Raw genomic sequence first — 72089 nt, forward strand, 5'->3', positions numbered from 1 at the left:
GACTGTGCCCGTCGCTGATTGGTCGCGGCAGCCATGACAGGCAGCTGGCGAGACCAATCAGCGACTCGGGATTTCCGTGACGGAAGTTGCCGACAGAAAGACAGAAGTACCCCTTAGACAATTATATATGTATAGATTAGGTACATCATCAAATGTGAGGATTCATTATCTTAATTGATTCTGGTTAGGATGATCTTTATATATTAAGTTTTTGTGTCTATATTTGTTGTTTGTCTATTAGTCTGTGGCTAGTTTTCTCTAGTTATATTACTAAAAGTTATGTTTTAGTATTTCTACCCTGCTGAATATGATCAGAAATTAAACTACACTGCCAAATATAACACTTCTAAATTCCTTCGTCCAGGAGCTGGCCCAAGGGGCATCATTTAGGCATTCAAATATATTAATAGAGTGGGCTCTGTCTTAGCACAGGTCACCTAGCCATTATCAAATTGTTGTACTGTGCTACAAATTCAGGAACCTGCAACTGGCTCCTGCACTTGAACAGATCCAAAATTACTGAGATCTTCAGGGATTACTACTAAAATCTTTACATAACTCCCCCATGCAGCATTCCACTTATTTTTAGACTTTCTTCCTTTACCCAAGATTAATGATGAGAGCAAGTGCTCATTACTTGGGTATGCACTATCGCCGATGCTCAAGTGACATCTTCGAGTCCCCGCGGCCGCATACGGGAATTGCCCGTGTTTGTCAGGCAATCCCAGCATGTTTTGTGGCGAACAGTGTCGAAATATGTGGCCGCGGGGACTCGAACATGTCGTTCAAGGAGCGCTACTCGGTGCATACCAGAGCACCCTAGGCAAATTAGAGTAACGATCACTTGCACTCATCAATACCCAAGATATCTGAGCCACAGAAAGCCCATCGTAAACAAGACATAATGGAAGAGAGAGACAAGCTATTCGCTTCTAAGCCGTCTATACGGGCATGTGAGTCATAGAAAATTGAATAAAATGATACCTTTATATCTGTGATCTGATGTATTTTTCTAGAGAAATCTCCAATTTTCTTACATGTAAATGAGCTATGCTCTGTCTCCAGAAATTATTTTAAATGAAAGGGAAAGTTATTGTTTTGTCTAATAAAAATATTGACCCAGATTTATTAAGACTGAGATTGTGTACGCCAGCCTTAATGAACGGGGCCCGTGGAGTAAGATGCACTTAATTCATTTGAAGGCCCTTGCAACTTAATGAATTAGGTGCATGTTACAAGTGCTCTTCTGGTAGAAATGTACTCCAGTCAGTGACTGGAGTAAGTTAAGGCTCTGAAGCAGTGTATTTTTTCATAAATTAGAAGGGCAGTCGTAGCCACTAATGATTGAGCGAGCATGCTCGGACAAGGTGTACAAGGATACCCTGCTCCGCCCAAAGCGCCGCCCCCTGTTGTACCCGTGGTGATTCTGGATGTGTTCATTGAACACATGCGGATTCACTGCATCATATTCATAGACTGTGTTATTTATCTTGCGGAGACGGAGCGTCTCCACAAGATAAATAGACATACTGCGGTCTGGAAAGACGCGCCACATGTCCAGTTACGCAGGGAAGCCGGAGGCGTCCGTGCACGCATAGTGGAGATGGGATTTCATAAAATCCCCTCCACTATGCTGTAACATCTGGACCCTGCGGATTGAACGCTGCGGCTGTACTTACCGTCAAACCCACAGCGTTTACTGACCGTGGAAACATAGCCTTAAAGAGCCAAAAGTCGCAATACATTTTAGCAACGATTTTGCAACTTATCTTGGTCCTCTGTCATCCCATTACCCGCAGCGCTACATAAGCAACACGCCATGGCTGCCTAGATATACCATCGTGTGTGCAATGTTGGTACTTCTGTGAAGCCCTGCCAGTGATGTCAAATTTCCAAAACACTGCTATACTAAAGTAGTGCAGTTTATTATACTAGCTATTATAGGCTCAAAAGATTAGCGTTCAAATCACTCTCATCCTATTCTGCATATAGCAGAAAATAAATAAATATGCATATTTGGTATTACTGTGTCTGTAAAAGTCAGCTCTCAAAATATAAAATTATTCTCAAGCTGTTTTTATAAGTTGAAGTATCTTAACATGTTGTAGGTTGATTGGGGTGTGGGTGCAGATCCCAGTGCAGAACGTATAGTTATGCCCATATGAGCAAAGTGGTTAAGTATGGGACTATTTGTCACGTGCCAATGATGCAAAGCGTGGAGAGCTCAGGAGATAAGAGAACATCTCTCACCCCTAAATCAACTTTCTACAACCTATTTGGCTGCATTTACAAGTTGCAGCAGTGTTAAGTTTTTCCCCTGATCATTGTAAAAATGCATTTATTTTTTTTGCCGCACTCTGAAAAATGTAGCTAAAAAAATAGAGGACCACAGGATGTGGGCACTGCCTTAGAAAGCTGGTAAGCGCCTGAGCTGATTAATTTCACAGCTAAGAATCATTAGCAAATTGTTAGAGACTATGATGAGATATTGGATAACACGGGGCAAATTGTTCATTTACATGGGCCCTCAGTTGTCTGTAGCCCTCCATGATTAATAGAACTTGATGAAGGCTATATTAGAAGAAACGTGTTGTTTGCCATGATTTATGGTTGGTAGCCTTGGTATTTTCTCAGTAACCTCTCCAAATAAAAATATTTTTTACAGTGTATGTGTATATAATAATAATTTTTTTTTTACTGAACCAGAACTATCACTTATGGAGAAGTGCCCACCCCCAGCACAAAGAAGTAAGGAGACTGAAGAGTTGTGAGCTACTCAAGACAACTTAAGAATAACCTTTTACGACTTCAAAAATCCTACTAGAACAATTTTAGAGGCATAACAATCTGCCTTCTGGACTTTTAACAGTGAAATAACACGTAAATCACACATATACAAGAATAATAATTTTATTTATAAAGCTCCAACATATTCTGCAGCACTTTACAATTAAGCATGGATATGTACAGACAATAATGACATTACAGAGTAACACAACAGTTACAGGAGCGGTGAGTGCCCTGCTCGCAAGCTTTGGACACAGCAAACATGCCCAACCTAAGGAATTAGGGGGAACACAATAAGTCAATAAGTAAAAAATGCTTGTTGTATATTGGCAAGCCATCATCATAAATAGGGTATTTAATTTAAAATACGCTGTATGAGCGATTCACCAGTCAATATCCAAGTATAGCACCCAAGTGCTATTGAGTGCATGAAGGAAGCGGAGACATGTGAATAGGAGAGACCAGATTCAGAGGACAATTTAGAAAGGGGAAACATGGAATATTGAAATGAGGTGGTGGTAAGCCAGGCTAAAGAGATGTGTTTTTACAGCATGAATAAAATGTGAGGGTTAGGTGTTAAATAGATTGTCTAGGGTAGTGTGTTCCAGAAAACTGGCACAGCACGAGAGAAGTCTTGAAGGCGTAAGTAAGCGATTTGGATTAAGGATGTAAGTCTTAAATCAGTTGCAGAATGGAGAGGACTGGGTAGGGTGATAGAGTTGAGGGAGGAGATGGTTGGTGGTGGAGACCTTGGTGGGTGAGAGAAAAGTTTATATTGTACTCTGTAGCAGATGAGTAACCAGTGCAATGACTGGCACAGGGTGGAGGCATCAGTGTAGCAGCTAGGAAGGAAATACAACGCTGCTTTCAAGATGGATTGGAAAGGAGAGCGTTTAGGAAGAGGAGAGTTGTAGTTGTCCAGACAAGAATGAATAAGTGCGACCCCTTCCTAAACCAAATGTTCGGCCCTGATAAAATAATAGAGCCTATACTCACCTCCCGTGCTGGCGTTGTTTCTGGGGCTGTGACGCCGGCCCCCAATCATGAATAGGAAACCAGGGAGACCGTAACACCAGTGCTGATTGAGCGCCAGCATTACGTCTCATTCCACCGCGTCACAGCCCTGGGACAACAAGTGCCGACACCGCTGGCACAGAGGTGAGTATAGGCTTATTTTATCAGGACTAAACATTTACTTTAAGAAGGGGTTGTCCTAGTAGTGGACAAGTCCTTTAAGGTGTGGGTGATGTCAGGAGACAATGTGTATAATTAGGTGTCACCAGCATGACGATGGTACTGGAAAGTGAATGCTGACTAATCTGGGCACTCTGATCCAAGACATAGCACCATTTATTACAAAGGGCTATAATACATGGCCAAGGTATCTATGTCACTCAGAGCAATACAATATACAGAGTGATAATAACCAAGGAACCACAAGTGACAACTCATAACTGTTATTTGTCACCAAGGGCACCAGCTCTATGCGACATTACTGGCCACCTAAGAGTGCAAGTTTTCACCTTGTTCAGCTCCCGAAGCCGTAACTAGCTACTTCCGGCTTTGTGCGTTCCACAAGTGTGTAATTAGCTACTTCCGGCATTTGCGTTCCACAAGTGTGTAATTAGCTACTGCCTTTGCGTTTCACGTAAATATCCAGCAGAACTCACGCCTCGTTGCCGTGTAGACTGAGCGGTAGCTCAGTGCTCATGAATTACGTCACTCCTCCGAGTCCATCCACTGGTGACTGGTCAGAGATATGTTGTACAGCAGAGTGTGTCCTCAGGAATGGAGCCGGCGGCGGCCATTTTCTTGTAGTCAAGCAAATGAACCGTGAGAAGTGGTTCTCTGCTGGATCAGAGGGCTGCGGATCTGACCCATGGTTGCAGGTGCCAGCTCTGCCCCTTCTCCCCCGGTACAGAGCAGATGTGCATATTCCTCCTTGCGTCACCTGACAGGTAGGATTTCTCTTTTTTTTTCTGTTGGGTTTGGAGATTCCCAGTATTATAGATGGGGATTTGCTTCCACACATTTTCCTGCCCGCTCCCTGGCATTTGCCTTCATCTTCTCTTATGGTATAATATGGTATGGTATAATGCAGTGTATGCAGGTAGGGGGCATTGTAAATGGGAAAACAGATGCAGTTCTCCCCCACAGAACCAGGATCTGCGGCTTACAGGGCTCCCCGCTGGTCCAGTAGCTTTTCGTCTTACGTTTGTTGTTCCTGTTGGGGCTCGGGTCCATGTTCCCTCACATAATGGGATTCGGACGTATGCGCCAACGGGGCCATGGTCTGATGGTCTACGTGCCGTGTGATGTGCATCATTGTCGCGGTATGCGGTTACCGGAGACCGACCCATACACAGTCTACGACGTCTGGTCGTTGGCCTCCTGAGGGCGTATACGCTGGAAATGATGCACATCAGAGCGCACGGTCACACTGTCCGCACCATTATGGTTTGTGGCCCCTTTGTGAAGGCATCCTTTGGCTTTTTGATGGTTCTTGTATAATTTCTTAGCATTTCTGGTGATTGTTCGTCGTGGTGTGTGTACATAACACTATTTCTCTCCATTTTATGACTTGTATCCTGCATTTCTCACCAGTGTATCTGCATGCTGCGTCTCTAATTTCTAGTTGCTGAGCTAATGGGGCAGCAATATCATAGGTGCAACCTGTGCGGCTGCACATGGGGCCCAATAGTTAAGGGGGCCAATTTCCACCTCCAAAGTCGGAGTAACTTGCATTATGATCAGCTATTGGATTGCAAAGGACCCATATAGTGTTCTTGCACAGGGGCCCTTTTCGGTCTGTGCGCGGAAGTGACTAGCTGCTGTGATGTCTCCCGTTAATACTACATAAAGGTGTGCAAAATTCCGGCTTCCCTGTGTCTATAGTACAGAAGCAGTAGCAACATAGAGGACAAGATACAAAAGTACTGAGCAGTGTTGCTGTGAATCCAGCTTTGGGAATATGGATCTAGCTCCTGATTTTTTTTTTTTTTGGGTGTTGCTTGTAAATGATGTCTGTGATCTCTTTATTGTCAGAAAACTAACATATTCAATTTTGCTCATTTATTGGCCTTACTAGTAGTGATTAGGGTTGAGCGAAACGGGTCGTTCATTTTCATAAGTCGCCGACTTTTGGCAAAGTCGGCGTCTCATGAAACCCGACCCGATCCCTGTGCAGGGTCGGCCATGCGGTACGCGATCTTGGCGCCAAAGTCGCGTTTCGTATGACGCATTTAGCGCCATTTTTACAGCCAATGAATGAGTGTGGGCAGAGGGACGGAGGGGGGGGGGGGGAGAGAGAGAAGAAAAAAAAAAAAAAATCCTTCATTGGGATTCGTGTTTCAGCCGAAACCCGACTTTTCACGGTGGTCGGCCGATTTCACTCGACTTTTAAGACAGTCGGGTTTCACAAAACCCGACTCGACCCTAAAAAACTAAAGGTCGCTCAACCCTAGTAGTGATGAGCGAGCGTGCTCGCCACTACTCGGTACTTGCCCTAGCATCTCCCAGCTCAAGATGCTCGGAGCTCAGCGAGTATTTCTGGGGTTGCTCGGCGGGAGCTCGGGTCTCCGCCCTGCATGTTTGGCGCTCTTTAGAGAGCCAATGAGCATGCAGGGATTGTCTGCCATGTGCTGTAATGCCGCAGCCATGTTGGTTGTGGCATTACAGTGATTGGCTGGCCGCACAGCGTCACCAGGTCTATATCAGTCCTGGCGCCGCCCTGCTCGCCGCATTCTGCTCTGGATTCAGGCAGGGTAGGGAGAACTGCTGCTGAGCTAGAGAGAGATTTGCTTGTTTCTTAGTGTAGATATACCACAATATATTATGCACATATCCATCTCAACTAACAGTCCTGAGGACTAATCCAGCTGCATAGATATCAGTGTATGTGGCAGACTGCAGCGCATATAGCAAGAGGGTCCATTTCAGTTCTGTCTGCTGCTGCGCTCAAAATTCTGCCATTTCTGGCCTCCATTTATATTTTGTTGCAGTGTGTTAGCGAAGTTATTATAATTACAATTTGCCAAAGAGGCAACTAAACCCTAACTAAAGGTTAAGGTGAAACATAACTTTTAATTCTACTATTAAAGAATAAAGCTAAAATTTGCTAAGCTAGTGGGTGTCAATTATTAGGATATTATTAAATGCACTATCTCACTAGGTCTAGGAGTTGGTTTTAGAGGCTAGCCTGTGGAGTGTGTATAAACTCCCAATGAGAGTAGTGGTAGCGGCCGCACCATGCTCTGTGGAATAAAATAAATTAATAGGTAGAATATTGGAAATCCAGAGGATGACAGAGTGCATTTAATAATATCCTAATAGTTGACACCCACTAGCTTAGTGGGAACTGGACGTGATGGAGCATGCCGAGGCTGAAATTGTGCCACAACAAACACCCACATTTTCTCGCCCAACCTTCCTGTCCCAATTACTAGGGGACCTCAGCACACCACTATTGAACCCAGAGCACTGTCAAAAGGTTGTTGGTTGGATAGCGGATATTGCTTCCAGTCACTTTGCCACCACCACCACCACCCTGTCTTACACATGGTCAAGTCTCAGTAGCCGTGAGTCTGGAACGCATATTCCTCACCCTGATCCTCCTTCCTCCCACCATGCCAAATGCCCGGAGACAACTGATCTCACACTTGGACATACTGAAAAGCTGTTCACTTTTCCATTTATAGATTCGGGACTCTCGGCCGGTCCGCTTGAAGCAGGGCAAGAGGAGATAGCATGTAGCAATGCTCAAATATTTGAGCAGCCACGGTCACACGAAGGGACGGTGGGAAAGTGTCACAAGAAGTGGACGATGATGAGACACAATTGACAGAAAGTCAGGAGGAGGACCTGGGTGTGGAAGTGGAAGACGAGGTGGTGGATAATACAGTAACTGACCTAACCTGGCAGGAGGACATGCAGAGCGAGGACAGCAGCACACAGGGGGAGGGAGGCATAGCACCCCAACAGGCAGGAAGAAGCAGTGTGGTGACCACAGACAGAAGGCGGGCAACCGTTCCCCGTAACTCCAACACGACGGAAGTTGCCAGTACAACTGTTAGGTCTTCCCGAGTCTGGTTGTTTTTAAAAGACTCTGCCGATAACCCCAAAAAGGCGATTTGCACTACCTGCCAGGCCAGCATCATCAGGGGTAGCAAAATTACCAGCCTGACCACCACCAGCATGATCAAGCACATGGCAGCAAAGCACCCGACTTTGTGGGCCGAACCTCAAGGTCCAGGAACAGTGTCTGTGGGTGACACCACCGCTTCTTCCGCTGTTGTGCGTGCAAGCCAATCCCCTGTCCATGGTGCATGCGAAAATGCCTCCTGCCCTGCACCTGTCATTGTGCACACTCAACTAGCACCATCAGCAAGCACGTCCTTGTCCCTGCGCACCATTTAGTTGTCCATACCCCAGTCCTTGGAACGCAAGAGCAAACACGCAGCCAACGCTCCACTGGCCACACTACTAAATTCCTAAATTTCGTGGCTGCTTGCACTCGAAATATTACCTTTTAAGCTCGTGGAGACGGAAGATTTCAGCAACCTGATGGCAGCTGCCGTCCCTTGGTACTCGGTCCCCAGCTGCCACTATTTCTCCCGGAGTGCCATCCCCACATTACAGAAGAACGTGTCCCAGAACTTTAGCCGCGCCCTCAACAATGCAGTTACTGGGAGAGTCCACCTAACCACAGACACGTGGACAAGTGCTTGTGGGCAGGGACGGTACATCTTGCTGACAGCACACTGGTTTAACATAGTGGAAGCAGGGACCCAGTTGGACTTTGGGATGGAACACGTCCTCCTGATGCCGAGGATTGCGGGCCCTAGGTGAATCAGGGTTGCCCCCAGTCTACAGCTCCTGCATCTCATCCTCCTCCTTTTCAGCCTCCATCTCCAAAATGACCACATCAGTCACAAGCTGGAAGCACTGCCTCAGCCAAGCAGCAACAGGCTGTGCTAAAGCTAGTATGCTTAGGTGACAAACTGCACAATGCTGAAGAGTTGTGGGCAACTCTGAAAGAGCAGGCAGATCTGTTGCTGACACCGCTGAACCTACAGCCAGGCATGGTCTTGTGTGACAATGACCTGAACCTGGTGACGGCTCTAAGACGAGGCGAGATCACACACGTACCATGCCTGGCCCATGTGCTTAACCTCGTGGTTCAGCGGTTTCTCAAAACCTACCCGGAGCTGCCAGATCTGCTTGTCAAAGTACGCCGCCTGTGTGCCCATTTTAGAATGTCGGCTACAGCTTCCGCTGCCCTTGCTGTGCTTCAGCAGCATTTGCAGCTTCCTGCTCACCAACTGGTGTGTGATGTCTCTGTGCTTTTGAACTCTACACTGCAGTTGTTGGGAAGGATTTGTGAGCAGAAGAGGGCAGTTGTTGACTACCAGCGTCAACAAGGCCGTCGGTATTCAGTTCAGACTCCACACATAAGACCTCAGGAGTGGACATGGATGTCAGACATGTGTACCATCCTTCAAAACTTTGAGGTCTCCACCAAGATGGTGAGCGGCAAATATGCCATAATTAGCATCACCATCCCACTTCTGTGTTCTGAAATGCTGTCTGCTCACAATCAAACAGGATGCATGATGAGATGGAGCAAGGAACCATACAGGGTGATTACACACAGCCCAGCATCATCTCATCCCAATGTGGATTGGGTGACAAAAGTTTTATACTATACTAGTCCTCTTGGTGAGGACATGGAAGTCTTGCCTGTTCGGAGTCTGGCACGCATGGCTGAGTTTGTTACACTGCCTTTCCCGTGACCCTCGCATTCTCAAAATTTTGGGTGACAGTCTTTACTGGTTGGTGACACTTCTAGACCTACGCTACAAAGAGAACTTTCTATCTCTTATTCTCGATGCAGACAGGTATACTAAAATGGGGCAGTACCAGAAGGCCCTTGTTGCGTAATTATTAAAAAAATTCCCATCTGAAAACTCTGACGGCAGAGGTCACAGTTCATTGAACAACCAAGGAGTACAGGCGAGAGAGACACAACTCCAATCCAGCAGAGGCAGGAGAACACTGGCAAAGTTCTGGGAGAGTTTTTTCAGACCCTCCCATCGCACAGGCCCTGAGGCACGGAATACTCTCACAAGGAGTGCAACGTTTTGGAAGATACTGAGGGAGTACAACCCCCTGGCAAAAATTATGGAATCACCGGCCTTGAAGGATGTTCATTGAGTTGTTTAATTTTGTAGAAAAAAAAGCAGATCACAGACATGACACAAAACTAAAGTCATTTCAAATGGCAACTTTCAGGCTTTAAGAAACACTAAAAGAAATCAAGAACAAAAAATGTGGTAGTTAGTAATGGTTGCTTTTTTTTAACCAAGCATAGGGGAAAAAAGTATAGAATCACCCTGTAAATTTTCATACCAAAAAATGACACCTACATCAAATTAGATCTGCTCGTTAGTCTGCATCTAAAAAGGAGTGATCACTCCTTGGAGAGCTGTTGCACCAAGAGGACTGACATGAATCATGGCTCCAACATGAGAGATGTCAATTGAAACAAAGGAGAGGATTATCAAACTCTTAAAAGATGGTAAATCATCACGCAATGTTGCAAAAGATGTTGGTTGTTCAGTCAGCTGTGTCTAAAATCTGGACCAAATACAAACAACATGGGATGGTTGGTAAAGGCAAACATACTGGTAGACCAAGGAAGACATCAAAGCGTCAAGACCGGAAACTTAAAGCAATATGTCTCCAAAACCGGAAATGCACAACAAAACAAATGAGGAATGAATGGGTGGAAACTGGAGTCAACATCTGTGACCGAACTGTAGGAAACCGCCTAAAGGAAATGGGATTTAAATACAGAAAAGCTAAACAATAGCCATCATTAACACCTAATTAGAAAAAAACAAGGTTACAATGGGTTAAGGAAAAGTAATTGTGGATGACTGGATGAACGTCATATTCGGTGATGAATCGCGAATCTGCATTGGGCAAGGTGATAATGCTAGAACTTATGTTTGGTGCCGTTCCAATGAGATTTCTAAAGATGACTGCCTGAAGAGAACATGCAAATTTCCACAGTCATTGATGATATGGGGCTGCATGTCAGGTAAAGGCACTGGGGAGATGGCTGTCATTACATCTTCAATAAATGCACAAGTTTATGTTGATATTTTGGACACTTTTCTTTTCCCATCAATTTAAAGGATTTTTGGGGATGATGAATTTATTTTTCAAGATGATAATGCATCCTGCCATAGAGCAAAAACTGTGAAAACATTCCTTGTAAAAAGACACATAAGGTCAATGTCATGGCCAGAAAATAGTCTGGAGCTCAATCCAATTGAAAGTCTTTGGTGGAAGTTGAAGAAAATGGTCCATGACAAGACTCCAACCTGCAAAGCTGATCTGGCAACAGCAATCAGAGAAACTTGGAGCCAGATTGATGAAGAGTATGCAGAGACTGCAAGCTGTTATAAAAGCCAGAGGTGATGCAACAAAATACTAGTGAGGTGTTGGAGTGTTTTTTTGTTTGTTTTTCATGATTCCATTATTTTTTTCCTATGCTCGGTTAAAAAAAGTAACCATTACTGACTACCACATTTTTTGTTCTTGATTTCTTTTAGTGTTTCTTAAAGCCAAAAAGTTGCCATTAGAAATTACTTTAGTTTTGTGCCAGGTTTGTGATCTGCTTTTTTTTCTACAAAATTAAACAAGTGAATGAACATCCTCCAAGGCCGGTGATTCCATAATTTTTGCCAGGGGTTGTACCTTGCTGACCGTACCAATGTCCTCTGAGATTCCTCTGTGCCTTATAATTATTGGGTATCCAAGATGGACACGTGGCATGAACTGGCTCTCTGCGCCTTGGAGGTCCTGGCCTGCCCTGCCGCTAGCTTTTTGTCAGAACGGGTATTTAGTGCCGCTGTTGGAATTATAACTGATAGGCGCATCCGCTTGTCAACTGAAAATGCTGACTCTTGTAAAAATGAACAAGGGCTGGATTGAGCCAGACTTCTCTACACCACCAAATGACAGCGAAACATAACCTCCAATACAGTATCTTTTTTGTGAGGTTTATTCCCATGCATCCCTTCACACCCACACATGGGTATACGCTTCCTGATTTTGGCTATTTGCTGTTGTCCTCCTTCTCCTCATGCTCCACCACCATATCACCAGGATGACCGTGGTCCGTGATGCAACACCCACATCATTTTTTTAAAAGTGTGTTTATGATGCCTATAAAATAAATTTGGTATACAATATGTTCATGTATACCCCCAGGGGTAAATGTTTGTCAGCTCATACACGTAGTGCATAGGTATTACAAGTATAGGAGACCCGCTCCTTTATAATGGGATGTTTTTTTTATGAGGCCCTCCTCCATGTCTCTTCCAAGGGGCATTGCAGTGCCTCCAAATTTTTAGCAGCCCTTGCATTCACTGCATAGGCAAACGCTATGGAAGACCCACTTCCTAATAATGGGAGCATTGTTTTCAGGAGGCCCTCCTGTACGTCTTTTCAAAGGGGTATTAGGGTGCATCCAAATTTTCGGCAGCCGTGCCATTCACTGCATACGCAATAACAGTATAGGAGACCCACTGTTTAATAATGGAAACAACAAATCCTAGCCGGCTGATGGATCTCTAAGAATAGTAAAGGCTGCCTGATGGCCCTATAAAAATAGGCTTTGTGACTTTGAGTCCCTCTTTCATAAATGAAACAGGATGTGTCAGATGATGTGTCACACACCACATGGCCAGATAAGGTTGTAAAATGTTAAAATGACATTTCCCAGTGATAACATTTGTCTTGGTTGAAAGCAATGCTAAAGTTCAAAAACGCTACATGTGAACATAGCCCAAGGTGTGGAGGAGCATTTTTGGTTATTTATTTTGCCTTCTATACAAGTCATTACCCTGGAAAGGATGTTCGTTAACATATTTCCCAGGAAAATCCATTTTGGTTTTGTTTTTGTATGTTTTATTGTGATTATGTAAAAGTGGCGTAAGACAACATTGTTCACAGCAGTGACCTGGGAGTCAGAAATGCTTCCAGGGGTCTTGCCCATGATGTTTCCATGTCATTGGAGCACTGTTACCATTGATTTTTGCAATTTCTGGTCCCTCTGCAGACCGTCAGGGGGGAGGGAATGCTCGGGTTTCCCATAAGGTACCTTCACACTCAGCAACTTTACAACGAGAACGACAACGATCCGTGACGTTGCTGTGTCCTGGATAGCGATCTCATTGTGTTTGACACGCAGCAGCCATCTGGATCCCGCTGTGATATCGTTGGTCGGAGCTAGAAGTCCAGAACTTTATTTGGTCGCTAGATCGGCGTGTATCGTCGTGTTTGACAGCAAAAGCAACGATGTCAGCAATGTTAAACATGGAGCTAACGACCTGTGAGAACGATAAGTGAGTCACCGTTACGTCACAGGATCGCTCCTGCATCGTTCCGCTGTTGCCGGTGTTTGACGTCTCTACAGCGACCTAAACAGCGACGCTGCAGCGATCGGCTCGTTGTCTATATCGCTGCAGCGTCGCTGAGTGTGACGGTACCTATAGACTTGCATTGGGCTCATTGCTGCCCTAGCATTCCAATTTGCTCGACCCGAGCAAGGAGCACCCGAGCATTCCAGTGCTCGCCCATCACTACTTACTAGCTTTTCCTACTAAAGTGAAAGTAATCTATCCATTTTTTTTATATAGCCTATTCCTTTTATAAAACTCATTCTTGGCTTAATCTACTGTCCCAATGAAAGCATGATCTAAATGAGTTATTGGGAAATGGTTTACAAAATTATTTAACCCTTTGCCAACATAAGACATGCATGCGCATAGGTCATGCATCGTGCGCATGCATGTATGGACATAGACAGACAACACTAGCCTCTAACAGCAGCCACCGATGATAGCTCTGATCATTGTTTAACCATTTAGATGCCACTGCAAATCTGTCAGTCTGGTAGCCTCCTGACATTTTTAGATGAGTTATTGTCTACTGCAACAGCAAATATCATATTTGTAGTATAATAGATACAACTCACAAATATTTTGTAAACAGTTGAAAGGTGAGATGTTAGAATATAACTTTTACTTCAGTGTTAAAAAGTATACATATATATCAATCAGAGGTGGAGGGATTCTATATATTTATAATTGATCCAGTGCGTCCGTTCTTATTTAAGGGGAACCTGTCAGCAGGTTTGTGCACAGTAACCTACACACAGTGTCAGACTGGTGCCGTTATACTGATTACGATGATACCTGGGTTGATGAAATCCGTCTTGTGGTTGTTGTTTAATTTGTATTTTCAGTTAATGAGATTGTCGTTCTCCGCGGCGGCCTGTGGGGGGGTCTTCATGTGAGGCTCTGCTTAGATATTCATCTGTGTGGCTTCTGACAGGTCACTGATCCCTCAGTGACCTTCCCCCTATATTACATACTTAATATAATTTGTTTTGAAAAAGAAACATTCACATTCAACAGGCTCTAGCGCTGTAGCATGATCACATCTATAGCAAGTAATGGTACTGTAAACTGACTGAACAACGAACTAGTCTGAACTGGTGCATAACCAAAAAACAACTTGCATAGCAAACAGATGAATGGCTGCACTCAGTTGTACTAAAGCAAGGGAATGTGTGATACATGAAATGTGAATAGCATAATGACTTGTGAAATCTATGAAAAAACACGAGATGCTTAGCACAAAATTTGGCCAAAAAATGTGAGCCCATCCACCAACGTCAAGATAATCTCATGGATTGGATGAGTCCCTTACCTGACTGCCTAGTGTGAACACTTACCTCTGGCTAATATCATGGTAAAGCCTGCATTTATAGGAAAGGTCGGAACATGTATAGGAAAGGTCGGAACCAACTGTGTTCGGATGTAATTAAAATCACAGCATGGTGAAGGGTGGGGCGTTCAAGTCAGAAAAATAGTAAATATCAAGTAACGGTAAACTGACTGAACAGCGAACTAGTCTGAACTGGTGCATAACCAAAAAAACAACTTGCATAGCAAATAGATGAAGGGACTACCTCTTGAAGCTCATTAAAGGGAACCGGTCACCTGAATTTGGCGGGACCAGTTTTGGGTCATATGGGCGGGGTTTTCGGGTGTTTTGATTCACCCTTTCCTTACCCGCTGGCTGTATGCTGGCCGCAATATTGGATTGAAGTTAATTCTCTGTCCTCCGGAGTACAATATTGCCTTGCACTGGCGTGTACTCCGGAGGACAGAGAATGAACTTCAATCCAATATTGCGGCCAGCATGCAGCCAGCTGGTAAGGAAAGGGTGAATCAAACACCCGAAAACCCTGCCTATATGACCCAAAACTGGTCCCGCCAAATTCAGGTGACAGGTTCCCTTTAAGAGAATGCCAAGAGTGTGCAAAGCAGCCATCAAAGCAAAAGGTGGCTACTTTGAAGAACCTAGAATATACGACATATTTTCAGTTGTTTCACACTTTTTTGTTAAGTATATAATTCCACATGTGTTAATTCATAGTTTTGATGCCTTCAGTGTGAATGTACAATTTTTATAGTCATGAAAATACAGAAAAATCTTTAAATGAGGTGTGTCCAAACTTTGTCTGTGCTGCGTGTGTGTGTATATGTATATGTATATGTATATATGTGTGTATGTGTATATATATATATATATATATATATATATATATATATATATATATAATATATATAAAGCTGAATGTGTGTATGTGTGTATGTCCGGGATTGGCATCTGAACCGTCGCAGCTGCAGCCACAAAATTTTGCACAGTCACACGTCTGGACCCCGAGAGCGTCATAGGCTATGTTGTGAGGTGAAATTTTAACCCCGCGCTTTCCAATTCACCAAACAATTTTGCCCCTATCTACATAATGGGGAAAAAATGAAAGGAAAAGTGTTGGAGGCAAATTAACAGCTGCCAGATGTGAACAAGGGGGACTTAAAGAATGAGAGCGATGGCGCCAAAGAGAATATACTGTACAGTTGCTAAGGTGGGGCCCCGACATGGGATAATCACCACACCACCACGGGGATATGAACACACACACAAAATGCGCCACACACTACCACGGGCTCGAACACATATACCACCCTCAGCGCACATTTCACCACACATACACCAACCTCGCCACATAAAAGTCGAAACACAAAAGTCGCCGCTCAAAACTCGCCACGCGCAAAACTCTCCACAAGCAAAACTCGCCACACGTGCAAAACTCACCTCATGGAAAACTCGCCACACGCAAAACTTGCACACGCGGAAAAATTGCCACATGCACAAAAGTTGCAACACATGCAAAAGTTGCCTCACACAAAACTTGCACATACTCAAAAGGCACCACACGCAAAACTCGCCATGCGCAAAACTTGCTGCACACAACTTGCTACACTAACCTGTTACATGCAACTCAACACACAAAAAGTTGCTACACGCATGTCGCCACACAAAACTCATCTCACAAAAGTCGCTACATGCATGTCGCCACACGCAACTCAACACACACAACTTGACACACGAAACTCGCCCTAAAACACACACAAGTCTGGTATTATCCTTCAAAAATAAAAATCTGATTAATAAGCAGACAAACTACAAGAGCAACAAATGTACCATATAGGAATCCGGCAGCTGTCAGTCACATGACCAGTCTATTATGTGTATGTGTGAGCTAATATATGCTGCCAGGGGGTGGGCTTACTGTTGGCTGGGGATTTATCAGGCTGCTAATTTAGCTTACAAATACTGAGGTAAAAATACTGACCAAATAACGTGTGAACGAGGTCTAATACAGGAGGAGATGACATACAGATATATACTATATACAGGAGGAGATGACACACAGGTATATACTATTTACAGGGGAGATGACACACAGGTATATACTATATACAGGAGGAGATGACACACAAATATATACTATATAGAGGAGAGATGACACACAGGTATATACTATATAGAGGAGGAGATGACATACAGGTACATACTACATACAGGAGGAGATGACATACAGGTATATACTATATACAGGAGGAGATGACACACAGGTATATACTATATACATGTTATGACCTGGTGGTTACGGAGCAGTACTGAGATGACCTGGTGGGTAAAACCAATCATGGACAAACTTAGAGGAGGTAGCAGCTCCACAGACAGTAATCACTGATATGACCTAGTGAATACGGAGCAGCACTGAAATGACCTGGTGGGTAAAACAAATAATGTACTAGCTCTGAGGAGGTGGTAACTCTACTGACCGCAATCCCTACTCCTAACACCAACACTAGAAATAGCCGTGGAGCGTACCTAACTCTGCCTAGACGCCTCTGCACAGCCTAAGAACTAGCTACCCCTGAAGATGGAAACGGAAAACTATCTCGCCTCAGAGAAACCCCCAAAGGAAGACAGCCCCCCACAAATATTGACGGTGAGTGGAGAGTGGAGAGGGAAATGACAAACTCAGAAATGAAACTAGATTTTTTAGCAAAGGAGGCCAATACTATCTAAATAGACAGAGATAGGAAAGGCTACTGTGCGGTCAGTATAAAAACTAAAAAGTCCACGCAGAGTTTACAAAAAATAACCACCACACCGACTCACGGTGTGGAGGGGCAAATCTGCGACCCCAGAGCTTCCAACTAGCCGGAATATTTCATAATGACAAGCTGGACAAAAGAGACAAAATTAAACTGAACAGAAAGTCATAAGCAGGGAAACACCCAAAAACTAGCAGACTTATCTTAAGCTGAAAATGGACTGGCCAACAGAGAACTTCCAGGAAAGAACTGAATCCACAGGAAATACATTGACAGCTGGCATCCACTACAGCCAAAAGCCCAGTTAAATAACAAAGGCCAGGGAACCGATTAGTGAACGCAGCTGCTAAGTTCCACTTGAAACCACCAGAGGGAGCCCAAGAGCAGAACTCCCAAAAATACCATTCGCAACCACAGGATGGAGCCCAAGAACGGAATTCACAACAGTACCCCCCCTTGAGGAGGGGTCACCGAACCCTCACCAGAGCCCCCAGGCCGATCGGGACGAGCCAAATGAAGAGCACGTACCAAATCGGCAGCATGGACATCGGAGGCAAAAACCCAAGAGTTATCCTCCTGGCCATAACCCTTCCACTTGACCAGATACTGAAGTTTCCGCCTTGAAAGACGAGAATCCAAAATCTTCTCCACCACATATTCCAGCTCCCCCTCAACCAACACCGGAGCAGGAGGGTCAACGGAGGGAACCATGGGCACCACATATCTCCGCAACAAAGATCTATGGAACATATTATGAATGGAAAACGAAGCAGGAAGGGCCAAACGAAAAGACACCGGATTGATAATTTCCGAAATCCTATAAGGACCAATAAAACGAGGTTTGAACTTAGGGGAAGAGACCTTCATAGGAACATGATGAGAAGACAACCAGACCAAATCCCCAACCCGAAGCCGGGGACCAACGCACCGACAGCGGTTAGCAAAACGTTGAGCCTTTTCCTGAGACAATGTTAAATTGTCCACCACATGAGTCCAAATCTGCTGCAACCTGTCCACCACAGAATCTACCCCAGGACAGTCCGAAGGCTCAACCTGCCCTGAAGAAAAACGAGGATGAAAACCGAAATTACAAAAAAAAGGCGAAACCAAAGTAGCCGAACTAGCCCGATTATTAAGGGCAAACTCGGCCAACGGCAAGAAGGTAACCCAATCATCCTGATCAGCAGACACAAAGCATCTCAAATAGGTTTCCAAGGTCTGATTGGTTCGCTCCCTCTGTCCATTTGTCTGAGGGTGAAACGCCGAAGAAAAAGACAAATTAATGCCCATTCTACCACAAAAGGACCGCCAAAACCTAGAAACAAACTGGGTACCTCTGTCAGACACAATATTCTCCGGAATACCATGCAAACGAACCACATGCTGGAAAAACAAAGGAACCAAATCAGAGGAGGAAGGCAACTTAGGCAAAGGTACCAAGTGGACCATTTTAGAAAACCGGTCACAAACCACCCAGATGACAGACATCTTCTGAGAAACAGGAAGATCAGAAATAAAATCCATGGAAATATGCGTCCAGGGCCTCTCAGGGATAGGCAAAGGCAAAAGCAACCCACTAGCACGAGAACAGCAGGGCTTAGCCCGGGCACAAATCCCACAGGACTGCACGAAGGAGCGCACATCCCGTGACAAAGAAGGCCACCAAAAGGACCTGGCAACCAAATCTCTGGTTCCAAAGATCCCAGGATGACCAGCCAACACCGAACAGTGAATCTCAGAAATCACCTTACTAGTCCATCTATCAGGAACAATTTCCCCACAGGACAGCGGTTGGGTCTATCAGCCTGAAACTCCTGAAGCACCCGCCGCAAATCAGGGGAGATAGCAGAAAGAATCACCCCCTCCTTGAGAATACCAGCCGGCTCACGGACTCCAGGAGAATCAGGCAAAAAACTCCTAGACAAGGCATCAGCCTTCACATTCTTAGATCCCGGAAGATACGAGACCACAACATCAAAACGGGAGAAAAACAAAGACCACCGAGCCTGTCTAGGATTCAACCGCTTGGCCGACTCAAGGTAAATCAGATTCTTATGGTCGGTCAAGACCACAACACGATGCTTGGCTCCCTCAAGCCAATGTCGCCACTCCTCGAATGCCCACTTCATAGCCAACAACTCCCGATTGCCGACATCATAATTACGCTCAGCAGGCGAAAACTTTCTGGAGAAGAAAGCACACGGCTTCAACACAGAGCCATCAGAACCTCTCTGAGACAGAACAGCTCCTGCCCCAATCTCAGAAGCGTCAACCTCAACCTGAAAAGGGAGAGAAACATCTGGCTGACGCAACACAGGGGCAGAAGTAAAACAACGCTTAAGCTCCTGAAAGGCCTCCACAGCCGCAGAGGACCAATTCACCACATCTGCACCTTTCTTGGTCAAATCGGTCAAAGGTTTAACCACAGTAGAAAAATTAGCAATGAAGCGGCGATAAAAATTAGCAAAGCCCAAAAATTTCTGAAGGCTCTTCACAGATGTGGGCTGAGTCCAATCATAAATAGCCTGGACCTTAACAGGGTCCATTTCAATAGCCGAGGGAGAAAAAATGAACCCCAGAAAAGAAACCTTCTGAACTCCAAAAAGGCACTTAGACCCCTTCACAAACAGTGTATTAGCACGAAGAATCTGAAATACCATCCTGACCTGCTTCACATGAGACTCCCAATCATCGGAAAAAACCAAAATATCATCCAAATATACAATCATGAATTTATCCAAATACTCCCGGAAAATATCATGCATAAAGGACTGAAACACAGATGGAGCATTAGAGAGCCCGAAAGGCATCACAAGATATTCAAAATGGCCTTCGGGCGTATTAAATGCTGTTTTCCATTCATCACCCTGTTTGATGCAGACCAGATTATACGCCCCTCGAAGGTCAATCTTGGTAAACCAGCTAGCCCCTTTAATCCGAGCAAATAAATCAGAGAGCAAAGGCAAAGGGTACTGGAATTTGACCGTGATCTTATTGAGAAGGCGATAATCTATACAGGGCCTCAAGGAGCCATCCTTCTTGGCAACAAAAAAGAACCCCGCTCCCAACGGTGACGAAGACGGGCGAATATGCCCCTTCTCCAAGGACTCCTTTACATAAGTCCGCATAGCGGCATGCTCTGGCACAGACAAATTGAAAAGTCGACCCTTAGGGAACTTACAGCCAGGAATCAAATTAATAGCGCAATCACAGTCCCTATGAGGAGGCAGAGGACTGGATTTAGGCTCCTCAAATATATCCTGGAAATCCGACAAAAACTCAGGAACTTCAGAAGAAGGGGACGAGGAAATTGACATCAGAGGAATGTCACTATGTATCCCCTGACAACCCCAACTAGTCACGGACATAGATTTCCAATCCAGCACTGGATTATGTACCTGTAACCATGGAAACCCCAGCACAACCACATCATGCAAATTATGCAACACCAAAAAGCGAATATTTTCCTGATGTGCTGGAGCCATGTTCATGGCTAACTGTGTCCAGTACTTAGGTTTATTCTTGGCCAATGGCGTAGCGTCAATCCTCCTCAAGGGAATAGGACTCTGCAAAGGCTCCAAGGAAAAACCACAGCGCTTGGCAAATTCTAGGTCCATTAAGTTCAGGGCAGCGCCAGAATCCACAAATGCCATTACAGAAAAGGACGACAATGAGCAAATCAGGGTAATAGACAAGAGAAACTTAGGCTGTACAGTACTGATGGTAACCGACCTAGCAACCCTCTTAGTTCGCTTCGGGCAGTCAGAGATAGCATGAGTAGCGTCACCACAGTAAAAACACAGCCCATTCTGACGTCTGAACTCCTGCCGTTCTGATCTCATCAAAACTCTATCACATTGCATAGGCTCAGAACTCTGCCCAGAGGACACCGCCATATGGTGCATCACCTTACGTTCACGTAGGCGCCGATCAATCTGAATGGCCAGAGACATTGATTCGTTCAAACCAGCAGGCGTGGGAAACCCCACCATAACATCTTTAACAGCTTCAGAAAGACCCTTTCTGAAAATAGCCGCCAGGGCATCCTCATTCCATTTTGTAAGCACAGACCACTTTCTAAATTTCTGACAATATATCTCTGCCGCTTCCTGACCCTGACACAGAGCCAGCAACATTTTTTCTGCCTGATCCACAGAATTGGGTTCGTCATAAAGCAGTCCAAGTGCTTGAAAAAATGAATCTACATTGAGCAATGCAGGATTCCCTGGCTCAAGGGAGAATGCCCAGTCCTGCGGGTCGCCACGCAGCAGAGAAATAACAATCTTCACCTGCTGAATGGGGTCACCAGAGGAACGGGGTCTCAGAGCAAAAAATAATCTGCAATTATTTTTGAAGTTCAAAAACCTAGATCTATCCCCAGAAAACAAATCAGGAATAGGAATTCTAGGCTCAGAAACAGGAGTTTGGACAACATAGTCTTGGATACTCTGTACCCTAGCAGCGAGATGATCAACACGCGCAGACAGACCCTGAACCTCCATATCAGTACCAAGCTCCTGCACCATCCAAAAATCAAGGGAAAAAGAAAGGACGAAACAAGCAACAAGAAAAAAAAAAACAATGACTCAGAACTTTCTCTTCCCTCTTTTGAGATGCATTAACACATTGTGGGCCAGCTGTACTGTTATGACCTGGTGGTTACGGAGCGGTACTGAGATGACCTGGTGGGTAAAACCAATCATGGACAAACTTAGAGGAGGTAGCAGCTCCACAGACAGTAATCACTGATATGACCTAGTGAATACGGAGCAGCACTGAAATGACCTGGTGGGTAAAACAAATAATGTACTAGCTCTGAGGAGGTGGTAACTCTACTGACCGCAATCCCTACTCCTAACACCAACACTAGAAATAGCCGTGGAGCGTACCTAACTCTGCCTAGACGCCTCTGCACAGCCTAAGAACTAGCTACCCCTGAAGATGGAAACGGAAAACTATCTCGCCTCAGAGAAACCCCCAAAGGAAGACAGCCCCCCACAAATATTGACGGTGAGTGGAGAGGGAAATGACAAACTCAGAAATGAAACTAGATTTTTTAGCAAAGGAGGCCAATACTATCTAAATAGACAGAGATAGGAAAGGCTACTGTGCGGTCAGTATAAAAACTAAAAAGTCCACGCAGAGTTTACAAAAAATAACCACCACACCGACTCACGGTGTGGAGGGGCAAATCTGCGACCCCAGAGCTTCCAACTAGCCGGAATATTTCATAATGACAAGCTGGACAAAAGAGACAAAATTAAACTGAACAAAACACCCAAAAACTAGCAGACTTATCTTAAGCTGAAAATGGACTGGCCAACAGAGAACTTCCAGGAAAGAACTGAATCCACAGGAAATACATTGACAGCTGGCATCCACTACAGCCAAAAGCCCAGTTAAATAACAAAGGCCAGGGAACCGATTAGTGAACGCAGCTGCTAAGTTCCACTTGAAACCACCAGAGGGAGCCCAAGAGCAGAACTCCCAAAAATACCATTCGCAACCACAGGATGGAGCCCAAGAACGGAATTCACAACAATACAGGAGCAGATTACCTACAGGTATATAGTATATACAGGAGGAGATGACATACAGGTGTATGCTATGTATAGGAGGAGATGACATACAGGTATATACTATATACAGGAGAGATGACACACAGGTATATACTATATACAGGAGGAGATTACATACAGGTATATACTATATATAGGAGGAGATGACATACAGGTATATACTATATACAGGGGAGATGACACACAGCAGGTATATACTATATACAGGGGAGATGACATACAGGTATATACTATATACAGGAGATGACATACAGGTGTATACTATATATAAGGGAGATGACAAACATGTATATACTGAGGTGAAAATGAGAGGTGTGAGGTGAAAATGAAAAGGTGTGAGTGCAAAATGAGAGGAGTGAGGGAAAATAGTGGAGTGATCGGAAAATGACATGTGAGGTCGAAATGAGTGTTAGGGGGGAATGAGAGGAGTGAGGGGGAAAATAAGAGGAGTGAGGGGGAAAATGAGAGGTGTGAGGGAGAAAATAAGAGATGTGAGGGGGAAAATGAAAGATGTGATGGGGAAAATGAGAGGCGTGATGGGAAAATAAGAGAAGTGAGGTGCTATAACTAACCACAGATATTTACTATGCCCAGGCAACGCCGGGCTCTTCAGCTAGTAGATATATATATATATATATATATCGCTCCACACTGGGAGAAGCCGGAGACCATCTGTCAGTGAGAAGCAGGGACCGCGCCGGGAGCAGGTGAGTATAACAGAGAGGGTGAGCATTCCGATATTCACCTGTCCCCGTTCAACCGCCGGGCTCCGTCTTCCGTGTCCTCTGGCTGTGACGTTCAGGTCAGAGGGCACGATGATGTGTTAGAGTGCTCCCTCTGCCGAAACAGTCACTGTGGAGAGACCGACGCTGAGGAGCAGAGAGGTGAGTATGTCTTTTTTTTTCTTTTATTGCAGCAGATATTCAGTACGGTTAATCATATCAGCATAAACTGCATCTTATGGGGCCATAATCAACTTTTATGCAGCCGATCTTCTTCAGGAGGCTTGCTCCTCTTGAACACCTCCTGAATGATCTCCTGAAGAAGATCGGTGAAACGTGCGTTGAGGCGGCAGGTGGGGATTTAATTATCTACACTATGTAAGTTATACTGTTCATTATGCTAATATCCGCATTTGGGCACATATAGTCTATACACATAGTATGCACTATCGCACTTTATCTCTGGCTTAGATCTACAGCACGCAGGGGCGTAACTACCGCGGTCGCAGGGGTCGCAATTGCGACGGGGCCCGCAGTGCTTAGGGGCCCACCCAGTCCAGCAGACTGGGCGGGCTCCTAAGAACTCTAAGCTACAAAATGGGCCGCCGGCCCTTTAAATAATTCTTCCTTACAGGCCCTGCTGCGCGTGCACTCGCGATCACGGGTGGGACTGCACTTGACCCGCAGCAGAGCCCCTCGACCGCAGAGAGCCGCACACCACTACTATAGCTGCCACTGCTCTGTGCGCACAGGACCTGTGATGAGGTCACAGGAGGGGAGGAGTTGGAGTCACATGATCAAGGGCTTCCGTGTAGTGCAGGACAGTAGTGCAGTGCTGTTTGTCATCATGCTGGAGGAGGGTAAGCTTTTGTGTGAGGTCAGGAGGGGTTTGGGTGGATGTAGCAGAGCAGTGTGTGTATGAGGTGTACGGAGCGGAGCCGGGTGTGTATGAGGTGTACGGAGCAGAGCTGGGTGTGCATGAGGTGTACGGAGCAGAGCCGGGTGTGCACGAGGTGTACGGAGCAGAGCCGGGTGTGTATGAGGTGTACGGAGCGGAGCCGGGTGTGTATGAGGTGTACGGAGCAGAGCCGGGTGTGCATGAGGTGTACGGAGCAGAGCCGGGTGTGCATGAGGTGTACGGAGCAGAGCCGGGTGTGCATGAGGTGTACGGAGCAGAGCCGGGTGTGTACGAGGTGTACGGAGCAGAGCCGGGTGTGTACGAGGTGTACGGAGCGGAGCCGGGTGTGTACGAGGTGTACGGAGCGGAGCCGGGTGTGTACGAGGTGTACGGAGCGGAGCCGGGTGTGTACGAGGTGTACGGAGCGGAGCCGGGTGTGTACGAGGTGTACGGAGCGGAGCCGTGTGTGTACGAGGTGTACGGAGCGGAGCCGGGGGTGTACGGAGCGGAGTCGGGTGTGTACGAGGTGTACGGAGCGGAGCCGTGTGTGTACGAGGTGTACGGAGCGGAGCCGGGGGTGTACGGAGCGGAGCCGGGTGTGTACGAGGTGTACGGAGCGGAGCCGTGTGTGTACGAGGTGTACGGAGCGGAGCCGTGTGTGTACGAGGTGTACGGAGCGGAGCCGTGTGTGTACGAGGTGTACGGAGCGGAGCCGGGGGTGTACGGAGCGGAGTCGGGTGTGTACGAGGTGTCGCATCTCTGCTTCAGGAAAATGGCCGCCGCGATCTCCATCTGGGCACGCGCGGCATCCTGCGGCCATTTTCCTGAAGCCGCGGCCAGCAGAGCGCCGCTTCTGCGCACGCGCGGCCAAAGGAAGATGGCCGCCCCCACCGATCACCAATGAAATGTCGCACATCACGCTATTTTCACTCCCCTGTGCAGTGGATTCGGGACCTTGGGCATGCGCACACCACTACGCCACCAACGGAAAACTAAGCAAGATCTGGGGGAAGACACCACGCCCATCTGACCTGACCAGCCTGATTGACAGGCGAAAACGACTACTTTGGTAACGTATTTCGGCAGCATAGGTGGGGAATCGGGGTCCACAAAATACACTATTGCAATGCACAGCTCAGGCCCCATTTAACAGTATTTTTATCTCATACGGAAAAAACGGGGTGACAGGTTCCCTTTAAGAGAAAGCCAAAATAACCCCGGGACAGAAGGCGAGAGCAGGGGGGAGGTGCGGGACAGAGCCGCTTTAGGCTAGTTTCACACTAGCGTTAACTGCAATACGTCGCAAATGCGTCGTTTTGCCGAAAATACGCATCCAGCAAAAGTTCTTGCTGGATACGTTTTTTCGTCATAGACTAACATTAGCGACGCATTTGCGACGCATTGCCAAACGTCGCGTCCGTTTTGCGATGCTTGGGCATGTGGTAGTGGACCGTCGGGAGAAAAAAACCTTACATGTAACGTTTTTTGCTCCCGACGGTCCACTTTTTCCGACCGCGCATGCGCGGCCGGAACTCCGCCCCCACCTCCCCGCACCTCACAATGGGGCAGCGGATGCGTGGGAAAAATGCATCCGCTGCCCCCGTTGTGCGGCGGAGACCACACTAGCGTCGGGAACGTCGGCCCGACGCACAGCGACGGGTTGTTCCCGACGCTAGTGTGAAACTAGCCTTAGTCAGGAGAAGCTGAGGAGCTGCAGCCGGTTTACATCAGCCACCCCTGTACCAGAGAGGAGATTGTGAGTTGTGTATATGAGCTGGTATCTCTGGTGTGTGTGTGTGTGTGTGTGTGTGTGTGTGTGTGTGTGTGTGTGTGTGTGTGTGTGGTATCTGTAGTGTGTGTGTGATAACTGTAGTATGTGTGTGATATCTGTAGTATGTGTGTGTGTGTGATATCTGTAGTGTGTGTATGTGTGTGTGTGATATCTGTAGTGTGTGTGTGTGTGTGTGTGTGTGATATCTGTAGTGTGTGTGTGTGTGTGATATCTGTAGTATGATGTGTGTGTGTGTGATATCTGTAGTATGTGTGTGTGTGATATCTGTAGTGTGTGTGTGTGTGATAACTGTAGTATGTGTGTGATATCTGTAATATGATGTGTGTGTGTGATATCTGTAGTGTGTGTGTGATATCTGTAGTATGTGTGTGTGTGAGGCAGCGGCGTAACTACTACGGTCGCAGCTGCAAGCGGCTCTGGCAGGTCAGGGGGCCGTGAGTCCCCTTGAGCCTGTCTCCCTTATGCTTGTGTCCCCATGTGCCAGTCTCCCTTGCCCATTAGTCCCTGTGTGTCCCCATGTGCCTGTCTCCCTTGTCCCCTTATGCTTGTGTCCCTTGTCCCCGTGTGCCAGTCTCCCTTGCCCATTAGTCCCTGTGTGTCCCCTTGAGCCTGTCTCCCTTATGCTTGTGTCCCCGTGTGCCAGTCTCCCTTGCCCATTAGTCCCTGTGTGTCCCCATGTGCCTGTCTCCTATGTCCCCTTGTGCTTGTGTCAGTCTCCTTTGTCCCCTTGTGCTTGTGTCAGTCTCCTTTGCCCACTAGTCCCTGTGTGTCAGTCTCCCTTTCCCACTTGTCCCTGTGTGTCCCCTTGTGCTTGTATCCCTTGTCCCCTTGTGTCAGTCTCTTGCTCACTAGTCCCTATGTGTCCCCTTGTGCCTGTCTCCCTTGTCCCCTTGTGCTTGTCCCTTGTCCCCGTGTGTCAGTCTCCATTGCCCACTAGTCCCCTTGTATCAGTCTCCCTTGCCCACTATTCCCCGTGTGTCAGTCTCCCTTGCCCACTAGTCCGTGTCCCCGTGTGCCAGTCTCTCTTGTCCACTAGTCCCCGTGTGCCCTTTGTGTCAGTCTCCCTTGCCCACTTGTGTCAGTCTCCCTTGCCCACTAGACCCCTTGTATCCTTCTCCCCTGCCTCCTAGCCCCCATGTGTCCCCTAGTGCCTGTCTTCCTTGCCCCCTTGTTCCCTCTCCTCTGCCCCCTCGTCACCATTTGCTCGTGTCTTTGTCACTGCCCCTGTATGGAGGGGCTGCATTATACTATGAGGGGGGCTGCATTGTATTCTATGGGGCTTACATTGAATTTTATGGCGGGGGGGGCCCCATTTGGAAGTTCGCACCGGGGCCCATAACTTTGTAGTTACGCCACTGACAGCACGTATTACTGCCTTTCACTTCAGGCCTTACCGGTCATTTATATACACCTATATGTTACATGCTGTTGTGGTAATTATCCTCAGTATTTGTACTGCATTATCTTTATACTAGGACCCCTGATGGGACCATCTTTTAGACAAAACATTTGTTTGTATTTTCTAGTTCACTATTACATACTATATGCATTTAATATTTCTATTTTGTAACAGCTATAACCCCCTGATATTCCTGCTTTTAGTGTCACGCTGATCTCTATTTTCTGTTATTTTTTGATTAAATAAATTTTGTAAGATACATGACGTGGTCATTACCAACCAGTGAGTTGGAATCTCCCTCTGTCACCTCATCTCCCCCCCCCCCCATATAATGGGGTACTTATATGTTTCGCTGGCAAATGGAGGCCTAATGGATTTTGGGTCTGCTAAGTAGTCAGCCCAGAGACAGAAAGCGGTGATGTCACTGCTCCTACAGCCATCGGACCACTGTGTCCTGCTCTAACTTACCTGATCGCTTAGGCCAATCACTAGCTGCAGCGTTGGATTCAGGTGGGTGCCAGTAGGTGAATATGGTTGGGTTGTTTTTTACATATCAAGTCCTCAAGGGGTTGATTTGCTGTTGTGAACTTCCATCTAATTACTTGCAGATTTTCTGCACAGTTTCTCCAGCTAATCCAATATGTGTGAACACGTCTAACTCGGGAAGAAGTGCAGAGCCCCTAAAAAAGATCACAATTGACCAGTCACTAATGACAGCATACTAAGGTTCTAAAAGTTAGATGGCTGTACTCCTTACATCTCTGACCTAATCTCCAAATCTTAAGATTACGCCCACACTAAAATTCCTTATCGTATTAAGCATACTACTGGACTATTAATAAGATTTTATTATAATAAAATTTTACCGGTATATGTTTTCCTGCAGAAGCCAATTCAAGCTTCATTCCCTTTTAAATTTGTACGTGAAATATTTAAGATGGAAAAAGACAGAAGTCAAATGACTGACACAATATTAAGTCTCACCCTGGAGATCATCTACCTGCTGACCGGAGAGGTGAGTAATTCTGGTAAAAACGTCATGTCTTCACTCTTATGCAGGGGCGGACATACTATTGGTACAACTTGTGCAGCAGCATAGGGGCCCAAGGGTTGAGGGGACCCACCCACACCTTAACAGCAGAGGGAATTTTGCATTATGATGAGCTACTGGACTGCAAAGGGTCAATATATTACATAGTTATGGTAGGTTGAAATAAGACCTAGGTCCATCAAGTTGAACTTAATCCACCAATTCTACATTTTTATTTTTTTTTTGTCACTAAATTATATATAACCCACAATGTTATGTGTACTGAGGAAATCATCCAGCCCTTGTATAAAAGCTGTTATAGTGTCTGCCATTACTGCCTCTTGTGGTCAGCATTCCACAGTCTGACTGCTCTAACTGTAAAGACCCCTTCCTATATAGCTGCTGGAATCGCCTTTCTTCCACTCGTAATGAGAGCCCCTGGCCTTAGTATGGTCTTTGGAAGGAAGAAGTCCTGTTTTAATCCTTTGTATTGACCACACACGAATTTATACATATAAATGAGATCTATGAGATTTATTTTTTTTCTAAGCTAAACAAGCCCAACTTTTCTAACCTTTCATCATGTGGAATACCTTCCATCCCTTTATAATAATCTGGTTGCCCACCTTTGAACTGACTCTAACTTCTGAATATCCTTTTTAAAATATTGTTCTTGCAAAGAGGCTGTCTACTATCTGTGGTCCTATAGAGTTGGTATTTAAGACATGTTCATAACAGTTACAGTACATACCTGCACTGACTATGGTTCTCTGTTATTCATAACATGTAGGATTATACATTTGTAAAGGAGTTATCCACAAGCCTCATTAAAAGGAACTGTGGTGGTTGCCATGTATTGGGAGGATGGAACAAGAATCAGAACCCCACCACAGAAATAAACAATGAGCAGAAGATCTTAGACCTGACCCGTAAGATCATTGAGCTGCTAACTGGAGAGGTGAGCGCTCCTAGGAATGTTGGGCCTTCATACAATAACCCAAAGCAATAACATGTCTGAATGATGGCTGTATCATTGTGTGTCAGGTTCCTATAAGATGTCAGGAGTCGGACGTCACAGTCTATTTCTCCATGGAGGAGTGGGAGTATTTAGAAGGCCACAAGCATCTGTACAAAGATGTCATCATGGAGGAAAATCAAAACTTCACATCACCTGGTAAGAATTAATTTTAATTCATGGCAAATAAGAGTTATTTTGTGGGACTCCTGGATATTTCATATCTTATTACATATGGTCAATGTATTCATTAACTTTGAATTGGTTCACACAGATGGATCTAATGAGCGAAAAATATCAGAGAAAAGGTCTTGTCCTCTTAGTCCAGAAGATTCTTCACATGAAGATCATGGTATCTCTCCGATTGGAATTGGAGATCTATCCAAAAGCCAATATGACAATGTGAGTCTACATCGTGTGAACTGTAAGGCTATGTGCACACGTTGCGGATTAGGCCTAAGAATTTCTGGTGCGGATTCTGCCTCTCTTGACAGAAAACGCAGGTGCGGATTTGTTGCGTTTTTTGTGCGGATTTTTTTGCGGATTTACTGCGTTTTTTACCCCTGTGGATTTCTATAATGGAATGGGTACAAAAACGCTGCAGATCCCCAAAAAAGAAGTGACATGCTACTTCATTTAATCCGCAGCGTTTCCGCACAGAATTTTCCGCACCGTCAGCACAGTGGTTTTTTTGCCCTTGATTTACATTGTACTGTATATTTATATATGTTTCTGCACCGCAAAAAAACGCTGTGATCCGCAGGAAATCCGCAACGTGTGCACATACCCTAATAATATTGTTTTGTGTAGTATCCAAGTAGGCAAACCATTTTAGTAACTTTTTCTCAGTGTCTTTGTGGTGCAGGGTCCTAGTTACTCATAGGTACATTATTTCTGAGGCTAAAAAAAAGTTTTTTCAAGAAAGATTAATCATTGTTGATCCAGAAGAATATACTGTAAAATCAAAATCCTCATTGAGATTTCTTACCTGCTTAGCCATGAGGGAGAACATTCTTCTCCAATACATTTTGCTGTCAGTAGTAGAAATGTCCATCAAAATTCCCAGCTTATGTTCACGTTTTGATTAAACTGTGCACATGATGTTCCTTCACCATTTCTCCTCCCATTTCCTACACTGCTTATTTATTCTGAGCTGTTTGGATGTTGTGAGGAAATTGAGATTCCCATTTTTTTTTAACCAGAACACACAGCTGCAGCAAAAAGTCTTCCATTCTGGACGTTCTGATCCATCCATTTAACTATTTGGTTTATTGGGTCCAATTAGTTTGGGAGGCTATGGTGTGATGGACGTACACACAAAAAAAGCCGATTCCTTCACAATATGACTAAATAACTAGAATGAACAAACAGTTTGTTAATTTTTTTAAATGGTAGAATGTGTAGTTCACTTGTGATGGGCGTTTTATTGTGTTCACTGAGACACAGACCCAGATTAAATACTTTATTGCAATATTTCCCCAATGGAACCTTATGTCCTCCTTTACTTTTATTAAAGTATAGATATAATGCTATAATATTATTGAAGTGTAGATATGATTACAAATTTCTCAAGACTACTTTAGAGGATCTATAACCACTTGGAAAATTTCATGAGTCAAAAGGAGACCAAAATATAACCCATTTTCAATTATTTATAATTCAAAGAAGTAAAACATTTCCTCTCTAATTTAGTAATAACATATTTTGCTATCTAAGAAAGGGGCTTACATCTGCTGAACATCACTGTCCACAGGCTAAGGCCTCTTTCACACTTCCGTCGGCAGTGTCACGTTTCAATGCGTCGCCGAGACGTACCGACGGACATCAGAAAATAGCGGTAAAACGTACTCAACGTTTCCTGTATTTCGACAGAGGCGTCTCCTGAATTTGCATAGTGGAGAAGCAGGATCTTGGAGAGAGCGAGAGAGAGAGACTCCCATTCTGTGGAACGACGTATGCCGCAGGAGGCGTCGGGGAACGTTTTTCCACTGCAGACAAAAAACGTTTCATGGAACGTTTTTTTTTTAAACACGGGCCGTCAAATTCTGCAGGATCCAGTGCACGACGGACTAAGGCTACTTTCACACTAGTCCATCGGTACGGGCCGTCGCAAACTGTCGGCCCGACGGACAGTGTGCTAATTAATCACAACGTGGGCAGCGGATGCAATCTTACGACGCATCCGCTGCCCAGTCTGATGAGCGGGGAGGAGGGGGCGGAGTTTCAGGCCGCGCATTCGCGGTCGAAAATGGTGGACTCGACGCACAAAAATACGTTACATGGAACTTTTTTTGTGCCAAAGGTCCGCCAAAACACGACGCATCCGTCGCACGACGGATGCGACATGTGGCCATACGTTGCAATGCGTCGCTAATGTAAGTCTATGGGGAAAAAACGCATCCTGCAGACAACTTTGCAGGATGCGTTTTTCCTCCTAAACGATGCATTGCGACATATGCAAAATGACGCTAGTGTGAACGTAGCCTAAACGTGTGGCCATCCGTCACGATACGTCGCTAATACACGTCTATGAGAAAATGCAGGATCCTGTTTCCTCAAAAAACGACGTATCTCGACGGGACTACAAAGACGGAAGGGTGAAAGAGGCCTAAGGCTAAGTTCGCATTAGCGTTGTGCGACGCAGCGTCGGGCGCCGCTGCGTCGCCGCATGCGTCATGCGCCCCTATATTTAACATGGGGGCGCATGGACATGCGTTGTGCTGCGTTTTTTGACACATGCGTTTTTTGGGGCGCACGCGTCAGGGCGCACAGGACGCAGCAAGTTGCATTTTTTTTGCGTCCAACTTTCGGCAAAAAAGGACGCATGCGTCGCAAAACGCAGCGTTTTAGCGTGCGTTTTGTTGCGTTTTTGTTTGCGTTGTGCGTTGCGTCGCCGACGCTGCGTCGCACAATGCAAATGTGAACGTAGCCTAAGCTGGGAGATACCACTGTGTGTGGAGGGGAGTGTGGGCAGCATGTAAACACAGGAGAGATATGTCCTGCTGTATTCATGCTGGCTGTATAGATGCACATGAAGCAATGTATGATGGATTCCTGTGGATTGTGGAGCAGGAAGGGGAGAAGTAGAACGCAAGAAAAAAGAGCTAAAGTAAAACTTTTTTCTTCTTCATGTTATTCAGCTTGGGGGAAAAAAACCAATTTGAAAATGGCGCAGTAGCAGCTATTGGTGTATATAGCTGTGATTGCGCATGTGCCGGCGGCGCCATCTTACTGGAGAAGAAAATAAAAATTCCTCCTTCAAGATGGCGCCGCCTGCGCAGTAGCAGCTTGGAGATAGCCGAGAGCTTATATTTTGAAAATGTCAGCTTTTTTTTTTTTTTTTCCACAAACCATACTTATTTGGCATTTTTACTTCAGCTTGGCCAACTTGTTGGAACTTCGCATGAGAGGTCATGACTGAGCACAGACAGACAAATTTATATCAAGAATATGTATATAATTTCAGAAAACTGGTACAAATTAAGGCCTCTTTCACACTTTAGTCTTTTTGTTTCCGTCCAAATCCGTAGTTTTGTGAAAAAAACGGACCCAGCAAATTCGTCGTTAAGGCTACTTTCACACTAGCGTCGTACGATGCATGTCGCAATTCGACGTGCCGACGCATACTGTGCAAGAAAAACACAACGGGGGCAGCGGATGCAGTTTTACAACGCATCCGCTGCCCCATTGTGATAGGCCGGGGCGGAGTTCCGCCGGAGTTCCGACACGACGCACAAAAAAGTTACATGTAACGTTTTTATGTGCCGACGGGGCGCCACAACACGACGCATCCGTCGCACGATGGATGCAACTTGTGGCAATGCGTCGCTAATGCAAGTGTATGGAGAAAAAAACACATCCTGCGCGCCACTTTGCAGGATGCGTTTTTTCTCCAAAACGACGCATTGCGACGTGCGACGTACGACGCTAGTGTGAAAGCAGCCTACTTCTGTGTCCATCGGGCGGAGACAACGCTCATAGAAACGTTTTTTGTGTACGCTGTAAAATCGCCCAGCAACGGATCCAGTGCTAATGGAAGCAGGATCTGTCGCTGACCGTCAAAAAATGGAATCCAGCGATGGATTACGTTTTTTGAAAATCAACATCTCTCTCTCTCTCTCTCGTCAAAAAAACGGATCCAGTGCATCCATTTTTTTTACAATCGGCACAGGATCCGTCTTTTCAAGACTTTGACTGATTCTAAGAAAGCGGATGTGTGAAAGAGGGCTAAGAGAAAAGCGTACATTTCTGACGCTGGAGTATGGCAGCTGAAAGATGCACCAAATTCAATAAGAGGTGCCCTCATCTTAATGAATTTGGCACATCTTACTTGGTGGTCTCTTCAGCAAGGCTAACAGCCGAATCAGCCTGTAGCTAAGATGTATGTAAAATTAGGACTTCATCTGTATATACGGTACTCTGCATTCAGAAATGTTCACGCTCCTGGCAAGAGGCCAGGAATATTTTTGCATGATTGTGTTTGCATTTCACCTTAGTTAAATAATTTCTCCAATTAAGACAGATTTTTTTTTTTTCACCCTGAAACCAGATTAGATCTGAGCCCAAGCCTCCAATTGCCGGTGAGACCCTGTATAGCAGTAGCGCACTCCTCACAACTGCTCCATCGCCGAGAAGTACACTCACTGAGGTAAACTGAAAGTGAAATCTGCCTCATTGTAACACTGAGATATTATTAGCAAATCATATAAATTATCTATTTCAGAAGTCTAACAACTTCCACTTCTGTTATTTTTTATATTCTCTATTTATTTTTTGTGATAGGTGCTGTTTAAATCTATATTTGTGTTTTCTTTACATTTTTGCGGCATAGGATGAAAACGACCTTGGTTCTAAAGTTGTAGATGGAGCACAAGAGGAGTGTGTGAAGGACTTTGATCAGTGTGAAGGGGAGGATAGCACTTTACAAATCAATCCAGGTGAGTGATCAACACCAGTATGGACAAAATGCCACAGGAACGTAAAATGTGGTTTCCAATTAGGGTGGGACTAAATGGCGATCGACTGCGATGCATGTCATACAGCCATAAATCGCACTATGTTACTGCTATATTGCAGCGTAATGGAGGTAATGGGGGTCGCATTGCCACCCTAGGGTACTGTGACTACCAAGTGGCAAAAAATCCAGCTGGTTACAAGTTTTTCCACTTGCTTGTTGTGGTAGTCTAGGGGGTTGTAACGAGACCCCACTCACTTGCATTGGGCTGTGTGCACACGTTCTGGATTTTTCGTGTTTTTTTCGCTATAAAACTGCGAAAAAAACGCATCCATTAAGCATCCTATTAATAGAATGCAATCTGCAATTTTTGTGTACGTTGCTTTTTTTTTCCACGAAAAAAACGCATTGCGGTAAAAAACGCAGCATGTTCATTAATTTTGCGGATTTTACGCGTTTTTTCTGCTATATATTGCATTGGGGAAGCTCCAGAAAAAAACGAGCAAAATCCGCAAAAAAAAGCTATAAAAACGCGCAAAAAACGCATGCGAATTTCCTGCTTAAAAAGTCCGTTTTGGGTCAGGAAATTTCTGCAAAGATTCCTGACGTGTGCACATAGCCTTAGACTGCGATATAGCCTCTGCACTATGCCATTTGTTGTGGTAAAAGCATCTGGCTCTTTTTTTTTAAATGCTGTTATAGTATCTGTCATTACTACCTTTTGCAGTAGGGCATGCCACAGTCAGACATCTCTAACCCTTTTTCCTATGTAGCTGCTAGAGTCTACTTTCCTCCACACATAGTGAATGCCCTCAGTTCTTTGTAACATCCTTGTAATGGATCCCATAATTTCTAGTGCAATTTCTTCCCATGAGGAAGATACCTCATTTGTGGTCAAAAACTTCTGTTTGGGCACATTGCAGGACTCAGAAAGTAAAGAGCGTTATTTGATTTTTGTAGTGTAAATTTGTCTGTATCAGATTGCAGACGCCATGTCGCATTTGCAGATCCCCTGACATGTCAAAACAGCCGAAACCCCCAGATGAGTGGCCACATTTACTAAACTAGACCCCTCAAGGAATTCATTTATAGATGTATTGAGAATTTTTATCCTACAGGTGATTCACAAAACTTTATAAATTTGGTGATAAATCTGAATTTTAGTTAAAAATTTTAAATTTTTTGTTTTCATATCTAAATGTTATATTTTCCACTAGGAATAATAGGAGAAAACTGACCCCATCATTTATTGTGCAATTTTTACTGAATGTGACCATGCCCCATATGTGGTTGCACATTACTGTGTGCACACGGCAGGGAATAGATGCAGATTCTATTTGAATAGATTGTGGGCTCCATTAGGCGAGCCCCTGTGATGCCGGTTCAGCAGAAAGTCCCGAAATGACCCGATGTTAGAAACTTCACTGGTTAACGATTTCACCTAGGGGTGTAGTGAGTATTTTGAACCCATTGGTGCCTCACAGAATCTAATAACAGGATGTAGAACTAAAACATTTTAGTGGTAAAAATAAAATTTTTGTATTTGCTGCAATTGTCAGTTGCACAATTGTTAATGGATGAAACTGGACCCCACAAGTTCAGTTTCCCCTGAACACAGTGATGTCCCAAATCTAAGAAACTACTCTTAGGCCACATGTCAGGGCTGAGAAGGCAGGAGCGCTATTTGGTTTTTGGGACACATATTTTGGTAGAATAGTTTGCGGGTGACATTTGCGGAGCCTCTGGTGCCAGAACAGCAGGAAACCCAAAGAGTGATCCCATTGTAATATTTGCACCTCTCAATGAATTTATCTACGGTTGCAGTGACTATTTTCAAACATCCAAGCCAGGCTTTATTCTGGAGAATTGCAAATCTGCCAGTTTAGTGCCCATAGATTGTGCCCCAATACAGTGTAGACTGTATATTGCAGCGCCCCCATACATGGTGCCCAGCTTGTTCTTCTGGAGATACGCACCCATAAATTAAGTGCCTTCTCTCCATTACAAGAATACTAAAAATTGGCCGCATACTGTGGTTTAGGCACAGGAGGCTCAGAGGGAGGGGGGCATTTGGATTTGGGAGCACAGAATTCACTGGATTTTATTTGAGGTGGTGGGAGCCATGTCGCTTTTCCTTTGTTCAAGTAGTAACACGGGAACCCGCTGTATTTCCAGTGACCGATAACGAACCTGAATGGGGAGCTGATTTTGTGCTGGATTAGTCATGGTTTTTATTGGTAACATTTTGGGGTGCATAATTTTTGATTGCTTCCAGTATAAGGCTGGATCACATTCTTGTGTTCTACGCTGAGCACTTACATTGGAGTTTCCGTGTAAATCCCACAAAAATGCGATTCAAACAAAATCCTCAAAGGAACCACTCACCATAATGCGGCAGATGGAGACACTTTGTACTCCATTTGGCATCTGCTCCCGTGGTATCCATCTTCTTTTTAGGCGTTCACAGAACTGTGGTCAACCACACTTGTGTGCTAAAAAGACACCTAAAATGATGGGACACCGCAGAACTCCATCTGCCTCATAAGTAAGTGGTTCCGTACGGGTTTGGTCTGCATCGCAGTTTTAGGAATTTACACAGAAACCCTGACATAAGCGCGCAGAGGAGAGTGCAAGATAAATGTTAGCCAAGCCTTATTCCAATATTTGGGAGGTAGAATGAACATAGACAGCAGTACAAGAATAATTCTTATTTTTATGTTTGCACTGTTCACCATGTAATATAAGTGATTAGATGACTTTATTCCCTGCGATTACAGAGATACCAGATTTATTTTGCGTTTTTTTTCACTGCTATCACACAGTAAAAATGCTTTTTTTATTTAAAAAAAAATAAGTTATTTTGTCACCGTATTCTGAGTAACTTTATTGTTTGGCAAAAATAGCTATATGAGGACGATGATGAGTTGGAGGGGGGGTTTTTTTGTACAATTTTGGAGCACAAAGTTTTTTGATCACTTTTTATTTGGGTTTTTCAGACACAGAATGATCAGAAACCAGCAAATCAGTAATTGTTTTAATTTATTTTTTGTATTTGTATCAGGATTATCATTGGTTGAACATCCAAAATGTCCGAGTCATTGATCCATGAATAGAATTTTTCTTCTGAAGTCCCCATAATACTAAAAGAGCCTGAGACTCTTAAAATTGGTGGATTGTTTTAATATTATTGATTCTACAGTTTGGGACCCTTTCCGAGCACCTAATATCCCAGGAGTACCATATTTCCAAGTCCCCACCATAATGCTTCCGAACCCTTTGCTCAGACAGTGTTATAGAGTTCCTGGGTGACTTCATAGCACACATTTTTTACTTTAATGGAAAATGATACAAGACTTAATTTGTTGCAGTGATTCCTAATGTCGCCATGATAACAGCTAACAGAGCAGAGAACTAAAGTTGTTTGATCATAAATTGTGATCTTGATTGGTCATTTCTTCTCATTATCATTTTTTATTTATCAGATAAACATTCAGGCATGAATGGTTCAGAAGAACAAGTCTTAATATCTTCAGATTATGAGACAGAAGACAATGACTTAAGAGAATTTTCTGCTGACGAAAACCCTATTATCCCAAATATCTTTCCGATATTACCTAACCTAGATCTGTCCTCCAACTGTTTTGATCAAAGGTTACTATTTCCTAATTTTCCAACCTTTATCCCTGATAATCAACCCTTCAAACCTCTTCAAACATTTCCTTGCCCTGAATGCAATAAGTGTTTTAACTGGAACGCTGAACTTATAAGACATTTGCGAAGTCACACTGGTGAGAAGCCATATTCTTGTCTGGAGTGCAGGAAGTGTTTTACACGCAAATCTACACTGTTTAGACACCAGAAGAGTCACTCAGGTGAGATTCCATTTATTATTGTTTTTCCTATTTTGTCCTGCTAATCTTTTTTAACTACTTTCCTGCACAAACTCTTCATCCAACTGTCACTTCAATGCAGAGCTGCTGCCATATGTGTCCATATTATTGCTCTTCTTAGTATCCTACATTATAATGCCCACCACTGTGACCTTACAAAGTAAATTGCCTCCTTTGTGCCCTTTAAATGGTAAAATTGTGCCTTAGATAATATTAATGCCCTGTGCAAATGTCCTAGAAAAAAGGACCCACATTTTGCCCACTAGAAAGTACTGATGCCCCCAGTGTGCCCATTTAACGGTCACAATACACTAATTGCCCCTATACTAAGTGTCCACTTAACATTGAAAAATGTCCTGAGTCCCCCCATATATAGTTCCCATTTGCATAGCATGATGGGCCCACAGCTCTCCCCATACACGGTATGATGGGACCCACAGAAGTCCCACACTTTATGATGGTCCCCAGTAGCCCTCCACAATGTATGATTGCCCCCAGTAGCCCTCCGCACTGCATCATGGCCCCCAGTAGTCCCCCACACTGCATCATGGCCCCCAGTAGTCCCCCACACTGTATCATGGCCCCCAGTAGTCCCCCACACTGCATCATGGCCCCCAGTAGTCCCCCACACTGCATCATGGCCCCAGTAGTCCCGCACACTGCATGATGGCCCCCTGTAGCTCCCCACCCTGCATGATGGCCCCTAGTAGCACCCCTATATTGTATGATGGCCCCCCTAGTAGCTCCCCATATTGTATGTTGGCCCCAGTAAGCCTCCACTGTTTGATGGTACCCAGTATTCAGGCCTGACAGATTCAAGAAAGAAAAAAAAAATTTTGTGTCACCTTAAGCCTCGAGCCTGTCGAGCCCGACCGTGGACAGGATTGGCGTGGATGGACTACTGCTGATGTGTTCTGGCGTGATTACATCACGCCAGAACACAAACATGTAGTCCGTCGTGGTATAATGACGTCCACCTGCACCTTCTCCAGTGCGTGTGCCTGCAGTTTTGTAGGCCACAGACCTAAAGCAACCTGCAGTCTACGGAACAGGAGGCAGTAGTACAGAGAGACGATACCTTATTTTTGCATATTACAGCATGTCACTTCTTTCAGCATTTTTTCACCCATAAAAAGCAATGTGTAAGTGCAAAAATGCAGGTATCAGGTATTGCTGCAGTTTTGGTGCAAAAACCTAAGGAAGTTTCATCATGTTTTTTGGTGGGCACTAAACTTTTATCAGCATGCAGTAAACTGCAAAGACCATAAAAATACAGCACAAAACTGTAGCAAATATGCAGAATTTTTTTTAGCAAAAACGCAAGGTATGAACATCTATAAGAACGAATGCAAAATGGATTGCATATGGATAATAATGCAAGAAAGAACAGTGAACAAAGAAATATCATCCTTTATTTTCTGGATAAAAACCTGAAGGTTTTTTTTTTATATATATATATATATATATATATATATATATATATATATATATATATATATACTTATGTAAACTTACAATCCCAACACTAACAAGCTTGATAATTCTTTACGCTTCTTAAGCGCTGCAGAGTATTATTAATGCGATCAAATGTTCAAATCCCTTTGTGTGACTAATAAATTGGAAAAAATATACAATTAATATTTTTCAAAGTAAAAAGTAATTTAATAAAAATCAAAAAATTGGCATCACCGTGACCATAACAAACAGTACAATAAAAAGATATCATTTTTTTCTTATTCTGCCCCTTTAATGATGTAAAAGCATACAAAACTTTTTGGTCTTTTTTTTTTTTTTTTTAATTTACGGTAATTCAAAATAGTATTCTAATTAATATTATTATATAATATTATAATTATATTATATAATATTATTCTAATATTTATTATACTATTCCAAAATAGTACCAACAAAAACTACAGCTCATTAAGCAAAAAACAGTCATCTTAGACATCTGTAATGGGGTTGTCACCGTAGTTGCATTGACCTTTTGCATTGACCTGTACTGTAAAACTTAATATTTATCCCTAAAAAAGTAAAAAAAGGAAAACAACACCTGAATTTTTTGGGGGGGTTCATAAAAAAAGTAACACAAAAGTATCAGTCACTTGCTGAATAACTTAAACCCTAACACAAATTAATGGGGACCGTCAGGTCCTCAATGCCCTTTAAACCAGTATCATTCAGATAATGCTCTGCCTAACCAGCCCTTTAAAATGTTGTTCAGTTAAATTTGTTTAAAAAAAAAAAGTACTTAGAACCTCCTCTTTTCTTATGCTAATTAGGCCTTTGACTAGGCAATAGGGCGTTGGTTTCCCCAGACTAGTCATCCATCTTTGCGTGTCATCGCGCCCCTGTGGGGGTGAAAACATGATTTGAAAGAGCTGACGTTATCGCCTGCTCTCTGCAAATCTTGCGCAGTTCTATTTGGTGGCGTCATTGAGCCTCTGCAGCTATATGTACACATTCCGACTTCAGAGGCGCATTGCGCTTGACTGAAAGTGCAGTGGATGTATGTGAGCCATTTTCTGCAGTTCCAGTCTGGAGCAGAGCGCCTTTAAAGCCAGAAAGTGTACACCCGGCTTCAGAGGCTCAATGATGCTGCCGAATAGAGACGCACGCACACGCAAGATTTCCAGAGACCTAGCGGTGATGCAGTCTCTTGCAAATCATGTTACCGGGGCATGATGACATGCAAAGAGGACTGACTACTCTGGGGAAACTAGCATGCCATCGACTAGCCAAAGGCTTTATTAGCATAAGAAAAAGGTTAGAAATAAATCCATGTTTCAGAAAAGCAAGTGAATAACATTATAAAGGGCTGGTTAGGTAAGGCTTTTAGTAATACATGCATTCATGGCTGAAAGTAATAGCACCCTTGAAATTGTTCCAGAAAATGAAGTATTTCTCACAGAAAATTATTGCAATTACTGTACATATTGTCAAACCTCTGTTGTCGGGTGTCCCAGGACCAGGGTTTCCTTCTCTGTACCTAACGCTAGGGGTGCCTTAGCTCGCCCTGTTCCTTGGGTTACATCTAATGGTGAAGACGCTGGGGCCACGTACCTTGCCTTAGCTCCTAAATCCACCGTCAGTCTGTACCTTTTCCCCACCCAGGGAAGAGAGGAGTAGTAGTGTACAGTAATACACCAACCAGACTAACAAGGTAATACAAACAAGGATAAAGAGAAATGCCAATCATACAAATATACACACATAAACAACAGAGGTAAACACTGGGGCTTGGAGGATGGGGTTAAACCAAAGTAGGAGAATAAAGCGAATTATCACACACTCAAAACCTAGCAACAGTCACAGAAAAATCCACCAGCAAACTCCAGCCATGCAGCAAAAGCTATCCTCTGACAATGAGTGATAGCCAGGGCCCAGATTATATAGGAGATGGGAGTGGCTAACAGTGCACAGTTGAGAGCATTAACACAGGAAATCTTCCAGGAGCTCTCAACAGAACAGATTATCCCCTGCACTGCTAAAAGAAACTTACACCTTTTAATATGAAGGTGAAGTGCTTCTAATCAGTGCAGGAGTAGGAGAAATCAGACCCTGTGGTCTTCTGGTTCCTCTCTGTCACTGTAAACTTGTGACACACGTGTTTTGTTATACACATGTTTACATCCTTTGTGTGCACTGAAACAATATAAAAAAAAGGCAAATGGGACATAATTTTACACACAACCCTAAAAATGGGCCGGACAAAATTGTTGGCACCCTGAACTTAATATGTGGTTGCACACCCTTTGGAATAAATAATTGCAATCAGTCACTTCTTATAACCATCAACAAACTTCATGCACATCTCGACTGGAATTTTGGACCACTCTTCTTTTGAAAACTGCTCCAGGCCTCTCATATTTGAAGGGTGCCTTCTCCCAACAGCAATTTTAAGATCTCTCCACATGTGTTCAATGGCATTTAGATCCAGACCAATTGCTGACCACTTCATAACTCTCCAGCTCTTTGTTTGCATCCATTTCTGGTTGCTTCTAGAAGTGTGTTTGGGGTCATTATCCTACTGAAAGACCCATGACCTAGGACGCAAACCCAGCTTTCTGACACTGGGCACTACATTGCAACCCAAAATCCTTTGGTAATCTTCAGATTTCAGGGTGCCTGCACAGTCACAGTGCCGGAGGTAATAAAACAACCTCAAAACATCTTTGAACCTCCACTTCATTTGACTATAGGTACTGCTCTTTTCTTGTAGGCCCCATTCCATTTTTGGTACAGTAGAATGATGTTCCATTCCAAAAAGCGCTATCTTGGTCTCATTTGTCCACAAGACGCTTTCTTAGAAGAATTTTGGCTTACTTGTGCACATTTTGGAAAATTGCAGTCTAGCTTTTTTTGTACCTGTGTCGGCAGTGGGGTTGTCCTTGGTCTCCTGCCATAGCGTTTCATTCAAATGTCAATGGATAGTTCGCACTGACACTGATGTACCCTGAGCCTGCAGGGTACAGTTTGAATTTCTCTGAGACTTGATTGGGGCTGATTATCCACTAGCCAGATTATCCTGCGTTGCAACATTTCATCAATATTTCTCTGCCATCAGTGTCCAGAGAGATTAGCTACAGTTCCATGGGTTGTAAACTTCTTGATTATGTTGCGCACCATGGATAAAGGAACATCAGGATCTCTGGTGATGAACTTGTAACCTTGAGATTGTTAATATTGCTTGAAAATTTGTGTTCTCAAGTCCTCAGTTTTGTTTTTTTTTTCCTCCTCTTGCTGTTCTCCATTCCTAATGTGGCACACACAGACACACTGCGCAAAGATCAACATCTCCCCTTTTTATCTGGTTTCAGGTGTGATTTTCATATTACCCACAAATATTACTTGCCACAGGTGAGTTTGAAACAGCAACACGTGCTCATGCAAAACAACCCATTTTGGGGGTTTTGTGTGAAATGTCAAATTTTTCTTTTTTTTTTTTTGTTGTGTTCCAATAAACACAAAGGACATAAACATTTGTATAAAAAACGTGTAATTGCAATAACTTTTTTGGGAGAAATACTTCATTTTCTGGAACAATTTCAAGGGTGCCATCACTTTTGGCCATAAATGAATGGGAGTCATTCAGAATTTACGCTTTCTTGTTCACCCAAAAAGTGTAATAAAAAGTGATCATAAAGTCATGTCTTGTATCCCAAAATTAGACCAATAGTAACTACATGGTTTTTACTGGCTTTTGAATAAATTGAAGTTTTATCCTTTGTGCCGGGTTCCTTCCTCCTTTCCTCACGATTGGCTGTGCTACACCAGCAGGTGAGCTCCATATCTCTCCACCAGCTTCAATAACTACATCTTACCACGCTAAAAATAAGCCCTCCTATAGCTCCATTGCTGGAAAAATTTTAAACTTATGACTCTTAGAATATGGTGGCATCCCAAAAAATTTAACTTTTATACAACAAATACTCCGTTTAACAAAAAAAAATCAAGCATAAATAAAAGTACGTGTATAAAATTGGTTTTGTCATAATTGTGCTGACCTACAGAATAAAGTTAACATTGGTACAGTAAATTACGAGTACAATTTAAAATGTAAAAAACTGTATTATAGGTATTATAGAGCTCAATTTCCCTTGCTTTTCTAGAACTTTGCCTGCAACTACCATTAGGGGGAGTCCACTCCATTCATACTGTAGTGATACAGTTAGGATAGAAGTGATCACCTATACCATTGAAGGTGATCAGCTGATCGCTGTAGGTTCCACTGCTGTGCCTCCCACTGACCCTGGAAACATGAGCTGTCGAAACGGAGCTGTGGCTGCACACGTTTACCACCATTCTATTCATTGTCTGTGGGAATGGAGGAGGTGGGCTAGTAAATAAAAAAACATTTAATTTTTGATTTTCTTTTTCTCCAGCAGAGGCAAGTATCAGTAAGAATGTGCTAGAGGACCATCCAACATTGTCACCTCCTTGTGACATAAATGTTATCAACATTAAACAAGATATTGAAGATGAAATCCCCATTACTCCAGATATATTTCCTATATTTCACAATCCAGAAATGTTAACCAGTCCCTCTGAGCAACATGTCCATTTTCCTAACCCCTCCAATATTATTCCTCATCATGGGCCATTTAGACGCTATAAGATATATCCTTGCTCTGAATGTGGTAAGTGTTTTAACTGGAACGCTGAACTCATAAGACATCAACGAATCCACACGGGGGAGAAGCCATATCCATGTCCTGAGTGTGGCAAATGTTTTGCCCGTAAATCAACTCTTTTTAGACACCAGAAGAGCCACAGTGGTGAGAAACCTTTTCTCTGCTGTGAATGTGGCAAATATTTCACCCGAAACGCAAACCTTCTTTTACATCAAAGAATCCACACAGGAGAAAAGCCATTTTCTTGTACGGAGTGTGGAAAACGGTTTTCTCAAAAATCCTATCTCATTGCACATCAGAAGACACACACTGAAGAAAAGCCTTATTCATGTGCTGAATGTGGAAAGAGGTTTTCGCAAAAGTCCTGTCTTCTCCTACATCGAAGAATTCACACAGGGGAGAAGCCATATTCTTGCTCAGTTTGTGGGAAAAGTTTTGCACGGAAAGGTATTATGCTGAGCCATGAAAGAACACACTCACATTTGAAAAGCCGATTTCATTATGTGAATATAGATTACTCTAGTTGAAATCATTTTTAATGTAATGCTGCTTTTCCAACTTCAAGGTCTTGATCAGTTTTATTAAAAATTGGAGCAAGACATTTTTTTGCTCTAAAAGAGCAAATTGGACAGTACTTACCATGGTTTGTGACAGTATTCACCCCCGTTTGCTTTTTACCTACCGTATTTTGTTACAGATTGTAATGTGTTTAAATATTTGTGTAATCCAATTTGTGTGTGATGCATCAGCTCTAAATAATCTAAGTTGGTGAAGTGAGAAAAATCTAGATATAAATTATATGTATGGGAACAAAGAACTAAAAATTAGCTTGGTATATGTATTCACCCCTTTTGCTATGAAGCCTCTAAAAATTTCTGGTGCAAGCAATTACCTTCATAAGTCACATGCTTATTGAAAGGAAGTCCACCCGTGTGCAATCTAAGGGTCACATGGTCTGTCAGTATACACACACCTTTTCTGAAAGACCACAGAGGCTGCAACACCATTTAAGCAAGATGCACCACTAACCAAACACAATAGAGATCTCCAAACATGTGAGGGACAAAGATGTTGAGAAGTATAAGTCAGGGTTGGGTTATTTAAATTTTAAAAAAAAATCCCAATCTCCGATAATCACCCAAAGTGCAATCATATCCATTATCTTCCAATGGAAATAACAGGGTACCACAACAAATCTGCCAAGAGAGAGCAGCCCACCAAAACTCTGAGCCCGTACAAAGAGGGCATTAACCAGGGTAGCAGCACAGAGACCAAAGGTAACCCTGAAGGTGTTGCAGAGTTCCCAAACAGAGACTGAAGTATCTGTCCAAATGATCACAGTAAGATGTATACTCCATAGAGGTGGTCTTTTTTGGAAGAGTGGGCAGAAAAAAGCCTGACACAAAAATTGTAAGGTTTGTTTTGAGTTTGCCAAAAGCCACATGAGAGACTCCCCAAATGTATGGAGAAATGTGCTGTGGTCAGATGAGACCAAAATTTAACTTTTTGGCCACTAAGGCCACTGCCTGGCGGGAAAACATACTGAATGTAATATGGTATTAAAAAAAAAATGACATTCAGCTGGTGGCGGCGCTTGCGCTTTACAATGATACGGTAGATAAAAGCATATTTTCATTTTTTTTTACATACCGTATTTTTCCGACCATAAGACGCACTTTTTTCCCTCCAAATTTGGGAGGAAAGTGTGGGTGCGTCTTATGGTACGGATGTAGCATGTGGGAAGGGGGGCAGCAGTGAGTGGGATCGCACTGTTATCCCACTTCAGGATGTCCCCGCTGCCCAGAATCAGCGCTGGGAAAACCATGTGGTCCCGCTGATTAAGTGCAGTGAATATTCATTAGCGGCTCCCCGCCCACCGATCAGCTGAGCAGTAAGCCAGGAGCAGCAAATGAATACTGCACTTAAGCAGGGACACGCATGGCTTCCTCAGCGCTGATTGCTGCAGCAGCTAGGGAGATTTGTGTGTCCTGGGGAGGAGGAGGCAGCAGCAGGGGCCAGAGCGGAGAGGAGATCGCTGTATACCTGCCTGCCATGCCTGGATGCCGAGTGCTGTGCACAAACAGGACCTGTGTGATGTCAGGAGTGGGCGGGCTGGAGCATCACATGGCAGCTCAGAGCCCTCCCTCTTCTTGACATCATCACAGGTCCTTCAGGCTCTCCACTAGAATCTGCAGGCTTCCTCATAACCTGTGCTGTGGAGAGGCAACAAGAGGGAGGGCTCTGTGTGTGCAGTCATGGGATGCTTTTACCTCACCACAGCAGGCTGGCTCCCACAATTAAGAGGTTAGTCTTTACAAAACACAATAAAGCACTCTGCCACTCCTGTGGTGAACTATAACTCCCAGCATGTCATAGGATCTGCAGGACATGCTGGGAGTTATAGTTCTCCCATGAGATCATAAAGCAGCACTCCAGTGCTATTTTGCAGTGCTGGAGTGGTGCTTTTAATATCAGCCCTGTGCCCCCATTCTTATACTCACCCTCCAGCATCTTCATATAGTACTTCACAGACACCACACTGGTCCCGCAGCTTCCAACATAATAACATACTATTATATATAATAACACCACATATAATAGTATGTTATTTATGTTATTAAATATTTTACCACATTTTTTTGCTGCAAATATTTTTTTTCCCCTATTTTCCACCTCTAAAACCTGGTTGCGCCTTATAGTCCGGTGCGTCTTATAGTCCGAAAAATACGGTAATTTTTTTGTCCCTTCAAACAAAAATATCTTCATCAAAATGGCGACTGCCCCTGGGCAGTAACATCTATCACATTCTGATAGATGCTACTGGTATCATTTTGGCAGAGCAAAAAAAAATAAAAAATTAGGCTTCATCAAGATGGTGCCTGTGCAGTAGCATCTATTGGAACGTGATAGATGCTACTGCGCAGGCACCATCTTGATGGAGCCTAATTTTTTTTTTGACGATAACAAAATGGGGGCACCATTTTGACTAAGATTGGTTTTTTTTCAACAAAAATGTCTAAATAAAACGAATATATGCATATTATCTACCATATTATGCTACAGCGCATGCACTGCCTGCTGAATGTGATTTTTTTTTTTTATGCCATATTATATTCAGTATGTAAAATAGGGGGCAGGTCACTGAGAGATCAGTGACCTGTTACAAGTACAGATTAATATCTAAGCACAACACAACATAAAGACCCCCCCCACACACACAGGCCCACCCCAGAGCACGAGAATCTCATTAACTGAAAACTACAAATAAAGATTAAACAACAACCCCAAGACGGATTTCATCAACCAAGGTACCATTTTAATCAGTATAACGGCGCCAACCTGACACTGTCTGTAGTTTACTCGGCACAATCCTGCTAACAGTTTTGCTTTAAGATTGCTGTTCCCCAGAGGAAACCATCCAACTTGAAGGAGCTGGAGCAGATTTGTCTTGAGGAATTGCCAAAAATACCAGTGGCCATATGTGGAAAGCTGACAGAGACTTGCATCTGTAATTGCAGCAAAAGGAGGCTCTACAAAGCACTGACTTTAGGGGTGTGAATAGTTATACACACTGACGTTTTCAGTTTGTCCCATTTGTTGTTTGCGTCACAATAAGGCTGTGTGCACACGTAGCAGATTTTTTGCATTTTTTTCGTGGTTTTTCGCTATAAAAACGCAAAAAAAACGCTCACATTAAGCATCCTATTTAATAGAATGCAATCCGCATTTTTTGTGCACATGCTGCGTTGTTTTCCTGAGCGGAATCGCTTTCCAGAAAAAAACGCAGCATGTTCATTAAATTTGCGGAATCGCGGGGGTTCCGCACACCTAGGAATGCATTGATCTGCTTACTTCCCGCATGGGGCTATGCCCACCATGCGGGAAGTAAGCAGATCATGTGCGGTTGGTACCCAGGGTGGAGGAGAGGAGACTCTCCTCCACGGACTGGGTACCATATAATTGGAAAAAAAAAAATAATAATTAAAATAAAAAATCGTGATATACTCACCTTCTGTTGGCCCCGGAGTCTTCCCGCCTCTCAGCGGTGCACGTGGCCGCTTCCGTTTCTATAGATGCATTGTGTGAAGGACCTGCGATCACGTCACGGTCACGTGACCGCGGCGTCATCGAAGGTCCTGCACGCAAAGCATCTATAGGAACGGAAGCCGCTGAGGAGATCCGGGGCCATCAGACGGTGATTATAACCATTTTTTTTTTTGTCTTTTTTTTTTTATTATTTTTAACATTCTATCCTTTACTATTGATGCTGCATAGGCTGCATCAATAGTAAAAAGTTGGTCACACTTGTCAAACACTGTTTGACAAGTGTGACCAACCTGTCAATCAGTTTTCCAAGCGATGCTGCAGATCGCTTGGAAAACGCTAGCATTCTGCAAGCTAATTATGCTTGCAAAACGCTAGTGTTTAGCGGGAATATGCATGCCAATTCCGCATGCGATATACCCGCGGCAATTCTGCAACGTGTGCACTTAGCCTTAAAATAAAATCAAATGTTTACAGTTTTAGACATGTTCTTTACATGAACTGATGCAAACCCTAAAAAAAACAACAGAATTTCCATAATGTGAGGTAGCAAAACATGAAAAATGCCAAGGGGGATGAATACTTTAGTAAGCCACTGTACATATTAACGTCTCTGCAACTCCAGCCACACCTTTCCGTTTCAGTCATTCATTGGACTTATGATTGAGGGAGAAGATATAAGTAGGCTGAGCTCAATGAATCGCTATCATAGTCGGCGATTATTTTGTTATTTTACAGCCGTGTTTATTGAATCTGGACAACCTCTTCTACGTAGAGTGACTGTTTCTGTGACACTCTGGCTGAAACTTTAAATATCAAATTAAATATCAAATTAAATAATTGAACAGTTCTGTGGAATCATTAAGCCAAAGTTCCAACTACTCTGTTTCCATACTCTTGACTCCTTTGATAAATGAAAACTAGCATACAAGTGTAATATGTAGGTGCATATTCATAAATATCCAATGGCTAGTAGTAATTTACTGTAATATGGTAAAATAAGGCATCACTAGAATGCCCTGGTTATCACTTTTTATGTATTTGTTTAAATATAGATCCAAAAATCATAAAACACAAAAAAAATCTATACTAAAATTTTCCAATTTTTTCTTTTTAATTTTTATGAGGATTATGTGAATGGGCAGCATTGCAGTGGCTATCAGCTGCATGTTATCGCCGACACCTTGCTACACAGGCCACTATTGGTTTAGCACCAATTGTGGCAGATTAACCCCCTTTAGCTGAGGTCAGTTGCGACTGTGGCATTTTCATGGTTAATGGAGGAAGCCTCTTTTAAGGCCCCGTCTCACATAGCGATTTACCAACGATCACGACCAGCGATACGACCTGGCCGTGATCGTTGGTAAGTCGCTGTGTGGTCGCTGGGGAGCTGTCACACAGACCGCTCTCTCCAGCGACCAACGATCAGGGGAACGACTTCGGCATCGTTGAAACTGTCTTCAACGATGCCGAAGTCCCCCTGCAGCACCCGGGTAACCAGGGTAAACATCGGGTTACTAAGCGCAGGGCCGCGCTTAGTAACCCGATGTTTACCCTGGTTACCAAAAAAAACAAACAGTACATACTCGCCTTTCGGTGTCCAGGTCCCTTGCCGTCTGCTTCCTGCTCTGACTGAGCCGCCGTACAGTGAGAGCAGAGCGCAGCGGTGACGTCACTGCTGTGCTCTCACTTCTCACTGTACGGCCGGCAGTCAGTGAGAGCAGGAAGCAGACGGCAAGGGACCTGACGGACATCAGAAGGCGAGTATGTATTGTTTGTTTTTTTTTTTACATTAACGCTGGTAACCAGGGTAAACATCGGGTTACTAAGCGCGGCCCTGCGCTTAGTAACCCTATGTTTACCCTGGTTACCAGTGAAGACATCGCTGGATCGGTGTCACACACACCGATTCAGCGATGTCAGCGGGGCCTCAACGACCAAAAAAAGGTCCAGGCCATTCCGACACGACCAGCGATCTCGCAGCAGGGGCCTGGTCGCTGGTACGTGTCACACATAGCGAGATCGCTATGGAGGTCGCTGTTGCGTCACAAAACTTGTGACTCAGCAGCGATCTCGCTAGCGATCTCGCTATGTGAGATGGGGCCTTAACTCTATCTGGACCCCGTAATCACAGTCGTGCTGCCTGATTGTTACCATGACACACAGCGTGGCCAATGTAATGGCCTTGGAGTATGGTGGCCGTAAGCCATGTCTTAACAGGCTGAAACATTGTAAAACTGACAGGTCTCAAACAATGCAGTACATGAGTATTGCAGTGAATCAGACAGCAATCAAAGTGAAAAATATTCATGTCTCGTAGTGGGATGAAGTAAAAATGTAAAAAAAAGTTGAATAAATAAAAAACCCTTTTATGTGAAAAGAGAAATAAACAAATAAGCTTAAACATAATTGGTATCGCCGTGTCCAGAACAAATCAAACTATAAAACTGTCACATTATCCCATACGAAGAATACCTTAAAAAAAATAAAGAAAGAACAAAAATGTAGCTAATCATTAATGCTGAAATGTGAAAAATGGAATAAAAAGCAAGAAGTTGCATTCAAAAAAACAATATCACTGAAAATATCAACTCGTCCCTCAAAAAACAAGCCTTCATTTGACTCTAGTTGCAAACATAAGAGTTATACATTGCCTTGCGAAAGTATTCGTCCCCCTGGAACTTTTAAACCTTTTCCCACATATCATGCTTCAAACATAAAGATACCAAATGTAAATTTTGGGTGAAGAATCAACAAGTGGAACACAATTTTGAAGTTGAATGAAATTTATTGGTTGTTTTACATTTTTGTGGAAATTCAAAAACTGAAAAGTGGGGCGTGCAATATTATTCGGCCCTTTACTTTCAGTGCAGCAAACTCACTCCAGAAGTTCATTGTGGATCTCTGAATGATGCAATGTGTCCTAAATGCCTAATGATGATAAATGTAATCCACCTGTGTGTAATCAAGTCCCCGTATAAATGCACCTGCTCTGTGATAGTCTCAGGGTTCTGTTTGAAGCACAGAGAGCATCATGAAGACCAAGGAACACAACAGGCAGGACCGTGATATTGTTGTGGAGAAGTGTGAAGCCGGATTTGGATACAAAATGATTTCCAAAACTTTAAACATCTCAAGGAGCACTGTGCAAGCGATCATATTGAAATGGAAGGAGTATCATACCACCCGGCCGTCCCTCTAAACTTTCATCTCAAACAAAGAGAAGACTGATCAGAGATGCAGCCAAGAGGCCCATGATCACTCTGGATGAACTGCAGAGATCTACAGCTGAGGTGGGACAGTCTGTCCATAGGACTGTCCCACCTCATCTGGCTTTTATGGAAGAGTGGCAAGAAGAAAGCCATTTCTCAAAGATATCCATAAAAAGTGTCATTTAAAGTTTGCAACAACCCACCTGGGAGACACACCAAACATGTGGAGGAAGGTGCTCTGGTCAGATGAAACCAAAATCGAACTTTTTGGCAACAATGCCAAACTATATGTTTGGCGTAAAGGCAACACGGCTCATCTCCCTGAACACACCATCCCCACCGTCAAACGTGGTGGCAGCATCATTGTTTGGCCTGCTTTTCTTCACCTGGGACAGGGAAGATGGTTAAAATTGATGGGAAGATGGATGGAGCCAAATACAGGACCATATTTGAAGAAAACCTGTTGGAGTCTACAAAAGACCTGAGACTGGGACGGCAATTTGTCTTCCAACAATACAATGATCCCAAACATAAAGCAAAATCTACAATGGAATGGTTCACAAATAAACATACCCAGGTGTTAGAATGGCCAAGTCAAAGTCCAGACCTCAATCCAATCGAGAATCTGTGGAAAGAGCTGAAAACTGCTGTTCACAAACGATCTCCATCAAATGTCACTGAGCTCGAGCTGTTTGCCAAGGAAGAATGGGCAAGAATTTCAGTCTCTCGATGTACAAAACTGATAGAGACATACCCCAAGCGACTTGCAGCTGTAATCGTAGCAAAAGGTATCGCAACAAAGTATTAAGTTAAAGGGGCCGAATAATATTGCACGCCCCACTTTTCAGTTTTTGAATTTTCACAAAAATTTAAAATAACGAATACATTTCGTTCAACTTCACAATTGTGTTCCACTTGTTGATTCTTCACCAAAAATTTACATTTGGTATCTTTGTTTGAAGCATGATATGTGGGAAAAGTTGAAAAGTCCCAGGGGGCCGAATACTTTCGCAAGGCACTGTAGCTCTCAGAATATGGTTATGCAAAAACAAATTATAATATGTAAATTATAGTACTTGATGTGCAAAAGCAATAAAACTGATATCCCTGTAATAGTACTGACTCGAAGAATAAGATTGTCTTATCACTTTTACTGTGCTGTGAATGGCGTTAAAAAAAAAAAAAAAACAATTGAAACAATTTTAGAATTACTGGATTTTGTTCATTTGGCGTCCAATATGCTGGAGGCCAATTCCTGATGTGCCTCGGCGATCAGCACTCAACGGCTGTAGGACGAACGCATGGATGATTTTTTTTTTTCCCCGCTGACACTAACCCTAACTAAATTGAGTAACAAATATTGTATTAACCCCTTCACCCCCGGAGCTGTTTTCGTTTTTCGCTCCCCTCCTTCCCAGAGCCATAACTTTTTTATTTTTCCGTCAATATGGCCATGTGAGGGCTTATTTTTTGCGGGATGAGATGTACTTTTGAACGATACCATTGGTTTTACCATGCCATGTAACAGAAAACGGGAAAAAAATTCCAAGTGTGATGAAATTGCAAAAAAAGTGCAATTTCACACTTGTTTTTTGTTTGGCTTTTTTGCTAGTTTCACCAAATGCTAAAACTAACCTGCCATTATGATTCTCCAGGTCATTACGAGTTCATAGACACCTAACATGTCTAGGTTATTTTTTATCTAAGTGGTGAAAAAAAATTCCAAAGTTTTTCTAAAAAAAAAAAATAAAAATTGCGCAATTTTACGATACCCGTAGCGTCTCCAATTTTCATGATCTGGGGTCAGGTGAAGGCTTATTTTTTGCGTGCTGAGCTGGCGTTTTTAATGATAGCATTTTGGTGCAGATACGTTCTTTTGATTGCCCGTTATTGCATTTTAATGCAATGTCGCGGCGACCAAAAAAACGTAATTTTGGCGTTTTGATTTTTTTTTCTCGCTACGCCATTTAGCGGTCAGGTTAATCCTTTGTTTTTATTGATAGATCGGGCGATTCTGAACGCGGCGATACCAAATATGTGTAGGTTTAATTTTTTTTTTATTGTTTTATTTTGATTGGGGCGAAAGGGGGGTGATTTGAACTTTTATATATTTTTTTTACATTTTTAAACACTTTTTTTTTTTATTTTGGCATGCTTCAATAGCCTCCATAGGAGGCTAGAAGCATGCACTACACGATCGGCTCTGCTACATAGAGGTGACATACAGATCACCTCTATGTAGCAGAAAGGCAGGTGTACTTTGAGCACAAGCAATCGGCCATCAACAACCATAGAGGTCTCAAGGAGACCTCTGGTTGTTATGGCAATGCACCGCTGACCCCCGATCATGTGACGGGGGTCAGCGGTGCGAGCAACTCCGGCCGCGCGGCCGGGAGCGCTAGTTAAATGCCGCTGTCAGCGCTTGACTGCGGCATTTAACTAGTTAATGGGCGCGGGCGGATCGCGATTCCGCTCGCGCTCATTGCGCGCACATGTCAGCTGTACAAAACAGCTGACATGTCGCGGCTTTAAGGTGGGCTCACCGCCGGAGCCCACCTTAAAGCAGGGGATCTGCCAGCTGATGTACTATTCCGTCAGCTGGCAGAAAGGGGTTAAATTTCGATTACTTCAGTATATTTTTAATAACAAACCATACTGATCCCACGATCAATTAACCTTGACAAGATCAAGAAGTGTTAAATACAAAAAATTAAGTTAAAACGTCCACTTTATTGTAATCATATAAAACGAAACATAAGTAAAAACGTGCCTCGTACCAAGCCGAGGGAACACACAAATGCACCCTATATAATTTACCTCATAGAGATCAAAATTGAAATAGCACGCAAGAGTATTCTGCATCTGTGGACACAGGACGCAACCCATTCACTAAATTTAATCTCTTCAAAGGTAACATAATTGTTTAAAACGGATTGGATTGAGTTCATACTTCATAAAGAAAGTCATACAGAACGTTTTTTTCCTCACATGGTCCTCCTTTATTGATCTGCAGCCACTATCAGTTTGTCAAGCATTACATGGTTGCTTTCAATTCACCAATTGGTATATGGTTTCTCCGTGTTTGCGTGGGTTTCCTCCCACATTCCAAAGACATGCTGATAGGGAATTTAGATTGTGAGCCCCATCGGGGACAGCGATGATAATGTGTGCAAACTGTAAAGCGCTGCGGAATATGTTAGCGCTGTATAAAAATAAAGATTATTATTATTATGAGAGCTTATATCTGGTAACACACCTATTAGGCCATGTGCACACGCTGCGGATTCCATTGAGGAGTTTTCTGCAAAACTGCTGCGGTTTTTACTGCGGATTTTTCACGGTTTCTATTGAGGTTTCCTCTGCGGGTTTTCACCTGCAGATTTCTATTGGATCAGGTGTAAACGGTTCTGCAGCAAAATCCACAGCGTGTGCACATACCCTCAGGCTTACCTAATTACACCTGCAGGGTTTCAAAAGTGAGTCTACCTCACTTTTTTGCCCTTTTTTGGTATACTCTGTAAAGGACTATGGTTATTATGTGTTATTGAAGTGATTATGGCCTGCAATAAATAAGGATTATGGGAATAATTTTAAGGGTTTCAAACATGCCTTGGGGGGGGAGTTGGGGTCGGGATTGATTGTTATACTGAATATCCCTGTCTTCTTTTGAATCTTTCAAGCTACACTTTCTGGATATTGTTATGCCCTTCTTTGCCTTTATATGCTATGTATGTTACTGATTCTTATCTTGTGCAGACGGTTATAAATAAATATAAAAAAAAATAAAAAATTGAAATAGTGCATGCATAGTGACCCCAGGAGTAATATTCTCCCTAGTATATCATTACTAGCTGTGTTCTATAACACAGGTCAACAAAAAAAAAAATTTTTTCTGGTGTCCAAAATATTTTAATGAATTTGGGGTATTTTTGGGGTGCTGATTCTGAATATGCTATCAGTTTTGCCAGATTGGCTCAAGTTTTTGACATTTTTGGTATCTTATTTATAGCACTTGTTGGTAAATGCGACGCATCATCTCATTAATTTCTTTGGATTAGTACTTGAACTGAGCAGTTCTCAATATAGTTTTGTGTTAATTAGTGTTCTAAAAGTTTGTTCATAGCTTGATTTTTGCACTAACTTTATGTTGTTGTCTGTTTTCCAGTGAAAAGCATGAACCATCAAGAAGAAGTTGTCTTAACGATCCAGACTCATTCTGTTACATTTGTGGTGAATACACACTGCCAAAACATAGAAGAAACATAACAGACTTCGTAAAAAAGTGTATTTTGCCTATTTTGGGGTTATGCTTGGGGACCAAGACAAGTTTTGGGCACCACACATAGTGTGCAAAGCATGTATCGAATTATTACGAAAATGGGACAAAGAAAAAGCTTCAAATTTGGTGTTCCAATGGTGTGGAGAGAGCCAAAAAATCATCATGATGACTGTTATTTCTGTGCAGTGCAAGTGCAAGGATTCAATAAGCATAAGAAACGAAAATGGGAGTAACATGGAATCTGCAAGAAGGCCTGTCCCTCATTGTGAAGATGTGCCTGTACCTGTGTTTACCATAAATAACAGTCATCATGATGATTTTGTGGCTCTCTCCACACCATTGGAACACCAAATTTGAAGCTTTTTCTTTGTCCTTTGCTCCATTTTCGTAATAATTCGATACATGCTTTGCACACTATGTGTGGTGCCCAAAACTTGTCTTGGTCCCCAAGCATAACCCCAAAATAGGCAAAATACACTTTTTTTATGAAGTCTGTTATGTTTCTTCTATGTTTTGGCAGTGTGTATTCACCACAAATGTAACAGAATGAGTCTGGATCGTTAAGACAACTTCTTCTTGATGAGTTCATGCTTTTCACTGGAAAACAGACAACAACATAAAGTTAGTGCAAAAATCAAGCTATGAACAAACTTTTAGAACACTAATTAACACAAAACTATATTGAGAACTGCTCAGTTCAAGTACTAATCCAAAGAAATTAATGAGATGATGCGTCGCATTTACCAACAAGTGCTATAAATAAGATACCAAAAATCTCAAAAACTTGAGCCAATCTGGCAAAACTGATAGCATATTCAGAATCAGCACCCCAAAAATACCCTAAATTCAATGAAATATCTTTGGCACCAAAAATGCTGTTGACCAGTGTAATGATAGAAATTAATGTAATAAACTACTTAATGAGGTATATTTGAAATATTGTCAGCATCACATAAATAAAAGGCAGTGCGTATTGCCTATACTTTAGAAAAGTCACTGTTACAGTGATAGAAGATCAGCAAACCTAGAACAATTATAATAAGCACTGATATTCTGGTGTATATAAACAATAATAAAATTTACCAGATCACTTAGCTTGCTGAACTTACCCAAACACGGATAATAAGCCTAGCAACATAACTATTAAAGACTGCATTAAATAAGTGTAATATTAACCATGCATTGTACTATTGTGAAATCTAATATATAAAGCTGTATGTATGTATGTATGTATGTGTGTATGTATGTCCGGGATTGGCATCTGAACCGTCGCAGCTACAGCCACAAAATTTTGCACAGTCACACGTCTGGACCCCGAGAGCGTCATAGGCTATGTTGTGAGGTGAAATTTTAACCCCGCGCTTTCCAATTCACCAAACAATTTTGCCCCTATCTACATAATGGGGAAAAAGTGAAAGGAAAAGTGTTGGAGGCGTCGCAGCTACAGGCACAAAATTTTGCACAGTCACACGTCTGGACCCTGAGAGCGTCAAAGCTATGTTGTGAGGTGAAATTTTAACCCCGCACTTTCCAATTCACCAAACAATTTTGCCCCTATCTATATAATGGGGAAAAAATGAAAGGAAAAGTGTTGGAGGCAAATTACCAGCTGCCAGATGTGAACAAGGGGGACTTAAAGAATGAGAGCGATGGCGCCAAAGAGTATATACTGTACAGTTGCTAAGGTGGGGCCCCGACATGGGATAATCACCACACCACCACGGGGATATGAACACACACACAAAATGTGCCACACACTACCACGTGCTCAAACACATATACCACCCTCAGCGCACATTTCACCACACATACACCAACCTCGCCACATAAAAGATGAAACACAAAAGTCGCCGCTCAAAACTCGCCACACGCAAAACTCTCCACATGCAAAACTCACCACACGCAAAACTCTCCACATGCAAAACTCGCCACACGTGCAAAACTCACCTCATGGAAAACTCGCCACACGCAAAACTTGCACACGCGGAAAAATTGCCACATGCACAAAAGTTGCAACACATGCAAAAGTTACCATACCTAGGAGGACCATGAGTCAAAAAACGTTGCCAGTCATATTCATATCAAACAATACCAATATTTATTAGAAATACAATCAGATAACATAATAAAATATTACCATTTGTAATAAGGTGATATAGTGATTAGATCCATGGATGCAGTAGTGAACTGGCGATAGCGGTACGAGACATATAAACTCTTATATATATGAGGATTTTAACGTTATCACAATCTAGTGTGCTAGCAGCCGGCTACCACCAATCAGTAGTCCAGCAAGGATTAAATATAAAGTGCAAATCGTGCTATAAAGTAAGCCGAAAGCTGCAATGCACACAAGATAATAAATTAGGAGCATTATTTACCCATGTGGGATGGTGTACAGGTCTCGTCCGGCACCCAGTCACGAACCCCAACGCGCGTTTCGCGTTTGAACGTTGCCGCTTCCTCAGGGGCAACGTTCCCCCTGAGGAAGCGGCAACGATCAAACGCGAAACGCGCGTTGGGGTTCGTGACTGGGTGCCGGACGAGACCTGTACACCATCCCACATGGGTAAATAATGCTCCTAATTTATTATCTTGTGTGCATTGCAGCTTTCGGCTTACTTTATAGCACGATTTGCACTTTATATTTAATCCTTGCTGGACTACTGATTGGTGGTAGCCGGCTGCTAGCACACTAGATTGTGATAACGTTAAAATCCTCATATATATAAGAGTTTATATGTCTCGTACCGCTATCGCCAGTTCACTACTGCATCCATGGATCTAATCACTATATCACCTTATTACAAATGGTAATATTTTATTATGTTATCTGATTGTATTTCTAATAAATATTGGTATTGTTTGATATGAATATGACTGGCAACGTTTTTTGACTCATGGTCCTCCTAGGTATGGTATATTTATGATTGAGTCGCCTATTTCTTGGTTTAGCAATATATAGCTGATGCCTCTGTATACATGCAAAAGTTGCCTCACACAAAACTTGCACATACTCAAAAGGCACCACACATAAAACTCGCCACGCGCAAAACTTGCTGCACACAACTTGCTACACTAACCTGTCTCATGCAACTCGACACACAAAAAGTTGCTACACGCATGTCGCCACACAAAACTCATCTCACAAAAGTCGCTACATGCATGTCGCCACACGGAACTCAACCCACACAACTTGACACATGAAACTCGCCCTAAAACACACACAAGTCTGGTATTATCCTTCAAAAATAAAAATCTGATTAATAAGCTGAAAAACTACAAGAGCAACAAATGTACCATATAGGAATCCGGCAGCTGTCAGTCACATGACCAGTCTATTATGTGTATGTGTGAGCTAATATATACTGCCAAGGGGTGGGCTTACTGTTGGCTGGGGATTTATCAGGCTGCCAATTTAGCTTACAAATACTGAGGTAAAAATACTGACCAAATAACATGTGAACGAGGTCTAATACAGGAGGAGATGACATACAGATATATACTATATACAGGAGGAGATGACACACAGGTATATACTATTTACAGGGGAGATGACACACGGGTATATACTATATGCAGGAGGAGATGACACACAGATATATACTATATACAGGAGAGATGACACACAGGTATATACTATATAGAGGAGGAGATGACATACAGCTACATACAGCAGGAGATGACATACAGGTATATACTATATACAGAAGGAGATGACACACAGGTATATACTATATACAGGAGCAGATTACCTACAGGTATATAGTATATACAGGAGGAGATGACATACAGGTATATGCTATGTATAGGAGGAGATGACATACAGGTATATACTATATACAGGAGGAGATGACACACAGGTATATACTATATACAGGAGGAGATTACATACAGGTATATACTATATATAGGAGGAGATGACATACAGGTATATACTATATACAGGGGAGATGACACACAGCAGGTATATACTATATACAGGGGAGATGACATACAGGTATATACTATATACAGGAGATGACATACAGGTGTATACTATATATAAGGGAGATGACAAACATGTATATACTGAGGTGAAAATGAGAGGTGAGGTGAAAATGAAAAGGTGTGAGTGCAAAATGAGAGGAGTGAGGGAAAATAGTGGAGTGATTGGAAAATGACAGATGTGAGGTCGAAATGACAAGTGTTAGGGGGAATGAGAGGAGTGAGGGGGAAAATGAGAGATGTGAGGGGGGAAATGAAAGATGTGATGGGGAAAATGAGAGGCGTGATGGGAAAATAAGAGAAGTGAGGTGCTATAACTAACCACAGATATTTACTATGCCCAGGCAACGCCGGGCTCTTCAGCTAGCTTAGATTTACAATCTCCATGCTTTTCTCATGGTCAACTTTATGTGGCCTGTTCAAGAGTTGGAACAGCCAAAAATCTGTTTGTCTTTGCACCTGAAGGAAAAACTAAGAATGTCGTTTATCAAAAGGCTCTCGAATAAGTAGTAGAAGATTACTTCATATTACTTGGCCAATTTAGTTAAATCTGTGTGGAATATCTCTGGTGTTGAAATATATGTTGTAAAATGCTTGTATTAGCTTAGTTTTTGCCTTTTAATAATTGCATTTCTATCTATTTGTTTTGTGTTTTTTTTGTGCAGAATAAATTTTTGTTAACACATTCTATTTTGCTAACAGCAGTTATTACCCCCGAAGCCGGGTAGTACAGCTAGTACATTATATATGTAGTAAAGCAGGATGCAGAAGTTGTCAACGTTGCATAGGTAAAAGAGCAATACATATTACTAAAGGTTGAAAAATCACAGCTGACTCATAGATGGGGACTGCAAGCTGTCTCCCCTCACCCCAACGCACGTTTCGCAACTACTTATTGGGGGGAGGACATGGTTAATTCATCGTGGGATCAGTATGGTTTGTCTTGTTTACTGGAGTGTTGTCCTTTCTCTAACGAGTCAAGGAGGGTATGGGTAGTATGCAGGGGTGGGATTCAAATTTTTAACAACAGGTCCTCTAAGTCGCGGCGGCCGGAATTTTGGCCACGCCCATTTTCAATAACCCCGCCCATACTAATAAGCCACGCCCAGTGGCACGATTCATATTTTTGGAAGCAGTTTGTCTCCCTTAATGACAAGAATACGTTGTGACATACGGTATTAAAGTCATTCAAAGACTGCCGCAAGGAACACGGACATGCTGCGATCTTAAAAGAAGCGCCACATGTCCGGAGTCGCAGGGCCGCCGGGTGCGTGTTACCACGCATAGTGGAGACGGGATTTCATAAAATCCCCTTCACTATGCTGGAACATCTGGACGCTGCGTGTTTGACGCTGTGGCCCCACGCAGCGTCAAACACGCAGCGTTTACTTAACGTGGACACATACCCTAACCGTTCCCATCACCAGATCACACATATAGCCGGCAGCTTTTGTTTTGGCCAAAAGATTTTGTAAGCCGCCACCATAACACGGTAGACTCTTTTGGTGAGGCCCTACTCTGCTGTAACCTATTAAATATTTGTTAAAATATGCAATACAATTTAGGTATATTTTTATTTATTTTTCAATTTTTAAAATGACCAATAATATCACATAAAAAGAACAAATACCGCTACACCATGACCAGATGACATATTACCACCACAGTGATCGAATAATATCACATACAAAGAACAAATACCGCTACACCATGACCAGATGACATATTACCACCACAGTGATCGAATAATATCACATATAAAGAACAAATACCGCTACACCATACCAGATGACATATTACCACCACAGTGATCGAATAATATCACATAGAAGGGACAAATACCGCAACACCATGTCCAGACCACATATTACCACCACATAGTGACTGAATACTACAATTCTGATCAGTAATTAAAAAAAAGCACCACACTATCACCATAAGTGCCATTATACACAGGAGATCTGTACTTAGTATGCAGTGTCTGTGTAGAGGTAATACAGTGATCACTAGTGAGATTATACACAGGAGCTCTGTATATAGTATACAGTGTATAGTGTCAGTGTATAGGTAACACTGACTCACCAGTGACGTCTCTAGGTTAAGTCCTTCATCTTTCATCCAGCACAGACCGCCATCATGTCTTCCAGCCAGGACTCGTCTCTGCAGGAAATAACAGAGTTATCTCGCGCTCCGCTTGTAGAACACATTACTTAATTTTTCAGAACTTCTACATTACACCGCATAAAGAAAAAGAGGCGACATAGTGTCACTCTACACAGTAACAGGACCGCCCCCTCATTTAAAACAGTGTCCTCAAAAAATAAATACATCACTGCAGTAATAATATCCCTTAATTAGTCCCTATGGTAATAATATTCCCCATCCTGGCCCCCGTGTGTCTCATTCCTGGCGTCAGCCATATGTTCTCCCATCCTGCCCTCATGAGTATCCTTTCTGCACCATATGATCTCCCCATCCTGCCCCATCTGTCTCCATCGTATCCATCCTGCCCCATGATCCTGCCCCATCTGTCTCCAATCCTGCCTCCAGTGTCTCCAATCATGCCCGTATCACCATTCTGCCCCGTCTCCAATCAGGCCCCCATTTCTGCAATCATGCCCCCTGTGTCTCAATTCTGCCCCATCTGTTTCCATTCCTGCCCCAGTGTCTCCAGTCATGCCCCAGTGTCTCCAGTCATGCCGCCATGTCTGTCATCCTGCCCCGTGTCTCCAATCATGCCGTTTCACCTTTCTGCCCCCGTGTCCACCTTTCTGCCCCCGTGTCCAGCTTTCTGCCCCCGTGTCCAGCGCTCTGCCCCCTCCTGTGTCCAGCGTTCTGCCCCCTCCTGTGTCCAGCGTTCTGCCCCCTCCTGTGTCCAGCGTTCTGCCCCCTCCTGTGTCCAGCGTTCTGCCCCCTCCTGTGTCCAGCGTTCTGCCCCCTCCTGTGTCCAGCGTTCTGCCCCCTCCTGTGTCCAGCGTTCTGCCCCCTCCTGTGTCCAGCGTTCTGCCCCCTCCTGTGTCCAGCGTTCTGCCCCCTCCTGTGTCCAGCGTTCTGCCCCCCTCCTGTGTCCAGCGTTCTGCCCCCTCCTGTGTCCAGCGTTCTGCCCCCTCCTGTGTCCAGCGTTCTGCCCCCTCCTGTGTCCAGCGTTCTGCCCCCTCCTGTGTCCAGCGTTCTGCCCCCTCCTGTGTCCAGCGTTCTGCCCCCCCTCCTGTGTCCAGCGTTCTGCCCCCTCCTGTGTCCAGCGTTCTGCCCCCCCCTGTGTCCAGCGTTCTGCCCCCTCCTGTGTCCAGCGTTCTGCCCCCTCCTAAAAGTAAAAAAAAAAAAACACTACATACTCACCGTCTGTTGTCCGTCACGTCCCCTGGAGCTTGCCGTACTGACTGTCTCAGCGCCGTCCGGCCGTAAAGCAAAGCCCAGCGGTGAACCTGCAGTAACAGCGGTTCATCGCTGGGCACCGCTGTTACGGCCGGTCGGCGCTGAGACACAGTCAGTGCGGCAAGCGCCGAGGGACATGAAGGACGACAGAAGGTGCGTATGTAGTGTTTTTTTTTTTTTTTACATGGGGACTTCGGCATCGCTGAAGACAGTTTCAGCGATGCCGAAGTCGCTTGGTCGCTGGAGAGAGCTGTCTGTGTGACAGCTCCCCAGCGACCACACAGCAACTTACCAGAGGCGGTCCGGGGGCGTGGTAACCATTTTTCAATTACCGGAACGCTGGCAGATAGAAATTTTAGTAAACGGCTGCCCCGTACCGGGTCGTACCGGCTGAATCCCACCCCTGGTAGTATGCTTATAGTTTATTTTTAACCCCTTCACGCCGCAGCCCTTTTTCGTTTTTGCGTTTTCATTTTTCGCTCCCCTCCTTCCCAGAGCCATAACTTTTTTATTTTTCCGTCAATATGGTCATGTGAGGGCTTATTTTTTGCGGGACAAGTTGTACTTTCGAACGACATCATTGATTTTACCATGTGTTATACTAGAAAATGGGAAAAAATTCCAAGTGTGGTGAAATTGCAAAAAATGTGCAATTCCATACTTGTTTTTTAAATAATCAAACAAAAAATAGAAATGGGGCGGCACTGACTATGTGAGGTATTATCCAGACTGTAATATTGGTGCCTTTGACATATCCCAGTAATCTAGACTTTGGGTGCTCCTCTGAAAAAAGACGTATATGCAATGTCTGTATATAAGAAAAATAGAGGGCACTCACCGGTCTTCACTAGATTAAGTCCTTTATTAATAAAATATAACATACGAATTCATGGCCGGAGTCGATGGAGCCGAAGCTCGTGTGAGCAGGGGAGATTGCAGACGACGGCCGTTTCGCGCTGTGCCTGCGCTTCTACGGGTCAACGTGCAAGGGTAAAGTGGCGGAAATATAGTGCCGACCATGACACCTCCCCTTCCACCAACACCCTCCCACCAGCATAAAATACACTCAGAATTAAAAAGCACATATAAAATACAATTACTGTTATACATACACATATATATACCAAATTTAGCTGTTTAAACCTACATCAATCAAATTTCTGCTATGCTTATAGAGGATCATTTAATCCAGTTTCTATCGTATTGTTATCCTAGAATCTGTCCTCCACTATTAACTTTCACCAATTATTTTTATTTTTCTATTTCTCCTACTAACTTATAATCTATAATCTTACAAAAAAAATAGACATATCGACCCTGTCATTAAATCCCAAGGGTCCTAGCGCATTACTGCGCATGATCCATTTTGCCTCACACCGCAACAGCAAGTTATTCAGATCTCCTCCTCCCGGTGGTAGATTGATTTTTTCAATTCCCGCAAAGGTAAGACTATCTGCCCTACCTCCATGTTTCTCTTTCATATGGGTAATTAACCGCGGCACCCCTTTCCCCGTTACTATAGATCTACAATGTTCTCGGAACCGCACATACATCGGTCGGATGGTCTTCCCGATGTAATAATACCTGCAGGGGCAAAATATTACGTAGATAACATGGTCTGTTCTACAAGTAATAAAATTGCATACCTTGTGCTCCACTGCGCCCATATGTAACGTACGATCTATCAAATGTTGATTGCAAAAAGAGCAATAACCGCATCTAAAATTCCCTTTGGGTGCAGTAGTATTAAGCCAGTTCTGATTAGGTTTCAAAATGCGATTTCTCACTAGTTTATCCCTCAATCTGACACTCCGTTTGTTTGCTATTAGGGGGCCTCTTGCTACAACTTCCACCAGCTCTTTATCACGTCCTAGGATATGCCAATTCTTTTTTATCGCCAGACGTATCTGACTATCCATATTACTATATGTAAAACTAAAAGTAAATCTTTTATCTTTATTAGATTTTTGGCTACCTGATGTATATTTCCTCTTAATCTTTCTTTCTTCTACCACCTTATCCCTCGCTGGTATTACTACATTATCTGGGTAGCCCCTTTGTTTAAACCTTTGCAGCATTTCTTCTGATTGTCTTATAAAACCCTCCTCAGTGTTATTTACTCTGCTCACCCTTAAAAATTGGCTACGGGGTAGCGCTCTTTTTGTATGCGCTGGGTGAAAGCTCTCATAATGCATCATGGTATTTGCTGCCACTGGTTTCCGATATAGAGATGTACATATTTTCTCTCCTCTAATTTCTACTAAGACATCCAAGAATTCCAGCCTCTGCCCCCCAAATACTGACGTAAAGGCCATATTCATCTGATTATGAGTATTTAAATATGAAACAAAATTATTAAAATCTTCCTCTTTACTATCCCATACTATTACTATGTCGTCGATGTATCTTAGATAGAATTTAATGTGCCGTAAAAAACCATGATCATTAGAATAAATGTATTTCTCTTCAAAAAGACCCAAAAAAAGGTTAGCGAAAGTGCAAGCTGCCGGAGTCCCCATCGCAGTCCCCACCTGTTGTACGTACCAATCATCCAAAAACATAAATGCATTGTGTGTAAGGATAAAATCCAAACCTTCACAAATAAATTTAATGAATTCACGACTTTTATCTGTAGTGCTCAAAATCTGCTCAATAGCCTCTACTCCTGTCTTTTGAGGAATCCTAGTGTATAAGCTTTCTACATCAATTGAAGCTAACGAATAATTCTCCTGCCATTCAAATTCTTGGATATTAGATAGAAAATAATTTGTATCTTTGCAGTAGGCAGGGATATCCTTCAAAAGAGGGCGCAATAACCAATCAATGTACTGGGAAAGGGGCTCAGTGAGCGACCCTATCCCAGCCACAATCGGTCGCCCATATTTGAGAAAATATGTAGAACTGGGCATTATTACTCAAAAGAAAGCGGAAAAATTGCTGCCGGAGTTCCCCACCAGACCCCATTGGTACCATAATCCTAAAGTGCACAAGTCTGTTCATCGCCCCCTGGGCGACCGATTGTGGCTGGGATAGGGTCGCTCACTGAGCCCCTATCCCAGTACATTGATTGGTTACTGCGCCCTCTTTTGAAGGATATCCCTGCCTACTACAAAGATACAAATTATTTTCTATCTAATATCCAAGAATTTGAATGGCAGGAGAATTATTCGTTAGCTTCAATTGATGTAGAAAGCTTATACACTAGGATTCCTCAAAAGACAGGAGTAGAGGCTATTGAGCAGATTTTGAGCACTACAGATAAAAGTCGTGAATTCATTAAATTTATTTGTGAAGGTTTGGATTTTATCCTCACACACAATGCATTTATGTTTTTGGATGATTGGTACGTACAACAGGTGGGGACTGCGATGGGGACTCCGGCAGCTTGCACTTTCGCTAACCTTTTTTTGGGTCTTTTTGAAGAGAAATACATTTATTCTAATGATCATGGTTTTTTACGGCACATTAAATTCTATCTAAGATACATCGACGACATAGTAATAGTATGGGATAGTACAGAGGAAGATTTTAATAATTTTGTTTCATATTTAAATACTCATAATCAGATGAATATGGCCTTTATGTCAGTATTTGGGGGGCAGAGACTGGAATTCTTGGATGTCTTAGTAGAAATTAGAGGAGAGAAAATATGTACATCTCTATATCGGAAACCAGTGGCAGCAAATACCATGATGCATTATGAGAGCTTTCACCCAGCGCATACAAAAAGAGCGCTACCCCGTAGCCAATTTTTAAGGGTGAGCAGAGTAAATAACACTGAGGAGGGTTTTATAAGACAATCAGAAGAAATGCTGCAAAGGTTTAAACAAAGGGGCTACCCAGATAATGTAGTAATACCAGCGAGGGATAAGGTGGTAGAAGAAAGAAAGATTAAGAGGAAATATACATCAGGTAGCCAAAAATCTAATAAAGATAAAAGATTTACTTTTAGTTTTACATATAGTAATATGGATAGTCAGATACGTCTGGCGATAAAAAAGAATTGGCATATCCTAGGACGTGATAAAGAGCTGGTGGAAGTTGTAGCAAGAGGCCCCCTAATAGCAAACAAACGGAGTGTCAGATTGAGGGATAAACTAGTGAGAAATCGCATTTTGAAACCTAATCAGAACTGGCTTAATACTACTGCACCCAAAGGGAATTTTAGATGCGGTTATTGCTCTTTTTGCAATCAACATTTGATAGATCGTACGTTACATATGGGCGCAGTGGAGCACAAGGTATGCGATTTTATTACTTGTAGAACAGACCATGTTATCTACGTAATATTTTGCCCCTGCAGGTATTATTACATCGGGAAGACCATCCGACCGATGTATGTGCGGTTCCGAGAACATTGTAGATCTATAGTAACGGGGAAAGGGGTGCCGCGGTTAATTACCCATATGAAAGAGAAACATGGAGGTAGGGCAGATAGTCTTACCTTTGCGGGAATTGAAAAAATCAATCTACCACCGGGAGGAGGAGATCTGAATAACTTGCTGTTGCGGTGTGAGGCAAAATGGATCATGCGCAGTAATGCGCTAGGACCCTTGGGATTTAATGACAGGGTCGATATGTCTATTTTTTTTGTAAGATTATAGATTACATATATATATATATATATATATATATATATATATATATATATATATATATATGTATGTATAACAGTAATTGTATTTTATATGTGCTTTTTAATTCTGAGTGTATTTTATGCTGGTGGGAGGGTGTTGGTGGAAGGGGAGGTGTCATGGTCGGCACTATATTTCCGCCACTTTACCCTTGCACGTTGACCCGTAGAAGCGCAGGCACAGCGCGAAACGGCCATCGTCTGCAATCTCCCCTGCTCACACGAGCTTCGGCTCCATCGACTCCAGCCATGAATTCGTATGTTATATTTTATTAATAAAGGACTTAATCTAGTGAAGACCGGTGAGTGCCCTCTATTTTTCTTATATACAGACATTCCATACTTGTTTTTTGTTTGGCTTTTTTGCTAGGTTCACTAAATGCTAAAACTGACTTGATATTATGATTCTCCAGGTCATTACGAGTTCATAGACACCTAAGACGTGTAGGTTATTTTTTATCTAAGTGGTGAAAAAAAAATTCAAAACTTTGCTAAAAAGTTATTGAATTTTATGCAATGTCGCGGCGACCAAAAAAACGTAATTCTGGCGTTTCTAATTTTTTTCTCGCTACGCTGTTTAGCGATCAGGTTAATGCTTTTTTTTTATTGATAGATCAGGCGATTCTGAACGCGGTGATACCAAATATGTGTAGGTTTGATTTTTTTTTTATTGTTTTATTTGGGATGGGGCGAAAGGGGGGTGATTTAAACTTTTATATTTTTTTTTTTTTTTCATATTTTTAAAAACATTTTTTTTTCAACTTTTGCCATGCCCCAATAGCCTCCATGGGAGGCTAGAAGCTGGCACCACTTGATCGGCTCAGCTACATAGCAGCGATCGTCAGATCTTGTTTCAGCAATGCAAGGACATGCTGCGTTCTTAAAAGACGCGCCGCATGTCCGTTTTCGCGGGTGTGCCGCCTGCGTCTTTTACTGCATAGTGGAGACGGGATTTCATGAAATCCCCTCCACTATGCTATAACATCTGGACGCTGCGTTTTTGACGCTGCAGCTTAACGTTGCGTCAAAAACGCAGCGTTTCCTGAATGTGGAAATTCCACGACGCTGGAAGTCTTTGGACCCGCCTTCGCTAGAGGAATAGTTCGGGGAAGTGGCTAGAGTTCACCGGATGGAATCCCTGATAGCCCACACGCAAGAGGCAGCTAACAAAATGGCTGCAAAATGGTTTCAATGGGAATCCTTCTTATTCTCACCAATGTACCAAAATATGCTAAGATAATTGCTACCTTCTCCTTCTGTGATATTTGATGCCGGTGCAGATTTGGTCTGTCCTGAGGCAATCCTGAGGCAATCCTGTATGTGGACACATACCCTTAGCAGCCTGGAGAAGGTGCCTCGATAACGATTTCTTGAAAGCATTCTTAGGCATGGGAAACAAATAGTAGAATTGCTTCCGGGCTTTTATGGATTGACACCATCGTCATTACTTTAATCGCTTTAAGTGCACCCTCCCAGAAGACCACCAGCCCCGGGCACACCCACCATATATGTGACATCGAACCCACATGAGCCCCACATTGCCAGCACAAGTTGGTTTCTCCCGGGAACCATTTGTGTAAGCTTTAGTGGCTATATTAGATTTATGAGAGAGATGGAAACATTTATACCATTGTTCTCTTGTAAAGGTTTGATGGAGCTCCCTTTCCCATGCCTTACAAAAAGGGGGAAGCATATCTGTCAAATAGAAGCTTATAGATATTGGAGATTGCGTGTACATGGTTAGTGGGAGCCATACAAAGGGATTCAAACAAAGAAAGTGGGCAAATGTAGAGAATATCTCACTTTCTGTGGTCGATAACAAAGAATAGCTGAGGGGGAGCAATACACCCTCAGGGGCAACCTGATAAAGACGCAAGGGGTTTCTCTTGGAGCTACCCAGACATTTTTGTAATATTTTTAATAAATCTTGTACAGTAGAACAGTGCAGGATGTGCTGTAAATGTTTTCATAATTTGGGAAAGTTCTGAAATGTCCCGTAAATGTCTGTTCTATTACTGATCTAAGCTTCTCAGCTTTTAGTTAAGATGAATCTGTGCTGCACTCTATGCACATGCTCAGTAGCGACCAGTGCTGAGGAGTCAGAATCGGGAGTCAGGGAAATTGAGGAGTCGGAGGTTTGGCTTACCGACTCCACAGTCCTGCTCAGGCTGTCATGTGCCTGAAAAGATGCAGGCTCACTGCCAGGGTCCACATCAAAGAGAGGGAGACGAGACTTAAAGCTGCGATCAGCTGGTCTCCTGTGCTAAACAAAACTGCTTCAGCACTGCATGTGTAGCAAAAATCATGATCTCAAAAGCAGGGACACAACCTTGATTGTAAGCCAGGTTCAGACTGCGTATTTTCAATCAGTATGCTGTCCATATGTGCAATAGACAACATACTTATCTAATATTTTATGGGCCAGTGCACAGCAGCAATTTTCAACACAGGCCAATGGTCTATGTGAAAAAAAATGTAGTATACCATAATCTAGTCCATTTTACAGATCAGAACATTACATGTGATTGAAATCACCTCCTACAGTGGGTATGAAAAGTATTCAGACCCCTTTAAATTTTTCACTTTTTGTTTCATTGCAGCCATTTGGTAAATTCAAGAAATTTATTTTTTTTCTCATTAATGTGCACTCTGCACCCCATCTTGACTGAAAAAAAAAATATAGAAATTTTTGCAAATTTATTAAAAAAAATAAACTGAAATTTCACATGGTCATAAGTATTCAGACCCTTTGCTCAGTATTGAAGCACCCTTTTGAGCTAGTACAGTCTTCTTGGGAATTATTCAACAAGTTTTTCACACCTGGATTTGGGGATCCTCTACCATTCTCCCTTGCAAATCCTCTTTAGTATCAGGTTGGATGATGAACGTTGGTGGACAGCCATTTTCGGGTCTCTCCAGAGATGCTCAATTTGATGTAGGTCAGGGCTCTGGCTGGGCCAGTCAGGAATGGTCACAGAGTTGTTCTGAAGCCACTCCTTTGTTATTTTAGCTGTGTGCTTAGGGTTATTGTCTTGTTGGAAGGTGATCCTGAGGTCCAGAGCATTCTGGAAGAGGTTTTCATCCAGGATATCTCTGTACTTGGCCGCATTCATGAGTCCTTTTTGTATACAGCTCTGGCAAAAATTAAGAGACCACTGCAAAATTTTCAGTTTGTCTGATTTTTCTCTTTATAGGTATATTTTTGAGTAAAATGTAAAATGTTCTTTTATTTTATAAACTACTGACAATATGTCTCCGAAGTTCCAAGCAATACATTTTTGTATTTATTTTCTGAAAATCAGAAATGATCAAAATAACTAAAAAAATGCATTGCTTGCAGACCTCAAATAATGCAAAAAATCCAAAACAAGTTCGTAATCATTTAGAAACAACAATAGTGATGAGCGAATATACTCGTTACTCGAGATTTCTCAAGCATGCTCGGGGATCCTCCGAGTATTTTCTAGTGCTCGGAGATTTGGTTTTCTTCGCCGCAGCTGAATGATTTACATCTGTTAGCCAGCATAAGTACATGTGGGGGTTGCCTGGTTGCTAGGGGATCCCCACATGTACTTATGCTGGCTATCAGATGTAAATCATTCAGCTGCAGCAAGAAAAACTAAATCTCCGAGCACTAAATAATACTCGGAGGACCAGCATGCTCGAGAAATCTCGAGTAACAAGTATATTCGCTCATCACTAAACAATACTAATGTTTTAACTCAGGAAGAGTTCAGAAACCAATATTTAGTGGAATAACCATGATTTTTAATCACAGCTCTCATGCATCTTGGCATGCTTTCC

General features: G+C 43.2%; 1 protein-coding gene across 3 annotated transcripts; it reads left to right on the plus strand.

Moving 5' to 3' along the window:
• Nucleotides 1-4439: 4439 nt before the first annotated feature.
• On the plus strand, nucleotides 4440-47603 carry LOC143767147 (uncharacterized). Of its 3 annotated transcripts, none has more exons than XM_077255185.1 (9): nucleotides 4440-4745; nucleotides 28619-28747; nucleotides 29553-29720; nucleotides 29807-29936; nucleotides 30052-30179; nucleotides 34327-34425; nucleotides 34609-34714; nucleotides 38214-38603; nucleotides 44507-47603. In XM_077255185.1, exons 2-9 carry the CDS (start codon nucleotides 28670-28672, stop codon nucleotides 45280-45282), a joined length of 1875 nt encoding a protein of 624 aa, XP_077111300.1. In that variant the 5' UTR covers nucleotides 4440-4745; nucleotides 28619-28669; the 3' UTR covers nucleotides 45283-47603. The 3 variants fall into 3 exon arrangements, with proteins under 3 accessions (XP_077111300.1, XP_077111301.1, XP_077111299.1); XM_077255184.1 differs by lacking the exon at nucleotides 4440-4745 and adding an exon at nucleotides 22714-22906; XM_077255186.1 differs by lacking the exon at nucleotides 28619-28747.
• The last annotated feature ends 24486 nt before the right edge of the window (nucleotides 47604-72089 follow it).

This window comes from Ranitomeya variabilis, chromosome 4 (genome assembly GCF_051348905.1).
Source record: "Ranitomeya variabilis isolate aRanVar5 chromosome 4, aRanVar5.hap1, whole genome shotgun sequence".
Classification (NCBI taxonomy): Eukaryota; Metazoa; Chordata; class Amphibia; order Anura; family Dendrobatidae; genus Ranitomeya; species Ranitomeya variabilis.

Coding starts and splice junctions, on each gene's coding strand:
- LOC143767147 (XM_077255184.1), top strand. CDS start 22,856: ATGGAGCCCAAGAACGGAATTCACAACAATACAGGAGCAGATTACCTA. Junction 29,937..30,051: donor TCAAAACTTCACATCACCTG/GTAAGAATTAAT, acceptor TGGTTCACACAG/ATGGATCTAATGAGCGAAAA. Junction 34,426..34,608: donor CGAGAAGTACACTCACTGAG/GTAAACTGAAAG, acceptor TTTGCGGCATAG/GATGAAAACGACCTTGGTTC.